The sequence below is a fragment of the Halichoerus grypus genome, chromosome 14, assembly GCF_964656455.1.
Source record: "Halichoerus grypus chromosome 14, mHalGry1.hap1.1, whole genome shotgun sequence".
Taxonomy (NCBI): domain Eukaryota; kingdom Metazoa; phylum Chordata; class Mammalia; order Carnivora; family Phocidae; genus Halichoerus; species Halichoerus grypus.
The window spans coordinates 87,507,706-87,578,027 of record NC_135725.1 but is presented as its reverse complement, the minus strand read 5'-3'; the positions used below and the strand labels follow the sequence as shown (position 1 = coordinate 87,578,027).

The 70,322-nt window shown below is 54.8% G+C and overlaps 2 long non-coding RNA genes and 1 other non-coding gene across 3 annotated transcripts; all 3 read right to left on the bottom strand.

Annotated features, from left to right (window-relative positions):
• Nucleotides 1–18,094: 18,094 nt before the first annotated feature.
• TRNAE-CUC (transfer RNA glutamic acid (anticodon CUC)) lies at nucleotides 18,095–18,167 on the bottom strand. Its single transcript has one exon. It is a non-coding gene; the product is annotated as a tRNA-Glu (tRNA).
• A 4,052-nt stretch (nucleotides 18,168–22,219) lies between these two features.
• LOC144380001 (uncharacterized) lies at nucleotides 22,220–23,460 on the bottom strand. Its single transcript, XR_013443646.1, has 2 exons — nucleotides 23,271–23,460; nucleotides 22,220–22,973 (listed from the first exon to the last, which is right to left on the bottom strand). It is a non-coding gene; the product is annotated as an uncharacterized LOC144380001 (long non-coding RNA).
• Nucleotides 23,461–32,093: 8,633 nt separating this feature from the next.
• Nucleotides 32,094–34,569, bottom strand: LOC118547066 (uncharacterized). Its single transcript, XR_004922921.2, has 3 exons — nucleotides 33,969–34,569; nucleotides 32,712–33,082; nucleotides 32,094–32,463 (listed from the first exon to the last, which is right to left on the bottom strand). It is a non-coding gene; the product is annotated as an uncharacterized LOC118547066 (long non-coding RNA).
• Between the last annotated feature and the right edge of the window lie 35,753 nt (nucleotides 34,570–70,322).

Sequence of the window (70,322 nt, the reverse complement as noted above, 5' to 3'; positions counted from 1 at the left end):
GGACACCCCGGCTGGCCAGGAACTGCCAGGGCCTGGCAGGGGGTAGTAGGAGCCAGCCCAGAGTCCAACCTTCGGCTCCAGGCTTCAGCTGGAGTACTCGGGGCAGATGGGGAGCAAAGCTTGGGAGCGGCCTGTGTTTTTATCCTAGCTCAGCACCAAAGTGGATTCCAGAACCTCTTTGGACCTCAGCATTTGCATCTCCAGCAGTGAAGGGTGCCCGCCCCACCCACCTGGCTGGAAGGCAAACCACCCGTGATGGGGAGGCAATGGTGAGGGGACACCCCTCTTTTACAGGTGAGGAAAGCAAGACTCCTGGCTGCTGACCGGAAGCCCTGTGCCCTGGGGTGTCTGGGATGAGGTGCATGTGAAGCAGAGTTGGGTCACAGCTGGCTGCCGTGGCTGTGAGCTTGCCTGTTCCCTGGGGTTCTTGGTCCCCTGGAACATCCCCATTCCAGAAACCTGCATGCACCAGACTTTTGTGGAGTAAGGGACACTCATCCCACACCAAGCCCCGTGGGACCTCAGAGATGGCTTCTTAACTCCAGCCCATATCAGTCGGGCTTGACCAGACTCAGGGGACCATGTTTCCGGTGTGGGACTTTGCTGTGAACAGAATTCCCCGAGCCCCATCAGAAGATGTTGACGGGAGCTGCACCGAAGGTCCCTGTGGGTGTGGGAAAGGGAGGCGCATCACAAGAGATCGGTCAGTAGGGTTGGAGAGGCCATGGTGCCAGGAGTACTCACAGCCCAGGAATCTTTTCTGATCTTTGGGTATTAGGGGGCAGGGACCATTTCCCTTTTAGACAGATAAGGAAGGTGAAGTCCAAGAAGGCTGGATGACTTACGAGACATCCCATCTGGCATTAGGGGCAGGATCAGGGCAAAAGCAAGATTCTCTGAACCCCAACTGGTGTGCTTTTTGTTGTGTGTCAGTGCTACCCACCTACTCCCCCATCCATCTATCCTCCCATCCATACATCTACCTATCCACCTACTCACCCACTGATCCATCTACCCAGCCTCCATCCGCCCAACCATCCACTCACCCGCCTATCCACTCATGCATCCATCCTCTCATCCACCTACCCCAACACTCATCTGTCCATCCACCCACTTATCCACTTACCCACCCACCCGTTCATGAACCTGTTCACTTATCCATCTTCCCATCTTACATCCATCTACCCACCCACCCACCCATCCATCCACATATTCATCCATCCATCCATCCATCCATCCATCCATCCATCCATCCACTTATCCATCTACTCATTCAGATCTAGCCATCACGCATCCAACCACCACTCACCCACCCATGTATCCATCCACCCAACCCACCATCCGTCCACCATCCATTTATCTATTCATTTTATTTTTATTCAATAACCATTCTGAGTCTTGTTTTAAAACACTCTTTAGTTAGGAAACATATATTCATGTGAGCTGGGTGCTGATCCTTCCTCTCTGTGGAGGTGAACCAACTCCCTATCCCCACTCCCATTCAGCACATCAATTCCAGAGGTTGTCATAAAATGGGCCAAGACCCACCAGTCCAGGGGCCGAAGACCAAAAGGATTGTCTGGACCAGGGACGGAGCAACTTCTGCTCCCACCTCCAAAATGCTGTGTGACAACTGAGCAATTGAGAACTGAGAATAATTGTCCCTGTCCTCTGAGAACTGGAAGAAACACGTGGAAGCTTTAGAAAGGCAAGAGCCCTTCACCAACACGATGGACAGTTTTTCTGAAGCAGAGCTCAGCCTTTGAGGCATACACTCTCTTATTACTAAAACCTGCCAGAAGGGCGCCTTGATTCTGCTCAGACCAGCTAGCTAGTCATTCATCCATCCATCCATCCATCCATCCATCTATTCATTCATTCTGCACCAACTGTGTCCTAGGGCCCGTATAAGACTCCAGGGATCTAGAAATCAATACAAATAGTTTCTGCCCTCAAGAAATTGGCTGACATTTGGCTTTGAACAGAAATCAGTCACTTCACATGGGTTCTGGTTGAGGCTTGAACTTAGTCCTGGGGGATTCGAGGAGTATCAGCTCTGCCGGGGCTGGGCAGGTGAGAAGGGGGTCCCAGAGGGGGAACTATTCATGATATCGAAGGACAAGGTGGAGGGTGTAGAGAAGGACATGGAGGCAGAAAGGAGAGTACAGGGGGGCCTGGGTGGCTCAGTCGGTTAAGTGTCTGCCTTTGGCTACAGTCATCATCCCAGGGTCCTGGGATCGAGCCCTGAGCTCCGCATCAGTCTCCCTGCCCAGCAGGGAGTCTGCTTATCCCTCTCCCTCTGCCCCTCCACCCAGCTCATGCTCTCTCTCTCACTCACTCTCTCTGTCTCAAATAAATAAATAAAATCTTGAAAGAAAGAAAGAAAGAAAGAAAGAAGAAAGAAAGAAAGGAGGAAGGGAGAGTACACTCAAAGCTGTGGGGGCCGGGAGGGACATCCTTGAGTACCTAATAAGTGTAGGCACTGTACGCAGTGTTCCCACTTCATTATCTCAGCGGATCCTCCTGACGACTCTACAAGGCTGGCACTCTATCCTTTTGCACACTTCATTAATGAGAAAGCTAAGGCTCAGAGAAGACCAGCAACTTTCCCAAGGACACACAGCATCCACACACTAGATCTGATACACCAGCCTAGGCCTGTTGGTCTGACTCCAAAGTCTGGGGCCTTTGCCCATCCTCCCTCACCCTGAGCATCTCCTCCTCAAGGTGAGGGTACAGGAGAAATACCCCATCACCATTCACATCTTTCAGGCAGTTTAGGAGTCTCATGCATTCATTCCATGAACAGATACCTATCCACACCTCCTCTGGGTCAGGCAACACGGTGCTTGGGGGTTGAGCAGTGACAGGACAGGCCCCTCCCTGCCCTCAGGGGGCTCCCTGCTCAGGGGATGCTCAGGGGGCTGACCTCAACCCCTGGCAAATCTCTGATTCACCCAGGCTTAAAAATAAACCCAGGTGCTGTCCAGGCCCAAAGAGTGGGGGACCACAGGCTCCCAGAGCAGAGCTGTCAGCTCAGAGCAGGCTCCTCTCATCAGCATGGGGCCCCAGCCTCCCCGCTTAAAGATCGCCTCGGGCACTCTCTTAAAGATGCTAACGCTGCAGCTGACATTTGGGAAATCCTGGCAAGCGATCAAACCCAAGCTGAAAATCGGAGCTGCTGGGCGGGGGGTGGTCACCAGGCAGCAGGGACTCGGGCTGGCAGGGGCTGAGGGCGACAGGCGCTGGCTAAGTCTGTGCTTCGAGTCTGGCCCCGAGCAGCCAGGCTGGGGATCCTGCTCTCTGCTGGAAGGACTCCGGGACACAGAAAGCAAGGACAAGGAGGACAATGGATAAGGAGAGACCCAAATTTCTTAGCTCAGCCTCAAACTCCAGGTCGTTGTCAATAATCCGACCAAGTGACTAAAAACGTCCACAGGATGATGAGTTATGGAAAAGAGGTAAGATGGGAGGAGGTTGCTGGTGCCAGTTACGTCTCTGGCTGCAGTGGCCAGTGCTGGGTCCCTCCCAGCCTCCCAGTGCAGGGAGGAGAGAGCTCTGAGGAAGCTGAGGGGTCGGAGGGAGGAGTTAGGAGAGAACATCCCCACGCCCCCTCCGCCTTGGACACCATTGCTCTTCCACAAACTTGGACAAGCCTGAGCCAACCTTGTCTTCTTTCGCTTCTTTTACATCCAGTCTCCTTCTGCCCACCCATCTACAACCATCCACCCACCTCCACCCACTCATCTAGCCAATCTCCCTACCTTCCACCTAACCGATTCACCCACCGCTCTTCTGCCCATCCAACCGTTCATCCATCCATCCAACTAACCAATCGTCCTCTTCATCCATCCATCCACTGACTCTTCCACTCAGCCAGCCATCCCCCTCCATTCAACCATTTCCCCACCTGGCGCCTACCATCCATGCATCCACCCCTCCAAATGTCCATCCATTCCCCAGGCGTCTGGGCCAGGCCATGCTGTGCACAGGAGGGGCACTGTACCCAGTGCTCCCAGGGTGAGGGGTTCAGGAAGGGCTTCCTGGAGGGAGACTGTCTAAGCTGAGACATGAAAAATGAGCAGGAGGAAGCCAGGTAGAACGTGGAAGGGAGAGTCTTCTCCAAAGAGATGGGAAGCGCGAGATGGTGGCCTCTTACGGGAATATGGTTCACACTCTTGTTGTGGCTTAAGAGGGAGTAGCTACCAGAGAGCCAGGAGAGGCTAACTCTGAGCCTGAGTAGGCAGCCAGGGCTTGAAGCTGGGACAACGTGCCTGGCACAGAGCCAGGCACACAGGATTGTGGGAAGGGAAGTGAAAGATACAGAAGACCAAGTCTTGGTCCTAGAGCTGTTTACCACTGGCCCCTCTGAATAGGCCCCCTCCAGGTCCTGCAGCGCTCCCACCCACCTGTCCCTCCTCCGAATCCCCAGTGTGTGCTCACAGCGAGATCCCTACGGGCCCACCCTCACAGGCTTTTTCTTGGTAGGTGGGAATTCTGGTTTCTCCCGGTCAGGGTTATGCCTTATCCTTCTCGATGTTCAGTTCCACAGCACTGAGCCAAAGCTCAAAAAAAAAAAAAAAAAATCAAGAGATAAAAAATATGTATACTCCCTCCAAATTCTCCCCTTCTTCTTGGAGACCCCTTCCACACAACCCGTCATCCGATCCTGAAGCCTCCGTGTCCTACTCATCTCTTTCCTCTTCCCCAGGTGCCCCCACCCCGCCCAGTCAGTCACCCAGATCTGTCAATTCCATCTGACAACCTTGAATCTGTCACTCCTCTCTACCTGCAAGGCCACCAACCGGGGTCAGAGGAGCAGCCTCCTTGCTGTCTTCCCAGTGTTCTCCATCCAGGACACGTACACGGGGCACTCAGAGAGATCCTCTAAAATTTGAACTTGACCACTCTAGCCTCCTACTTAAACCTTTCATGGCTTCCCATTGCCTTCTGGATAAAGTCCTAGATCCCTGTCCTTGCCTATATGACCCTTCCCAAGGGGGCCGATGCTGCCCTCTCTGGGCTCCAGGTTCATCCCTCTAAAGATATGAAAGCCATCAAGTTCATTGCTGTCCACACTGGGTCTTCAAAGCCATCCTGGCCCCCAGCCGCTGGACTGCCTCGGCCAAAAGCCTAGAAACATCCTGAGTCTTCCCCTGACCACCCCTGCACTTGACTTGGTCTTAGTCTGCACATTCTGTCCCAGGGAGCCTGGGAGCAGTTCCATAGTCTCAACACCACGTCCAACACCTACCTGGCTGGCCCGCAGGTAAAAGAAAATATTGCTGAATCTACAATAATATTAGAGTTTACCTCCAGATTCTTTCTCCCCCAGATCTGACCATTTCCATTTGCAATTCGTGCCTGAAACCAAAGCCAACTGCTTGGCCTCTTCTCTGCCTACAGAACATTTTTACTGATTTTATGGCTACAAAAAAAAAAAAAAAAAAAAATTTCCTTCCTGTCTTCACATTTGCAGGAAAGAGAGAGCCCTGGCCCTGACTCAGAATTGGATTCTAGCTGGAGGCGTCCTCTCTGTGGCTGACTCTAGGGAAAGGGTGGATTTGTTTGTTCCCTGACCTTGAGCGGGAGCTAAGGCAGCCGGAAAGAGGACACAGGAGCTGGGAGGGAAATGAGGAGACAAGCTGGAGCTGTGGTCCTGGGACCCCCGTACTCGGCCCCAGGGACCAGCTAGGTGCCGGGAGGAGACGGGCCCCACTGCAGGCAGCTCCTCTGCTCTTGGTTCCCCCAGGGTTCCCCGGGCTGCACTGCCTGCCTGTCCCCATCCCCGGCCCCCCTGGAAACTGAACAGACCAGGTATTCAGATCACTCTAGGGAGACCAAAAGCACTCAGGTAGAAACCGACTTTGCCATCCACACGAGGACCAACTGTGGCTTGATCACAGACCCAGCGCTCCGTGGAGGGCATCGGTCCAGGCAGCCCGGTCCTGGCATGGCACGCCTACAGACTAAGGACGGCGGCACCCGGGGAGGTGAGAGACGAAGAAATAGGGAAAGAAAAGAGCCCTTCCTATAAAGGGTCTTCTTCCTGCTAGTACCTGACTGAGATTGAACTCAAACACGTATCGAGCACCTTCTGTTTGCCAGGATCCTTCCTCTCCCTGAGCCCACCATCTTTTCTCCAACGGAACTGGAAGCAGACTTCCTCCCCGAGAACCTCACTCTTGCTACAAAAGTGTAGCATGCTTATTGTAGATATTGCAGAAAATGCAGATGAGCTCAATGAAGAAGATAAAACCACTTTTAATCCCATCAACTGAAGATGACCAGGCTTTTGACATGTAGAGGAGCTGGATCCCCTCCAGGGTCTCCATATCCAGTGTCTTTGTTTAGAGTCTCGCACGCAATTGACATGTAAGAATGATTTTGTGTCTGATCGTTTACCTTTTTTTCATCATTTATTAATTCCAAAAGTACCCATTGAACCTGCTGTAGTTATCAATTTAGTGGTGTTTTAAATTCTTAGAGGATAGAAGGAGATGTATAGAACCTAAGATACTTGGATACTCTTCGGGAATTATACTCAGTGGCCAAACCCTTTTCAGCCCCTCCTCCAGGTAAGTGGTCGAGGGCCCAGACTCGAGTCCAAATCCTGGCCCCGCCCTCACCAGCTGTGGGGCTTTGGCAAGTCACTTACCCCATGCTACCCGAAGTGTGGTCCACAGACCGCTGCTGGCCCGTGCGCTTGTGATGACATGTTAAGGGAAGCATCAGACCTGGGAACAATTTAGAAACATTCATTTCAATTGGGCACTGTCCACGTCTGGTTGTGATTGTGTACGTTACAATAATATCCTCTGGGCAGATTGGAAAATTTTCTCTAAAAGTTCCTCCACCACAGATAGTTTGAGGAGCACAGAGTTAACCTACTCAGTGACTCAGTTTCCTCAGTAGTAAAATGGGAATAATAATGGCTCTTAACCTGATCAGGCCCCAGGGAAGGATAAGTGAGCTAATTGATGGAAGTCTCTCAGGACGGTGGCTAGGCATTGCAAACTCTCAATGTCAACGTCTTTGGTGTTTGTGCATATTTTCTGTATCTGCAATTAAAGACCCCCAGTTCTCTGAGAGCAGGGGAAGGAGGATTGGAAAGGGGAGTGGACCCCGATGAATGCATCCTATCCTACCTCCCTACCCTATTCTTTTAGTCAGTCCTTGAGATTGAGACACCCCTGTGACTGCATCCAGAACCTTTCAGGTTTCCAAAGGAACCACTGGGCCCTGTGTTCATCCATTTTCCAGATATCTATAGACTACTTACTGGGTGAGGCAGGAGAGCCCAGTGGCCAAGAACTCAGAACACTGGCAAGACGCCCTGGGGTCACATCCCAGCTCTGCTCCTTGTAAGCTGAGTGACCTTGGGCAAGTCACTTAACCACTCTGAGCCCCAGTGTTCCCGTGTGAGGGCCCGGAGGGGTCCTGAGGTCAGGACTCAGCCCAGGCTGGGCCCTGGCAGATGATGATTCCCACACGCCTGTAGAAAGCATGATGACTCAGGGTGCTCCCTGCCTCCATGCTCAAATGTGACCATTGTGGGGACCTCCCGGGTGCCAGCCCCCAGTGACTTTTTATGGACTAAGGAAGAATAAGTGGTGGCTTGAGATGCCAAACTTGCCGGGTATAACTTCTAGAAAAAAAAAAACGAATGCATTTAAGGACTTTGAATATTAGAAAATGGAGAGAGGTAAAAATACAAAGGTCTCAAGATGAGTGGAAGGCTTGCCAATTAGACTCGTATTGTATGCAACAGGGGAGCTCCCCTAACGTCCTCTTCCAGCGTGCACTGTTCTCTGCAGAGGGGGGCCTGAGCAGCCTGGCTAAGCCACGTGATGCCTCTGAAAGCTTCTCTCAACAGCCCGGTGTCACTTCTCCTGATTCACTAGCTAAAGCAAGTCATGCGGCTGAGCCTGACATGGGGGGTGAGGTGATGGGGCAGGCGTGGATAATCCTCTCATTGGGAAGACAGCAAATAACTGGGAACCATGACCCATCTACCATCTTGGCCACAAAGACTCCTCTCTCCTGCACCCATGTGGGGGATTACAGATGGCTGCCAACTGTCTCATTTCTCCCACGAAGACAAAGGGGTTTTCTCTTCTCCTCTTCTTGAATCTGGGCTGGCCCCATGACTGGCTTCGGACAACAGAACAGAGCCAACACGATGCTGTGTAACTTCCAAGATTTGAGGCACCCTTTCTGACGTGCTGCCTCTTGGAAGCCAGCCACCATGTGAAAACCCACCACGTGAGAGCAAGCCTGAGTGCCACGTGGAAGAGGGAGGCCAGTGGGCAGCCCTGGGTGCCAGAGGTATAAAGTGAGCCTTCCTGGACCTTCCAGCCCAGCCACCAGCTAAATGCAACCCTAGTGGATGGCCCCAGCCCATGCCTCTCTCCATAAAGAGATCTATAAATAGGGGGAAAGCTTGCGGGTCTCCACAAAGAGTTATCAACTGAATTGTGTCTCCCCAGAATTTGTATGTTGAAGTCCGAACCCCCAGTACCTCAGAATGTAACCCCATTTGAAGCTAAGGTCTTAGGAGAGGTAATTAAGTTAAAATGAGGCCTTTAAGGTGGGCCCTGATCCAGGAGGATGGGTGTCCTTGTAAGAAGACAAATGCACGGAAGGACACTAGACCCACATGTGTGCGCACAGAGAAGAGACCATGTGAAGGCACAGGGAGAAGGTGGCTGTCTACAAGCCAAGGAGAGAGAGACATCTCAGAAGAAACCAAACCTGCTGACACCTTGAACTTGGACTTCCAGCCTCCAAAACTGTGAGAAAATAAAGTTCTGAGGAGCCGCTCAGTCTGGTATTTTGTTATGGCGGCCCGGGCACACGTATCCACACACCCACTACTCAGGGATGGAACAAGAACAGCATGCCCACAAACACTCTTTTCTAGAAGGGGTAGGAAGGGGAGGCAAGTCCCCAGCACCATGCGCAACAATCCTGAGTCACGCTGGGTGGAGGCTGCGAGGGCCACCTCCCCCGGAGGGAAGGAACACTCTTCAATGGGCCCCATAGTGCTCCCTTGGAACTCCTTCCATCCCCTGTTCTCAGTGGCCCTTGGGTAGCCCTCTGGGTGGACTTCCTTTTCCATCACGTCCTTGGCCACATTGAATGAGGACCCAAGGGCTGGGTCATTAGCAAACAGGCTAATTCCCACATGGAGGGCTGAGCAGATTTCTCCATCTGCTTTCTTCCCTCTGGGGCCCAGATGTGGTTTTAAGTCGTGAACAGTCACGGCCTCTCTTAGTTCAGGCTGACAGCTCTTCTGGCAGTGCGACCCTCTTCAAAACTCAGCTAAATTTTTACCTATTTGTCCCCACCCAGCTCCTACTTTTCTGGGCATGCCTCTCTAGACTTTGTTGTCCGAGGTTTTAGCAAAGGGTGTGATGGCCACACCCCGATGTCCTCTGGACCCTGAGACTGAATCTCAGCTGGACTCCAACACGCCAAGCGCTTCTGAGTCTCATTATTCTGTCCTAGGTCTAGAAGATTCTTTATTGACAAGGTGTGGATTACCCATTTTGAAGAGTCTCTGCAGAAAGTTCAAAATTCACAGTGAGACTCCTCAAACAATACTTTTCTGGGGATGCAGATAGTTAAATTTAAAACTCGTATCTGCTCCAAGATCGTACTATGCATTCCACATACCAATATGTCAGAAGGTTTACTCAAATGTCATCTGTAACTCGAATTTGAAGAATCAACCACCAGAGGGGCGGGGACTGGGTCTGTTTTGCCCACTCGTCTTGCAAAGAGCAGGCATTTCCAAAAATGGCCCTGGGTTCTCTAGGTTTCTGGAGGACGAACTGCTGGAGGGTGTGTGTGTGTGCGGGGGAGGGTATCACCTTTTTCCACTCGGGGATGGGATGCTCGTGCCCAAGCTCGCTTCACATAAGACGGGTGGCCTTCTTCATGCAATGACATGGCTCATTCTCCGACGGGCACCAAGCCACTGGGCCCTGGGGTCCCGGAGCTCTGGCTTCCTTTCTCTTTCAGTGGATAGAGATGAGAAATAGTTGTATTTTTCAACGCTGCAAATCCAGAATTTCTGGGCTCTCTCTTTCCCTTTCATCCCTGCTTGCAAACAGGCTAATTCCCTCTGGAGTGCATCTCTCTTCTGTGGTGTCTTGGGAGATGGCAGTGCATGAGTTTGCTAGAGCTGCTGTAGCTAAGTACAACAGAAATGTATTGTTCACAGTTCTGGAGGCTGGGAGTCTCCACGGAAGGTGTCGGCAGGTTGCTTCCCTCTGACGGCCATGAAGGAAGGCTCTGTTCCAGGCCCCTCTCTGGCTGGTAGATGGCCACACTCTTCCCGAGCCTTCGCATCAGCTCTCCCTGTACATGTTGTGTGCAAACTTCCCCTTCTTCTAAGGACACCAGTCGTGTTGGATAAGGACTCGCCCTGATGACTTCATTTTAGCTTAATTACCTCCTTAAAGACCTTCTCTCCAAATATAGTCACATTCTGACAGTCACACTGTGGGTAGGGCTTCAACATATGAACCAGAGGGGACATGATGCAGTCTGTAACATGCAGCAAATAGCAACTGAGACATGCCAAACCTTTCTGTTTCCCCAGCTCTTCAGCTAAAGCCGTCAAGTGCAGGATAGTATCAGCTTTGTGAGTCATCTGTAGGCAGGAATTTCCAAATGTTCCCTGCTGTATGACATGGTCACCATCAATACCTTCAGTAACTGTTTTCTTGTCACCTGGCACCTGCTCCTAGAGCCAGAGCTACATATTTGTTGGGGCCGTTATTTCTAGGTGTCAGTTTCTGTATGGGTCAGATTTTGCCAGGTCATGCTGCGTAACAAGCATCCCTGAAATGTGGGCAGAGCACCTTAGCCGCGGTTTATTTTCCTTCAGGTTTAATGTTGTCTATTGTGTGCTTGCCCCACCACCCCGCCCCACCCTGCGGCTCCACGTGCCGTCCTCATGCTGGGATCCAGGCTAAGGGTGCGGCCCCTCTGTAGAAAGGAAGCCGCCAGAACGAAAAGAGCTAGGGAGCGGGCACATCCCCAGGAGAGCTGGTCAAGCTTCTGTGGGGTGCCGGCATGTGGGCACCTCTGCTCACATTTTATTGGTCAGAGGGAGTCACGTGGCCAAGCCCGATGTCCATGGGCATGGAAATATATGCTCTGCCCAGAGGGAGGCGCTGTGAGTCACTGACCATGGGGCGGGGCGAGATGTGACCTTCTTAGGGCTAGGAATTACTGGAAACAGTGGCACCATCTACCACGATAGTTAACACTGGTTAAGACTGACTATGTGTGGGGCTTTGGGCCAGCAGCTTCACATCCTGAGCTCATGGATTGCTCATCATAGCCCCATTTTATAGATAAGAAGACTGAGGCCTCCAGAGGGGAGGACACTGGTTCGTTTCCTAGCATTGTAAACAAGACTGTGAATGGACTTTGAAAAACTCTAAGGGTCCACACACATAGGTCTTATGCCTTCTTCTTCTCTTCAGCAGTGGGTGGGACGGACACAGATGCTAGCCGGGCAAGTTCTCAGTTGGGGTGGGGAGTCCTGAGTCGGCTGCACCGCTGCCGGGGTGTTGGGAGAGCCTGTTCCTTGGGGAACCCACACCCTACCTTCCTGCTCAGCTCTGCCCCGCCCACCCTGCCCTGCAAATCTAGGAATCTTGCCAGAGCCATGCAGGGCTGAGGGGGGCGGGGCGGTGAGGGTCTGCATGAATAAATACAGTTCCTCTTGGAGAGAAGGGAGAGATGGAGAAGCTCCAGCCTGGAAGCCCAAATGCTGGCTACCCTGCTGATCACCCTCTAGCAGAAGTTCCTTCGTGCTCCAAGTGCCTGGAGGATTGAGCATTTTCTGGTCTGCTTGTTTGTTTGTCTGCTTGTTTGGGGGAGGGAAGGAGGGGCTTAAACAATCTTATGACCTTATTATTATTATCCTTGTTTTACAGATGGGGAAACAGGGGCCCAGGGAGGTTAAAGCAACTTCCCACAGCCAGTGGTGAGGGACCCAGGACCCAAACCCAGCCGGGGGAGGGGGATGAGGCCTGAACCCCGAGGGGGCTGTGGGGTAGGGCCACCTGGGGAACTGGTTAGAGAACAGGGTCTCTTCTGCTCCCTGGGGCCATCCTGGGGCATTTCCAGGTCACCCTGATCAACAGGCCTGTCCTTCAGGTGTGACAGTGATTCTCGGGGAGAAAGAGACAGGCCAGGAGCCCTAGGTAGTGGGAGAGAGCCTCTGGCGGGGGCAGGGGGCCCAAAAGACACCCCAACATACATAGAACACACACACACCACACATATAAATACAACACACACCACACACACACACACACACACACACACACACACACACACAACTCTAGGCTTTTTCCTGGTCTTGACATCCAATTTGGAGAAGGTCTTCTCTGCCTTCAGATTGCTGAAAATGTCATTATTAGGAATAATAATTAAAAAATAATAAAATGAGAGTAAAACATCATGAGACCTTGTGTGCCGGGGAACTGGCTGAAGGCTTTGGTGGACCCCTCCCTGTGTCCTCACGACCATCCTGGGAAGCAGGTGCCCCCGTTATCCTCATTTGCATGGTTAGGAACCTGAGGGCCCAAGGATTCTGAGCTGTCACTGAACACGGGTCAGCCTGTCTCCAAAAACCATGTGTGAATGTTCCCTTTGATGCACAAACAGCAAAACTGAGAACAAAAGCCCTGCCTTGCTGCAAACAGAGCTCTGGGCTTCCTACCCACCACCTCCCTGCTGACTTAGGCTCCATGTGTGGACGTGAGGTTTGGGGGACCCCTCTGGTATGGGGAGGCAGTTTGGAGGGGAAAGAGAACCAGAGCCCGGGGGCCACGGAAGGTGTAGAAGGGCAAGAGGAAGGGGCTTGCTACTGATATCCGTCCCCTTACAGAACACAGATATTCCCACTTCCTCACGGAAGGACCAGGACAGCCCAGGCTGGGTCCTATCTCCAGGCCTTGACGTCCCCAGGCCTGGGGTAGCCAGGTGAGGGCTTCCTTCCCCTGGAGGGATGATGGCTGGGTCCCTGCTTTCCCTGAGGCCACCTCTCCCCCCAGACCTGATCCTGGCAGAGCCCTAACCAGCTGCTCCCTATGGAAGGGGTTGGAGTCCCCATGACCACCAGCTGCTCCCTGTGTGTTCATCCAGTTCAGTGGTCCTTCTGAAGCCAGTAACAGCCCCTGCTATAGAAGGCCTGCTCTCCTTGGTGGCCCCGAGAGGACAAGCCTGGACACAACCTCGATGCCCAGCCCCTGGGGAATCGGATGACTGTGGGCAGGTACACGTGCACAGGGAAATACCATGAGAAAGAACTTGGAAAGGAGACCACAGTGCGTAAAAGAAAACAAATCGCCAAACAGGATGTGCAGCATTGCCCGACTTTCACACAAGATTTCTATGCGCTTGTATTGACAGAAAAATCTGGAAGACTTTGTCCTGAACTCTTGGCGCTGATTATCTGGGGAGTGGAATGGCGAGGTGTTGGGAGGGAGGTAATTTTACTCTTTTCTTGATACCTTCTGTATTGTACCAATGAAGACCTTTCATTTTTGTAATTTAAAAAAATAAGCACATGTTGGTGGGGGTGGGTAGGGAGTGGGGTACCCTGAGTCTCTGCACCCTGGCTTTGGGCAAGAGTGGGCAGCTTCGTCTACAGGGCTGGGCTGTTTCCTCCTTCCCTGAGGCCCCAGCTGGGGCCCCACCTACTGCTTTTAACATCGCTCCCCTAGGTTGGGACCAAGGGACCTTCTGACATGAACCACAGAGCCTTGGCCTTGAGAAGCCTAGAATCTGGGACAGGTGGGCCCGTAATCATCATGATGGGGTGGGGCACCTGCAAGTGCTCCAAATGCATGAACTCATTGCACCCCAACAGTAGCTGGGTGACTTGTTTCATTTTACCAATGAGGAATCAGTCTCAGAGAGGGGCCCTGGGGAACAGACCTGGCCCGGGGCCCTGAGGGTTCATGCCCCAGCCTGCCTCTTCAGGGACAGAATGGTCTGGCCACTGAACCTCATGTCATCCCCAAGGAGCAAGAGAGACACCGGGCAAGGAGAGACACCCGGCAAGCAGAGTGGGTGTGGTGCTGGAAGGCAATCCAGTGATGGGGCTGCCCCCACATGCCCAGTGCAGTGCAGTGCACGTGCTGATTTGGTCCTGGAAGGAGGCACCATGGGCTCCATCTGAAGGTCGGACAGGGGATGGGGGCCAAGGTCACCATGCCGGCCAGTGTCATGACCTGCGTTCCAGTCCATCTCCCTCAAAGCCCTGGTCGCCAGCACCGCCCCCGTCCAGTGCTGTCTCTGGTGCCCGCACGGTGCTTGGCACGGAGCACATGCTTGACACACAGTTAGCTTCCCTCCTTGTCCTGGTTTTGCCAGCGTGACCTTGGCCATGCCAGCCTCGGTTTCCGTTATCTGTGCAGGGAGGGGGTTGCCCTGGGGGGGGGGGATCCTAGCTCCCCTCACAGCCCCAACATCCTAGACTTCCACCTCAGAGGCCAAGAGGGGCTGGTGGTGGGGTCTCCCGGGGCTGGGGCAAATTCCGGGGGCCACGGCTCTTTTCTGGGGTGACTGAGGAGAGCCCTGCAGACGGCCCCCAGCACCCCCAGTGCAGCAGCCCTGGCCAAGCCCGGCTCTCCACCTCCCCCCTCCACCACGCAGAGCCCCCCCAGAATCAGGCCCCACCCCACGGGTGCCCAGAGCGCCCTGAAAAATCTCTCCCTGGCACTCCTTCCCCGACACACAGCCCAAGCTCTGCTGCGGGCGCCGAGCGAGGGGGAGAGAAGGAGAGCGCCCAGCGAGCCGGCAGGCAGGATAGAGAGAGAGAGAGAAATGCAAATGTTTTTTATCCTCCTTTCTTTTAAATGCTGAAACCAGCCTTGACAGCCTCTGAAAATAAATGGCACCGACTCGCTGGGATTTCAAATTCCGTGATTAAGGGCTGAAGCAAATACTTTTCCCCTCCCTCCCGCCCGCCCGCCCTCCCCCGCCCTCCCTCCGTGGGCCGGGGACAGCTTTTTGCGAGCCTGCCAGGAGCTCTGATACGCAGCCTCCCGCCGCCGCCAGCGCCTCTGCTCCGGGCTCTCGGGCTGTTTGTCAGGAACGCTCACGCCGGCAGCGCGAAAGCAGCTTTAAATCCCCTCCCGAGCCCCGGCCGCCCCCTCCCCGCGCCTGCACGCCGCGCACGGGCACGCACACGTGCACACACACACGCACAGAACACACACATGCACATGTGCGCAAGGGCACAGACGCGCGCGCAAGCTCACGCGCAAGACACGCAAACACATGCGCGCGCGCGCACACATGCACACAACACACACGCACGTGTGCACACCGCACAATGCACCCGCACACACCTAGCCCGGAGGTCTCCGCCTGTTCTCCAAGGGAAGCCGCAAAGCTGCGGGGATGAGGGAGAAGGGGAGGCAGGAGGGAATGCGTAGGGGAGGGGCAGGGGGCCAGGAGGAGAGAGGCGTCGTCCTGGGGTTCTCAGTTGGCGGGGGCTGCCTTCCTCTGGGTGGCCTAGAGTGGGGCAGCTTCCACGCAGCAGGAGCTGAGGCTCCCCCCACTTAACTGCTCTCCTTCCACCCCCCCAGCCCCACAGCCCCTGTGGCTCCAGGTGCCTCCTCTTCTTCCTTCCTGCCCAGATTCGGCGGGCACCGCTGTCAGGTCCCCAGAGGTCCTGCCGCCTGGAGTCCTGGCTGCTGAGGGGCCAGACCAGCTCTGGAGGGGCTGCCTTCTCCGGGGTCTGGATTCCTCATCTGGTAAATGAGGGGCTTGCACAGGACAGGCCTCCGGGGCACCCAGCCAGTGCCAGGCGGAGCGAGGGTCCATCAACTCCTGGGGCCTCACCTGTGAGGAGGCTGCTGATAACCCCCCTCTTTCCCAGGGCTGAAAGCTGGGGCCCATCGGGGGGGGGGGGCGGCAGGCAGCTGGAAAGAGGGGACAGTCAGGGTACACCATCTGGCAGGTCTGAGGGGGTGTGGGGGTGGGACAGAGAGCCCTCCCCGCTCCTGTGAGGGCCACCTCTGCTCACAGACAACCCCAAGTGACTCCCTGGCTTTCTGGCCGCTGGCCTGCGCTGCCGTCTGGCTAGTGCTGGTGGCTGGACAAAGCAGGTGCGCCCAGATGCCTGCTAGAGGGGCCCCACTCCCTGGGTGGTCATTCGTGGGGAGCTGGCAACTGACGTGACATCTGGAAGCAAGGTCCCCTTGGGGTGTCCACTGGCTGGGTTACACCAGCTCCCAGCAAAGCGGGGGGCACCGATGGGGACCTCTGGCCCACGGGACTCGTGGCAATGCTGGGGCAGCAGGGGAAGAGGATCCTTGGAGCGTGAGGCTGGTCTCCAGACCCGCTCTGCCAACACAAGGCTCCCTGCCCACACTCCCCTGCACACAAGCCCTGAAGCTGGTGCCTCCCCGGGGATGCTGCCACCAGGGGACGGGCAGGGTGGACAGTTTACAGAGAGTAGCAGGGTTGATGGAGACGCTGCTCCGGCTTGCCGGGCTCAGCTCTGTACTCGGTACACATGCCTAGTGGAACCTCACCGTCAGCGTACCCATTTTACAGATGAAGACAAGCTGAGGCTCAGCTAGGGAAGGGACTTGCCCAAGGTCTGCTAGCTGGGAAGACACAGAGTGGGGATTCAAACCCATTTTACCCCATTCTGCCCCTGAAGGCAGAGATGTCCCAGGATCCCCATCTCCCGGCTCTGTGTAAAACTATTAGGCTGAACAGTATGAAGGTGCCAATGTTCACCCGTTTTGACCTATAAAAGCCTCAATTTTGTGCCATTCAATTCAAGAGCAGCCCTCACGGTACCTCATTTCAGTTTCTGGTCAATACGCCCCCAACACAAAGGAACACCAAGGACAAATTGGGCCATGCTGTCCCTCCTTCATCAGTGGAACCTGCCTGGGTTCCCTTGGGTGCCTCACAGTGATCTGGCCCTGCTGCGGTGGGAACTTCAAGGGACCCCCATCCGGAGATGGGGCCTGGGAAACCCAGAGAGGGGAGGCGACGTTCCCAAAGCCACACAGCACGGTAGTTTGCGACCTGCCCTAGAGTCTCTCCCTCATACTTCCTAGCTATAGACACTGAGACTCTAGGAGTTAGGATGCCAGATTTAACAAATAAAAATACAGGACACTCAGTTAAATTTGTGCTTTGAATAAATAATGAACATTTTAGTTTAAGTATATCCCATGCAGATACAGTAAAATAATACGTCGTTACTGTGAAATTCACATTTAGCTAGATGGCCTAAATTTTATGTGGCTGCTCTATCTGGGGGACTTGCTCTGAAAAGAGGCTTTATTTTGGGGTGCTCTTCAAACCAGAAACCCCAAAACAGGCAGGGACAACACTAGTACCCCTGAATTGGGGACCAAAGTGGATCTACGAAGGAGCCTGGGATTGCAGGCTGAACTGGGCTCTGCCGGCAGCTGCTTAAGGAACTGGGGGCTGGAGGCCACCGTCAGCCATGAGAGCCCAGGGTTCCACACACAGACTTGAGGGAGGGATAAAATGAAACGAAAGCTGAGACTTTCCAGAAAACCAGATGTGCAAATGCTCATTCCAACCCCTTCCTTCTGGCCTTTCCTACCGCAGAGTCCAGAAAGTGAAAATACTCAATTTCTCGACCTCCCTTTCGAGCTCTGGGGTGCACACGTGACCCAGTTCTGGCCAATGAGCTGAAGGCAAAAGATCCGAGGGAAGGTTTTCCTTCCTGAGTTAAAAGGCAAAGGTTTCAAGGAGAATATACTTCACCCGGCTGCCTTCCTCCTGCCTGGAATGTGGGCGTGATGGCCAGAGGTGGAGCAGCCATCTTATGACCATGAGATGTTCCCAAGTACTACGTTAGGGACCAGTGCTGGGTGCCTGTCTGTGGCAAACCTGTCCCAGGTCTTAAAGCGTAAGAAACATTTGTGAAGTCTCCCGATGCCCCTTAGAAGGAGGACGTTCCTTCATTCTAAGATTATGTCCTTCATACTTCTGGGGTTTTAAAATATAATTTATTTCATTTCATGGGATTTCTTAAAAGTTTATCTATTTATAATCTCTACACCCAACGTGGGGCTTGCACCCACGACCCCAAGATCGAGAGTCATGTGCTCTACCGACTGAGCCAGCCGGGCACTCCGATGATGGGATTTTCAATGCATGTGTTTCTTTGTTTTGTCTGTTCTCATTAACACCCTTCCTTAGCAAAATTTAAAACTGGCATCACCCCATCAATCCTCCAAGTTTGCTTTGGAAATTGTGTTGGTCCCTGAGACCCAAAAGCTTTGGGGATGTGCCCAAGAATCCCTCAACTCACTCGTGCACCCAGGCTCAGCTGGGAGAAGAAAAGCAGAGAGGAGAGGCCGCCCCTGCTAGGAGCCAGTAGCAACAGTAGGGACGGATGGGCCAGGGGCCACCCTTCCGGGTGCCTGCACTTCGGGCCCCAAGGGCCTGGCACTGGAGAACATTCCCAGCCCCGCGCTGTGCTTCCAGCTGCCCGCTCTCCGCCCTGTGGAGGTGTCTCCAAAGGAGTGGGAACAGCTTGTTACAGCTCCCCAGGAAAGTGCAGCCCTGAGCACACCGTGTTCCCAGCTGAGGTCAGTGGACCATGTGTGCGCGCCTGCTCCAAGGCCCAGTGGCCTGGCAGGTCCCTGCCAGGGACAGCCACACTCAGCCCAGCAAACCCCGAGATGGCCAGAGAGAGCAGGCCCTCCTAGCGTCCAGGCCCCCACTCCCAGGGGCCCTGCCAAAGGCTCGGGAGACCCTGCCGACCCAGCCAGCAGGAGAGAGAGGACCCCCGGGGGAGAGTGATGGTGGAGGCAGTGGGTTGAGAAACTGCTCAACCAAGGAGATAAAAGGAGCAGAGGGTGCTACACTCACAGCATTTTAAACCTTGCAGCTCCTGCCACTCAGCACCAGCGAGGAGGGAGAACTGCAGGAGAGGGAGAGGCTCGGCGGCCAAGGGCAGGGCAGGGCAGAAAGTAGCCAGGTCTCCGTGCCCTGCCACCCCAGGGACCATCCTGCCCGCACTCACCCCGGGAGAGCGTTCCAGGCCACAGAGAGCGAGTGGAATCCCGGGGCTGTGTTCTGGGCTCACACACGTGGTGCGGACCAGAATGCCCGCGAGGATTCGCCCGGGGAACAGGAAAGGTGTGGGGACCACTGTGCCCACGGGGTCCTGCATCATGCCGGGAAGGTCCCACGACTGTTGCAGCAAGACCCGGCACCCCCGCCCCCCCGATATGAAAACGTAACAAGGGGGGTACAGCAAGGGGGTATTTGGTTCTCTTCTCGGGGCGAGGCCTGGCTTCATCAGGACCGAGCGTTACAGCCACCTCACTAAATGTGTCTGCTTCTTCCAGCCCCAGCCCCTGGCCCGGCCAGCTTCTAACAAGGCAGTGAAGAGTGTCAACTTAGGTCTGGCTGGCGCCAGACAGTGTTGAGTTCAAATCCCTCCCTGGCTGGGGGACCGTGAGCAAGTAGCTTGCCCTTCCTGAGCTTCCACTCCTTTCTGTAACGGGGCAGGTGACGTCCACTCCCAACATCTGCCGTGAGAGCTCACGTCAGTGCCGAGAAAAGGCTTTGGCCTGCCGGGGTAGAGAAATGGCCTGATTCCTTCCAGAATGTTCCAACGTGTCCGTGTCCACGGGGCTTCTGAGAGACGCCTCCAGATCTCTTACTGTTCGGGGAAGCATGGGCTCCCCTTGCATTAGGGAGGATTAGTCTTATTTTTAAAGGAGTTGAGGCCACTTTGCAATCAGAGCCCTCGTGGTTGGAGCAGAGAAGATCCTAGGAAGGGCTATTAATCAAGGCGCCTTAAGGACATGCAAATCAGGAGACAGCTCAAGTGATTAGGGTTTGTGGGGGCCTGGGGTCCAGCCTTTATCCTCGTCTGAGAAGAGAGAACCAGAGGGCCTGCTGAGGGTGGCAGCCAGTGGGCCTCCATGGGGGCTGGGGATGGTGAGTGGAGGCAGGGAGGAGGCCCCAGGAGAGGGGCCATGTAAAGGTGGCCAAAGGACCCTGATGGCAGTGCTGATGAGGTACCCCTCCTGGCTTCCTGCCTTCCCTGCAGGGCTTGGGGGCTCTGCTCTAACAGGACCCTCTACCTGGCCTGGATGGGCCCCTCTTCCTGATAAGCAGAGAATGGTTCTTTGGAAGAGATGAGTGGGGGCTGGGACTATGGTGTTGGCAATCACAGCGTCTACAACGTGAGGGATGTCCCCACCCTGCGTGGACCCAAGGGTTCCCCATCTATGGATCTGACCTAAGGAGACAGGCCAGTGTGTGCACAAGGATGCCATTGTGGGAAGATACCCATTAATGAAAACACTGGAATCAAGCAGTGTGCAACAAGGGGGTTGTTTGAACTGGTTACCATTACCGGGTTATGTTTACCGTTTCCCTGTCTCCCTGAAAAGCCATGACTCAGACGTGGGAAGACGGCCACTGCATACTGTTCAGTGATGGGGAAAAATGCAGGTTGCAAAATACTGGGTGGTGAAACCCATCTTTCTTGGGGGGGAAAGGATATCTCTAGAAAAATCTGGAAGGCAGGGTAGCCACAGAAATGCCAATAGTAGTTACTGTGGAGGGGGTAGATTTCAGGTTGTTGCTACTTTCTTCTTTTGTATTAATTTTCTGGTGATGATGAGTATACATTACATGTATAATCAATAAAGCTCTTTTCTCTTCTCTTTTTAAGAAAACTGCTCTGTGGGGGCGCCTGGCTGGCTCAGTTGGTAGAGAGTGCGACTCTTGATCTTGGGGTTGTAAGTTTGAGCCCCACGTTGGGTGTAGAGATTGCTTAAAAATAAAATCTTTTAAAAATAAAAGGAAAGAAAAGAAAAACAGAAAACTGCTCTGTTGCTTGACCTCACATCTCCCTGGGTCTCATCAGTGAGCACCCTTTCTAGCACAAAGCTGCTGTCCACCACCCAAGGAACAGGCAAGGCAGGGACTGGGGTCATTGCCAGATCCTCATCTTTCGATGATGCAGAAAAACATGGAATATATACAAATAGCAGATCATTATGTTGTATACCTAAACTAACATGATGTTGTATGTCAATTATACCTCAAAAACATTGGCGTGCATGGCGATCATCCTGCACGGGGTGTCCATACAGGTCTTGTGTGAATCCAAATCTCTTTTCCTAAACCCTGGGGCCAGAGGTGTCAGGAAACTCCCAGTGGTTCCCTTTAGTGGAGCAATATGGTGCATACAGTAAACATTAGGTACAACCCTGGCAGAGCCTGGGCAGCCTCCACAATCATATCCATTGATAACTCTGCAATGAAATGTACAAATGTGGGGCACCTGGGTGGCTCAGATGGTTAAACCTCTGCCTTCGGCTCAGGTCATGATCCCAGGGTCCTGGGATCGAGCCCCGCATCGGGCTCCCTCCTCCGTGGGGTGTCTGCTTCTCCCCCTCCTTCCTGCTCGAGCTCTCTCTCACTATCTCTGTCTCTCTCAAATAAATAAATAAAATATTAAAAAAAAAATGTACAAATGTTAACATCAAGGGGAATAAATAAAACGATACATACCTTCCTGTCAGGTGAGGTCAGGTTTTGCCTCCAAATGAATTTACCATCATCTTACAAAAGAACTTTAGGTGTTCAGACCCTTTATTAATTTCAGGATCCCAGCTAAGGGATGGGGGGCCAGGTCAAGATCAGGGCTCAGGCTCGTTGGTTTGGCTGTCCCTGCCCCATCCCCCAGCACCAGGGCTGGTTTCACGGGAGAGCAACCTGCCAGTGACTCAGGGCCCCAGCTTGGTTTCATGGTCTGTGGTCACCGTCTTCAAATTCTTAACACATTTTGAACAAGGGAGCCCTAATTTTTCTTTTGCATAGGGCCCTGCAAAGCATGTGGCCAGTCCTGCCAGCATCCAGAACAAGGCATGGCACCAGGCAATTGCTCAGTAAGTGCTGGTTGAATGAGTGAGGGGAACGTCACCTCTGTCCCACAGGCTTCCTCCTTCCTGATTTTCTATCAGCATGGGAAACGGAAAACCAATCTTCGTCCAGGTCCCGAGTGGCCTACTCACTGGAGGGCTTCGTGTCCATGCAGATTCTCAGGGCACCAGATCCCCATCCAGAATCTCAGGGGGAGGCGTTTGAGTTTCTAACTCGAACCCCCAGTGATTCAGACTCACACGACATTGAGAATCAGCCATGTGATTGCTTTGTTTTTTAAAGATTTTATTTATTTATTTGAGAGACAGAGGGAGCAAGAAAGAGAGAGAGAGAGAGTGAGAGTACGCACAAGCAGGGGGAGCAGCAGAGGGAGAAGCAGGCTCCCTGCTGAGCAGGGAGCTCCATGTGGGGCCCCATCCCAGGACCCCGAGATCATGACCTAGTCATGTGATTGTTTTGAAGGCAATCTGGCTCTCTCTGCCTCCTTTTCTAGCTGTGTGATCTTGGGCAGGTTGCCGAACCTCTCTGAACGTCCTAAAATGGGCAAGCCCTACCAGGCCAGTTGTCCGGGAATAAGCCCCTTCCTCACTGGGGGCAGGCGTCCTTGTCTATCTCACCTGTTGTGGGTCCCCAACACCCAGCCTCGGGGCGGGGGGTGGGCAGGCACGCAGAGGGCTCGGGAAACAGGTCCTGCGGGTGCAGACAGGAAGGAGAGTGAGCCCCAGCTCACAGGGCTGCATGAGGGCGGCCAGAGGGTTTGTCAGCATAGGCTGGGCACACAGTAGGTGCCACATAAATGCTGTTACTGGCCTCACACCCTCCTCCTGGGGCTGTGGCAGCAGGCGAGCCCTGCTGGGGGTGGAGGCCTGCGGGCTGGAGGCTGCATCAGGAGGGGAGGAAGGCAGCGGCCGGGAGGATGGAGTCCAGACACGTCCTGATACCAATTAAGGCAGCTCTGGTGCAGGGGGGCTCGGTCGGCATTTATCAGCCTGCCTGGGAGGGGCTGACAAGCTGTCCTCGGGCTGACGGATTAGACAGCGGACAATTAGGTTTCAGGCGGGCGCTCTGTCTCTCTCTCTCTCTCTGTCTCTCTCTCTCTCTCTCTCTCTCTCTCACACACACACACACACACACACATCCCTCTCTCCATCACGCGACAGAGCCCAGCTGGGTCCCTGCCCAGCCCCAGTGATAGGGCCAAACAGACCCAGAGCTCCCACCCCAAGGAGGCAAGGAATGCCCCTCAAAGAGAATAACCAGAGACCCCCCTGCAGCCCTCCACCCATGAGGACCATGACTCAAGACCCCACATTCTCTACCCCAAGCATCGCTTCCAACTGGATCAGGAGAAACAGCCTCTCTCCTTCCTGAATCGGAGCCTTTGACCCACGCGTCCCAATGGAAGGAATGTGTGAGCAAGGAAGGGCACTTTGAAGGACTCGGAAAACCCGGAGGAAAAGTCTTCAAGATTCTAGAATGTTTTATGTTGCAGACGCTCTGGGATGAGTCAGAAACACTAGAAGGGACGAATGACATAAATTTTCCTTTGAGAAAGGCAGAATCTGGCAGGACCCTCCGGCTGCTCCCCCAACCACCCCCACGCTGCAGGCTCCGCCTCCGTCCTGGTCTTGGATGCTTCCCACGAAGATTGTCTCCTGCACCTGACCCTGGACAAGCTCAAGCTGAGCTCATCAATGTCCCTAGGCTCTCCATGCCAGCAAATGGCATCGTTGTCACCCCAAGGCCTGGTCTAGAAATCCGGGGTCAGCCTCATCCCCAACCCTCCCAGCTATAATCCTCACACCTGTCCCTTCACCTCCTAGAGCATTCTCAGATCCACCCTCTTCTCTTCTCTCAGTCCCATGGCCGCCAGCCTGACCCAAGCCACCATCCCTTGCCTGGATACTCCATCAGCCCTGCCTTGGGTCTTTCCTCTTACTGCATCTGGCGCTAGGAGTCGTGGAAAAGGCTCTCCACTCATGCAGCTCTCTGCTCCAGCCTCCGCGGCTCCCACCAACCCTGGGAGAAAGTCCCAGCTCCGGGCTGCCGCTGTATCTTCCTCTCCCCACCTCCCCAGTTCAGTGGCTTCACTCACTCTTCCTCTCTGTGATGATCTCGTTTATTTATTTGATTACTTGGTTGATGTTTGCTCTTCTCCATCCAGCACTGGGATGTAATGGGGTGGGGGAGTGTCAAGGACCAGCTTTTTTTGTTCACCTTTGTCAGCACCAGCACCCAGAGGGACTCATGACCATGACCATGACCCACATCGCCTCCTGAGGGCCACCCTTGCCTCACACCCCCTCTGCCTGGAATGCACCCCACTCACATGCCTCCCTCCAGCCACCAGCCTCAGTTTGGATGTCACTTCTTCCCGAAGCCTCCTGACTCTCCAGCTGGGGCAGCCCCCCACCTCCGCTGATCCCAGCCCCGATGACCCCCGAGTCAAGGTGGCCAGTTCATTTGTCTGCCTCTCCCCCACCCCCATGGGGGGCGTTCCTGGAGGCTGTCTCATTCTCAGTGTCCGGCACACAGTAGGTGCTCAGTTAGTGTGCTCAATCCTCACCAGTGAATGAGCGCAGAATGCCGGCTCTACTCCCAGCAGAGTCCCTGCCTTCCTCTGGCCTGGGCTCCCCTCTGCCCGGGGCGCTGAGGGTCCAGGGGCCAGAGTGCACATGACCAGGCACCAGGCTGAGTGACACAGACAGAAATTGCTCTGGGGACACCTGTCACTGGGGACTCTGCCCTGGAAAGGGGGCAAAGGCTTCTGGGAAAACTGGGCTTCGAAGGACAAGTTGGGAAGGAAAAGGAGAGAATATGAACTTTATTCATCCCAAATTGCTCCTGGCCACCATGCTGGGCCCTTGACACAGGTCTGCTTGTTTATTTCTTGTTACAACCTTTGGAACAATAGCTTAGCTCCCCATTCTCAGGAGGCTGGTGAAGAGATGTGAAGTCACGTGCCCAGGACCACGCAGCTGCACGTGGCCGATCCAAATCAAGGCCAGGTGTGGCGGGTGCCAGGGGCCCCGTGCTTGCTGCCTCCAGCGTGCCAGGGACCGCTGTGCCACCGTCTGCCCCCGCCATCCCTCCTCCAGCATCAGGCGGGGTGGGGGAGGGAACCTGTGCGCACAAAGGCGCGCGGGCTGGATGCAGCCTGGTGAGTGGGACACAGAAAACACCCAAGAAGCCTGCAGAAGCTAACTTCGTCACCCCAGAAGGTGACACTGAGAGCCTGAGGGGAAGTGGGTCGGTCACGTGTCCTCTGTGCCTCAGTTTCCCTGTCTGTAAAATGGGGACACGATGGCACCTACTTCATACTGAGGATAAATATCTCTAACGTGCTTAGAACAATTCCTGGTTCAGAGAAGGCACCGTGTAAATGGGTTTAAAGACAACAGTGGGGAACCTCGTGGGTCTGAGTCCAGGCAGAGGGGCTGAGGAGCCCAGGGATGTCTCTGGACTGAGCAGCTCAGTGGGGCCTGGGCCAGTGGGAGGCATGGGGATGGATTTCCTGGGAGGGGACAGGGAGGTCATGGCTTCATTCTCCCCAGCTAGTGGCTGGAGCAGATCCCTAGAGAGCCCTTCAGCGAGGCCACCAGATCTGACAGCAGTGGGCAGCTCGGCCCCCCTGGTGCTCGGAGGCTGAGCCGCTGGGAGACCACCCAGCCCAGCCCCTTCTGGATCCAGGCTGGTGAGGGAATAAGCCTCCTCCTCCCCTTTACCCAAACGGGCCGGGTGTGCACGCGTGCTCCTGGGTCAGACCCCTAGGAAATGAGAAGCGGGGGAGGTCATTCCCTGAGGGTGAGTTAGGCAGTCAGGGTGAGGGGGCGAGTCCCCCCCATCAGGACTTTGAGGTATAAAGTCATGAGGACACTGCAACGCAGAGGGGCGGCCACAGTTCTTGACTAGGTGGCATGGCTGGTTGTTTTCGGTTCTGACTCCATCATTCCCCTTAACACACAATGGGCACCTACCCCGTGCCTGGTTTGGGGTATGAAGCTGAGCACACAGACTCAGTACCTGCCCTCAGGGGACTGATAATCCAGGTAGCACACTGGACACGGTCATTGTCACTGCCAATAGGCCCCGAAGGAAAGGTGCAGGGTGCTTCAGAGCTGGATGGGGCCCCCGAGCTCCAGGGAGATCAGGGCAGCCTCCCGTGGGGCCATCACGGGGTAGCGGTGGGGGTGAGTGGGGACTGTCTGGGAGGCCGAGGCAAAACACAGCGCCTCTCTCAGTCTCCGCTCCCACATTTGTCAAGTGGGGTATCATGGCCAGGGTGCCACACAGGCTAGGGGGACCTCAGTGATGCCATCAGACCAAAGAAAAGGTCCTTTAAGAAATCCCTGCTGATTTACTCTGTCAGTTCCTCAAATGGGGAGCAGGTGTTGTGAAAGCCAAGAGGCACAGTCACACCTGGGGATCAGTGATCTATTCCCAGGACCCCAATAAACCAAGGTCAAAGGCAGAATTCAAGGCTGTCAGACCCCTGACAGGCCTGTAGCCAAGTCACCTGGCCTTCTGTGGGTCCCCTGGACCAGAGTCCTCTCCTCTCACCACCTCCTGACTGAACCCACAGGCAGGGGGCTCCTCACCAGCAGGCTCTCACTAGTCCCGCTCAAACAAATCCCCCCAACTCCTACGGACCACCCAGCCCAAATGCGGAGCTTCCATAAAGCCCCTTATTAAGAAATTAGTCAATTTCCTGCTAATTAAAATAAATACTATTCCACATTAAAGGCCAATTAATTTTCGGAGCTGCCAGGGAACTAGAGCCTGGAAAATGTGCACCCCCAGCCCCCCTCCAGCCCCTCAGAAAAGGGCAGCCAGGCAGCGCCCGCAGGGAAGGGGTGGGAGGAGCCACAGATCACGCACTTCCAGGGGGTGGGGAGGAAGCCAGGACCAGTGGTGACTGGTGACCAGGCTGCGGCAGGAGGGGCTGCTGGGCGGGGCTTCCCGGTCCAAGGAACCGGGCTCGCTCAACCCCGGAGCTCTAGACTCTATTTCTCCCAGGAAGCCTAGGACAGAAACCAAGTCTCCTGGGCCAACCCTACAATCAAAAAGCGAGCACTTTCTCCATAACAGGCATCCTTAGTTTGTGAAAAAGATGGGGTTCCAGGCTTGTGGTCACCAGGTCCTGTGCCCTTAAGTTCTTTCACTGAGCCCCACAGCGGCCCTGGGAGGGAAGGGCCAGTGTCCCCACTTTGCAGATGAGCAAGCTGAGGCCCAGAGCCCCAAGTCCCTCTCCTGTGGTCACAGCTTCTAGGAGCAGAGCAGGATGTTCCCCTGGTCCCCTCGCCTGTACCCAGATAAGCCTGCAAGGGTTCCTTTTACAACATGGAGGATTTCACCACAGCTTAAAAAAGGGAAGGGCCATTGCCATGTCCACATGAGAACACAGTTCGTCGGTTGTGTTTGTTCAAGGGGAGGCTCACCTGCTCCCTCTTCATAAGAAAGCTCCTTGAGAGTTTGGTGCAGGCCAGGAGGTCTACTCGGCACGGTACAATTGTGATCTCACGGAATCCTCAGCAGGGCATGAGGCTCAGAGAGGTTAGAGAACATGCCCGAGGTCACACAGCCTGCCCACAGTTTAGCCACGGTAATCTGCTGTCTTTAAGGTCCAAGTTTTTCCATTTCCTCAAGGTCAAAACCAAGGTCTATGGGTCTTCTCCTCTCCTGGGGGGCAGCCAGCTACAGAAAAGAACACTGGGTTTACCACGTGACCTTGAACACGCCCCTTTCCCTGGGGCGGGGGGCAGGGGGCTTCAGCTTGCTCAACTGCCAAATGAAAGGGCTGAACTCAATACTCCCTGGGACTCTATTCAACTGGAGCATCCTGCAGGGACCTTCAGTCTGGGGCAGATGGCTGGGAGCAGAGCATCCAGCCTGATGGTAGCAATAGCCGTCCCTCTGCTGGGACAGGGGCACCTGGCTGCCTCACAGCGAGCCCAACAGGGACACAGTGAGAGCAGTGGGGACAAGGCCCAGCCACCAACTCTGGCTGTCCCCACACTGCAGACTGCTCACAAGGCAGTGCCAGGGACATCCTCTCTGACCCCAGCAGCTCCTATAGGATCTGGGAATCTGCGGCCCACCTACCCCCTGCTCTCTGTTCCTCCCCCGATCCCCAAGATCAACACTCTGCCCAGGCCAGGAGGAGAAGGCAGGGGAGGTATGCAGGGGAGGGGCTAGAAGTGTGGGGGCTGGGGGGGAGCAGATGGTGGGGGGCCCTTCTGACCCTCCATGGAGCCCCCATGCCTCCCCCTCCCGCTGAGCTCTAACTTAGAAACCCCAGCATTTCACAGAAGCTTCTCCCCTGGGAATCATCAGAGAAGCACTGAGGCATCCTGTTTCTCCTTGATAAGGAAGGCGAGCAGGAGTGGGAGCCGTCGTCTGTCTGCCGTGCTCGCTCCCTGCTTGGGGAAGGAGGGCTCCGAACATCCAGCCCACTCTAAGGAGCACCCGTGTGACAGGCACAGTGCTGGGCACCGAGGACAGGAAAACGGACCAGCCATGGCTCTTGTGCCTGAGAAGTCACCCTGAAGTAGGAGAATCAGACAGAAGGTAAACACGGATGCCACACCAGGACAACTGCCACTTGGCTCTGTGAGCACAGAACTCTGGAAGCGGCTTGTCAGGAGGGTGGTTCCCAGACCACGATTGACCAGGGTCTGAAGGCAGTGTGGAGAGCAGAGGGCATTCCTGGCAGAGGGCGCAGCACGAGCAAAGGCCCTGTGGCACGAGTGAACAAGGTTTTCCGCAGGGGAGGGGGAGAAAGCAGCCTGGTATAGTCCAAGTGCAGTCATATGGGTGGAGCTGACGAGATAGGAGCGGCCAACTGGGGTTCAAGTGCTCAAGGCCTTCCGCCGCGTGCTCTGCCAAGTTTAGACGCAATAAAAGTAACCATAAGAGTAGCCACCCCACTACTGAAAGTTTACGGTGTGTCCAGCGCCGTGCTAAGCCTGCCTCAGGCACTAGGGCTCACTGAACCCGCCAACGAGCGCATCAGATGGCTACCGTTATCATCTCCGTTGACGGATGAGGAACTGAGGCCCAGAGAGGTCAGGTAAGCTGCTGGCAGTCACACAGCTGACAGTGGCCAGGCTGGTACTCGGACTCAGGTTCCTAACTCTGACCCAGCAGCATGTGCTGCCTCTAAGGGCTTTGGGTTTCCTCTTAAGGGCACCGAGAGCCACGAAGAATTTTTTAAGGGAGGTGGGTAGCACAGTCTCAGTGCCCTGAACCCCTAAGTCAGGCTCGTGGAGACTTGGCACGTCCGTTTTCCGGGTCCACTGGCCATTCCAGGTTCCCCAGCCTGGATCTGTTCTTGTTTTCCTTCTGCTCTTTGCTGAACACCAAGGTTTGGCCTGAGTCTTCTGCCCCAGCCCACTGTCCCTAGGTTCCAGCCCTTGGGCTGTGGGGGCCCTCCCTTCCAGGGCCTCCGCAGAACCCAGACTCCCCCTGCCCCCGGTCAGGGGGCTCAGCCCCTCTGGCCCTTCCTGGGGCCCCCACGTTGCCCACTCTTTTCCCTCTTGCCTGCCTTGCTCTGGGATAGCATCCAGGGGGTGTGCCTGGGATGTGACCTCCCAGTGAAGCTGAACGACCCTCCGAAGCCAGCAGAGGTGGCCTCCCCGTGGGGTGCTGTGGCAGCCCTGTGCCCCTTTCTCAGCCTCCAGCTTCCTCAGCATTGTAGGCAGCACAAGACAGCAGGTGTGGGAGACCCCCCAGCATGTCCATTCTCTAACTACCCCATTGTACAGATGGAGAAGCTGAGGCCCTGACATGGAAGGTCTGCAGAGCAGCTGGGGACCCGGAATTCCTGTGTTCTTGCCACAGCTCCAAGATCCTGGTCTTTCATCGTCCCCGCCCCATGTGTTTACTGAGCGCTGTGTGTTTTCACACAGGGCACATCCCATTTGGTCCTCACGTAAGGCTGGAGCAGGCTGGGTTAAAACAGGAAGTCTGGGCTCTCCTGCTATAGCTCCTTCTGCCTCTAAATATGCAGAGTCCCACGTCAGCCTCTGCGCCTCACAGAGTGGTGGAGGCGGGCAGTAGGTCAATGACTAGCCCAAGTTCATGTAGCAGGCCAGCCACGGTCACGAGGGTCTCCTGTCTGAGGTCCTTCCTGTTCTTCCGTGTTAAGACTGGCAAAAGCATTGGCTGGTGCTCCCCTTCCTGTGTTCGTGGCAGACATTACTAATGGATCACAGCACTCTCTCAGCCCAGATGCAGCCTCGGAATCCTTCTCAACACACGCTTCTCAATACAGCTTTCACCCACTCAGAGCTGGTGATCGAGGTGACACCTGTTCACCACTCTCCCCGGACTTCAGATCTAGTCTGATCTCATCCCTGGCCAGGGGCCCAGCACACGGTGCAGGTCACAGGAATAAACATTTGCTGAGTGAGGGAAGGAGCAAATGGTAACCACTGAATGAACAGCACCGGCCAAAGCCAGTCACTCTAAGCTTGCTTCCTCTGTACTAACAACGCGACAATAACAATAAGAGTAACGTCCCAGGGGCTGAGGTTTCCCGCGGCCTCCAAGGCATTTCAGCCGAGCTGAAGGACCACTCTGGGAGGTCATGTCCCCGGGGCCACACACCGCGTGACACAGTCAGGACCTGACCCTGCCTCCTGGCCCAGCACTCTGCCCCTGACCCCATCTCAGCTTGTTGTTTACCATCTGGGCCAGCTGGACTGGACCTGGGTCTCAACTGGGGACATCACGGGTGTCGAGGGCAGATCCCAGGGACTAGGGTGGCAGTGGGTGGATTAGGAGCTTCCTCACCCTACTTGAAATTTTAGAATTGCAGGGGAGAACACAGTGCACCCCCTTCTTTGTACATGTCGGCCGGGAGGGGAGGTCGTCTAGAGAGCTTGGCCGAGGTGGGTCTGCACAGTCCAGTCTCAGAGCCCCCAAGATGCCCTCTCTCCCGGCATCCTGTGAATGCATAGTTAGTTGTTTATTTAGTGCCTTTTTTAGAATGCGAAGCCCTTGGAGGGAGGGACCCCAGGCACCTAAGGTAAGATCTGGCTCAAGAGGGGTGCTCAATAAACACTGGATGGATGGATGTAAGGGAAGGAGGACATGAGTGAGTAAATGAGTGGATGGATGGATGGATGGATGGATGGATGGATGGGTGACTGTCCCCTGCACTGGGAGGCATCCAGTGACACAGGCAGGGAGGAATAGAGGATGAACTCTGAGATGTGAGCAGGCAGATCACCCCAAGGATCTCCCCCTCCCCAGCATATTCATTAGGACACATCTGCTGCACCTGGCCCCTTGGCCCCTGCCCCGGAAAGCTATAGACGCCTCTGCCAGCTTTATTAAGGACCTATTAACCCAGTGTCTTTCAGACCTGGGTTATAGAAGCCAGCCCTGGGCAGGGCTGATGATGCTATCACCGCAGACCTTGGTTTAGAGCCCCAGAGGGGGCTCCAGTGGGGGCAGGGGGCTAGGAACCTAGGTCACAGCGAGGGCTTCAGGGCCACACAGGTCTGCCTGCTTTAATCCTAGTTCCTCTGCTAATTGGCTGTGTGGCCTTTGGCCGCTCACTTGCCTTCTCTGAGTTGCCGCTCTCTCACGTGTAAAATGGGCTAATAATGTGCTTGTTTGAGAATTCACTGAGCGAACACATTATATCACTCAGCACAGAGGAGGCGCTTGCTATAACCAGTAACATCCTGAGGACCCTCTGGAGCCAGGCAGGGCGGAACACGCACCCACATCAGCCACCTGACCCTCTTGGGATAGGCAGGTGCAGTAACCCTCCCTAATTTATGAATGAGCAAACTGAGAATAACAGGGAGATTAAGTCACACAGCCATACAGCCGGGAGGGGCCAGGGCCAGGATTCAGACGTAGGCACTGGACGTCACAACTGGGTAATTTCCTCCCTGGCTGCTGAGCAGGAACAAAGCCTGGGCCGGGTGGGTGGGGCTGGAGGGGGGCCTCTTCCATCTCCAGTCGCCCACCCCCCTCAGCGCCTTGAGGTGACAGCACAGCAGAGCAGAGGGGGAGCTGGGATAATAACAGAGATTTACAGTTTCCAGCGCAATTAACTGCACCATCTGGATGCCACACGTCCACCTGGGTGTGTTAGGGACCCCAACCCTTCGGCATAAGTGGCAGGAAGGGACAAGGGGGATGGGAGAGCTGTCGGGGGGCTGCCAGGTTGGTGGCGGAGACTGCGTGGGGCCCACCTGGCTCTCCTCGAGCCCCCCCATGTGCCCCTGAGATCTTTCACTAAGGGAGCTGGGTCCCTGCCAGTTTCCGAAGAGTCCAGAATGGTTGAACCCAAGGATGCAAATGCAGAGGGGGTCGTGGCCTGAGCCAGGAAAAGGTCAGAGGACACATAGTAAGAGCAATAGTGACACAAACACAATGCCTGTTTTCAGGGGTGCACGACGGTCCAGGACTCGACCACCTTGTGTTCTGTGCCACCTTCCAGCCTTGTGATCCCCCAGCAAGTGGCTTCACCCGTCTGAGGCCCTGTCTTCTCACCTGTGAAATCAGGATCATGATGGTACATATCATGGTCGTCCTCAGGAGGGCTGTTGTGAAGGCTAAATTGGGTAAGGAAATGTACAGACCCCGGGGTAATGCCTGGCACAGAGTAATTCACAACCAGTGGTTGTTGAGATTAGTGTCCCATTTACCAGAGGGGAAAACCGAGGCCCAAAGAAGGTAAGTGACCTGCCTCGGGCTGTACTGTGGGTTGGTGGCGGAGCCTGTGACAAAGATGGACCTACCCTGAGATAGAGCCAAGCCCAGAGTCTTGGGCCTCCAAGGTGGCAACCCTGGGTCACGCCAGGGAGAGTGGTAAACCCCTTCCAGCTCCAGTAACAGCTGCCCTGTTCTGAGTACCTACTCCACGCCAGTTGCTGCTAAGAGCTTTGATACATCACTTCGAGGAATGATCACAACGTGGGAGGTGGGCATTGCACCGTCCCTATCATCCAGGTGCTCAAGCTTCAGGGGGGCCCCAGCTGGGATTCATCACCGGGACACTCTGGTTCTGAAGCCCTGGTTCTCGGCACCAGCTACTGTCCTTGGGCAGAGGTAGGGTCTTCTCTTCACTGTAGCAACTGCTCTCAGCTTCTAACTGTGTCTTCATTTCCTTCTAAAAGAAGGAGAGGGCTAATTATGATGCCAAATCAGCCATGGTGGACCTGAAGTCTTCTGGACATCAGATAGAAGCTTCCCCTTCAGGGCTGAGGACCCTCTCCCACATGTGGAAAGGGGGCGGGAGGAGGGAGGAAGGAACATCACCCCATGCCCCCAATCTCTCCTTAGCTCTGTGGAGTCCGAGTGGCCAGATCCCCTCAGCCAGCAGGAGGCGGGGAGCGTTGGTGGGGGGGGACCAGGCTGGCTGGGGGCAGGGGGAGAGGAGAGCAGTAGCAGGTTTGAAGCAGCTTCCTCACACACTGTCCCCCTTCCTCACACACTGGCTCCCTACATTCCCATCTGGCCAGCCTGGATGCTGCAAGTCTGAGTCCACCCCATACAAAAACAAAAGCGCGCCGTTTCCATTAGAGAAAACCCCAGAGACATGGGCTGCGCTGCTTGCCTTCCCTCTTGGCCAGTGTGACCACGGCAGGGGCCAGGAAAATGACAGCTGTCCTGCCCAGGGGAGAGAGGTCCCAAAGTCCTTGGCCCCAGGCCCGCTCCGGGCCATACCCTGGGGACCAGCCCCGAGCGCCAGGGCCCCACTTACACCCCCCTGCCTTCGAAGAGCGGTGCCAGATGGGGAGGCTCTGGCTCATGGCCTCTGCCCCAGCTCCGCAGGCCCCGTGACCTGTCCTCCTGGGATCCCCTGGCCTGTCCATCTGAGATGACCCTTCCCCCTTCCCCGCAGAAACCCAGACCTCTGACCCTTATTAAAAACAAACCAAACAAAATCTGGAAAGAAAAAAATCCTCCACAAACAGCCTCAGAGATGATCGTGTGTCTGCCCCAACACACACACACACACACACACGCATGCACACACACACGCATGTACACACCAGCCTCAGACGTGCACGGCTGCAGCCAGCTTTCGCGTAAACAAGTTGTTGGAGAGTGCTTTTGTTTATGAAACATTTAGGTTTCCCTCAACTTCCTTGGGGGGGAGGGGGTGGACTGTTCCATAGTTTTCTGGCGACCAGGAAACGGAGAGGAAGCCTGGGGTTTGGCGGGATTTCATTTCTCCCTCTGTGCTCTCTGCCGGGTACAATCTGGGGAAGGGCACGCGAAGAGAAAAGGAGGGGGGTCCCTGGGCATCACCTGGGAGCAGTCCCCCACCCCCACGGGGAGGTCAGGCTCAGAGAGGGCGGCAGGCAGGCCCGGGCTCCCCTCGGCGACCCGGAGGACGCGGCCCAGCGCTCAGAAAACGTCGGGGACGCTGAGTGATGCGTCCCTGCCCCCTCGGCTCCCGCTTCCAGCGCCGGGAAACCGCCGAATCGGCCAGGAACAAAGGCGGGGCTGCCTCCCGAAGGCGTACAACAAACAGTTTTGCTTTTTTTTTTTTTTTCTTTTCGCACCCTAGCGTGCGGCCGCGCAGCTTCGGGGTCCGGGCGGCGCCGGGGCTGCGGCTGGTGCCGCCGCGACGCCGCCCGCGCGGGGCAGGCCCCGGGGCGCATGCGCGGGCCGGGGCGCAGGAGGCCGCGGCCGCCCGCGCAGCCTCGCTCGAGCCGGTCTCCGTGGCAACGGGCTCGCGGGGCGGGGGGAGGGGCCGGGCGGCGTGGGCTGCGGCGGCTGCTATTTCTGCCGCTTCCTGTTCCTCGCGGCCACGTCGCCATGGCAACGGTGTTACTCACCGCGGCCGCTTCCCGGCTCGGCTGGCGCGCGTGACCCCGGCCGCCCGCGCCCCCTCGTCTCTCACTTGCTGCGCTGCCGCTCTCCCCCCCGCCCCCCGGCGGCGTCCTCCTCCGGCACCCCGGTCCATCCCGCGCGCCCCGGCGCCCCATCCTTCCCCCTGCTCCCCGCCCCTCTCCGCCGGTGCCCGCGGCCCGGGAGGGAGGGCGGAGGGAGAGGCAGATTGATGGGGGACGCTTATTAAAAAACATTGTAACCGTTTCCGTTTTTATTACGTTGACAAGGGAGCGTTATTTACTGTTATTGTTTGCCGAGCGGGCCGCGCCGGAGCGCGGGCGGCCTCCCGGGAGCTCACCTTTCGGGCGGGCCCGGGGAAGTCGCGGGTGGGAGCGGGAGGCGGGGACGGCGAGGGGGCGCCCCGGGCAGACGCGGCCCCCCGGGGGTCCTGCCCCTCGCCCCTTCCCCCGCCAGCCCGGCCGACCCCCGCCGCGGGGCGTGTGTGCGCGCGGGGAGAGACTGCAGAGGCCGGGTGACTCGTGCTGAAGGAGAAAGGCAACAAAAAATAAAAAAGGAACAGATGACTTCATTCTCGGGAAGGCTCCGTCCTACGTGGACCAATTTCCTGGGGACACAGCTCGGCTGCCGTTGGAAGCACTTAAAACTAAACCAGATAAAGACCAGAAAATTCTCAGCATTGCCTGAGCCGATCAAGGGCAGGTTGGTGGTGCGTGAGCCCTGGGTGTGCAGGGAGGAGGGTCGCATTCCTCCACCGCCCCTGGGGCTTCGCTTCCAACACACACCTCCCCGCCTCCCCACTCATACTCCCTCCGGTACCCCGAGAGGGTGAGCAACTGCCCCAAGGTCACACAGCCAGTTTTTTATTCTGCTTGGACACCCGCAGGGACAAAACCCGGCGGAGGCTGGGGAACGAAAGCCAGTGGCTGGCCTGGGAGCCTTGGAAGAGGGTGAGGCTCAGCTGGAGGCCCAGCAAGGGAAGATTAACTCGGCAGGTCTAAGCTCTGGCAGGCCTGGCTCCTGCTAACCACACTGGAGCCTTCAGCTGGGGGGTTTGTGGGAGGTGTGTCCCCAGGGATCTGAGGGGCCTGAAGGATGCCCCCACCCCCCAAGCCCCTGCTGGGATGCTAATCTCATCCTGCTAATTAAAGTTTGCAATTCTGTCCCTAACTCAACTCCCCACTCTTGAACGTTATTAGCTGAAAGGCAAACAATTGGTGCTCCAGACAGAAGCCAGAGGAAAAAGGCCTCTGCAGTTCACATTATAAAAAGGATTTTAAAAAAGATGTTTATACTTATAAACAAATGACTCCTGATGAATAGACCAGGTTTTGGAAACTTAATTTTCAGAGCACACCCCACCCCCAACCTATTTTGTGTTTTTATGCCCCTTCCAAGGACACTAGGCTTGGGATTTGGTCGCCGCAGCCTCTCCTGGTCTCTTGGCCTTAGATGATCGACCAGGGCTTTTCCAGGCCCAGGATCGCCTCTCCAGACTCCCTGGAGTCTAAAGCGACAAGCCGGTTCCCGATTAAGGCCTCTGGGTCTGGGGCAGCGCAGCAAGATAAAGTTATCTTCAGCTCTGTTCCCAGCAACCACCAGTTCTCAGCTTTGGAGCCCTTCCTGAACGCATGAATCAAAAGTCTTGGGCTCCAAGAAGAGAGAATTAGCCCCCAACCCCCAGTCCTTCCCCAGTCCTTTGCTGCCAGCTCCATGATATGGGAAAGCAGCACCGCCCTCCACTCCTCCCCCTGCGCTGGCCTTCCAAGCAAAACTCATCTCTGGCCACAGGTTTAGAGTTTAGCTGATGTGAGAGTCCTGCCCCTGGGCAGTGTGTGAATAGGACTGAGATGACAGATGACACCCAGCATCATCCAGAGGTAGGAGGACCTTGGAGATTATGCAGAGCAACCACTCCTGCTTCCCGATTTTACAGGTGGGCAAACTGAGGCCCAGAGAGGAGAAGAGACCTGACCGAGATCTGCCACTGGTTAGAGGTGTTCTTGCCTTCCATTAGGGTGCTTCACTACCCCACTCTGATCCTTCTGTGGAATTATCTGTACGGATCATAAGTTCAGGAGCTGGGGGGCAGGAGGCTCTGAAGTCAGACTGCCTAAGTTCAAGTACTTACTTCTAAGTGAGACCTGGGACAAATGAATTCTTCTCTCTGAGCCCCCACGGTCTTGTGTGTTAAGTGGGGTTGACAGCACCAGCCCTGGGTTGTCTTAAGGAATAAAGGTGGTCCAGGAAAAGTCCTGGGACTAACACCAGTACATACTAGTACTTAACTAATGTTGGCAATGATGCTGATGGTGGGGGGAGGGGGGGATGCTGGTACTTGTAGTGGGTTGAATGGTGGCCCCCTCTCCAAAAGATATGTCCACATCCTCATCCCTGGAACCTGTGAATGTGACCTGATTTGGAAAAAGGGTCTGTGTAGATGTCATGAGGTTAAGGATATTGGCATGAGATCATCCTAGATTACCCAAGTGGGGCCTCAGCGACATCACGAGTGTCCTTATATGAGACAGAAGAGAAGAGCGGGACACCCAAGGGGAGAAGGTCAAGTGCAGACTGAGGCAGAGAGGAGAGGAATGCAGCCACAAGCCAAGGAGCACCTGGAGCCACCCGAAACAGGAAGAAACAAGGAAGGATTCTTCCCGGGGTCTTGGGAAGGGACACAGCCCCGATGACCCCTTGATTTTGGCCTTCTGGCCTCCAGAAGTCTGAGAATAATCTTGGTTTCAGCTACCAAGGTTGTGGTTATTTGTTATGCAGCCCCAGGAAGCCAATACAGTGGGGATGCTGGCCGGGAGGCTGGAGTGGTGGCCGCAGGGGCCACGGTGACAGTGGCCGTGATGACAGCGGTCCTGGTGACACAGAAGGTGGCTGCATTCATTTCCTGGGGCTGCCTAACAACGTACAAACCGTGCGGCTTAAAACAACTGGAATGTATTGTCTGAGAGCTCTGGAGACCAGAAATCCAAAATACGATGTCAGCAGGGCTGTGTTCCCTCAAACGTGCTGGGGAAGGAACTGCTCCGGGCCTCTCTCGGGGCTTCTTCAAAGGTGTCCACACTGCCCCTTTCTAGAAGGACATATTGGATGAGGGCCCACCCTGATGACCTCATCTTAATTTGATCACCTCTGTAGAGACCCTGTCTCCAAATAAGGTCACATTCTCAGGTGGGGTGGGGGGGTAGGACTTCGACATATCTTTTTAAGGAGACACAATTTACCCCCGAACAGTGGTGCTGGTAGAGGGATGTTGGGGTGGGGGTGGTGGTGACAGATGGGAGAGATAGAAATGGTGATGGTGATGGGATGAGGCCTTGGCCCTGGACCCCCAAACTCTGCAGGAGCTTCCTGGGATAGACCTGGTTGCTGAGAGTTGTATTCCGGGGCACTTCAGGCCTGGGGGAGGTCAGGGGGAGCAGGGGGCGAGGAAGGGGGGCTCCCTCTGCTTCTGCCTCCTCCCTCTCACAGAAGAGCAAGAGCTGAGTCAGGCCGGCCTGGCCTTTCTGCGGGAGCCCCTAGCAGAGGCAGACCCAGCCCCGAGCCCAGAAAGCCAACTGGTCTCCGGCAGAAGACAGGCAGGGTTAGGCCACTGGTGTTTTCCTTACCAGACACAGTTACATTACCTCCCTTCTCAGCCTGGCTCTCTCTGGCTTTCGAAGAGGAAGACTGATAATGGCCATAGCCCTCACTCATACTTCCGTGTGTCCGCTTATGAGCGTCAGGGAACACAAGCTCTCGCCACCGTCCCGTGCGCCGGGAGGCGGTGGGCCGCAGGACCGGCTTCCCACGTTTGTGCTGCTCACATTCTAGGGAAGAGAACGACAAAGAGCAAAGAGACAGGCCCATCCCAGGATCCAGAGAGGAAAGGAAAGCAGGGTGAGGGGCTGGTCTGGAGTTCCAAAACAGGGCTCACTGAGGTGAGGAGGTGACCATGGACCCGGTGCAGTGAGGGAGTGAGCCCCGGGAGAGGTCGGCACCAGGGGGGCAGCAAGTGCAAAGGCCCTGAGGTGGCGCATCCTGAGCCTAAGACGGGGAGCAGAGTGCGCAGGTCACCTTGAAATCTCAGATTTTTTTCTAGGTAGGCCTAGAAGCCAATGCAGGGTAGAAGGCAAGAGCGAGCCCAGGGCTAATTTGTGTGGGTTTTTTTTTTTTTTTTTAAGATTTTATTTATTTATTTGACAGAGAGAGAGCACAAACAGGGGGGAGAGGCAGGCAGAGGGAGAGAGAGAAGCAGGGTCCCCGCCAAGCAGGGAGCCCAACATGGGGCTTGATCCCAGGGCCCTGGGATCATGACCTGAGCCAAAGGCAGACGCCCAACCTACTGAGCCACCCAGGCACCCCTGATTTGTGTTTTTAAAGAATTTCTGGTTTCCACGAGCAGAACACAGACTTCAGGGGCTGGAGAGAAGGTGATGGAGTCCACGCAAGAGATGGTGGTGGCCGGGGACAGCAGCGGTGGGGAGATAAAAATGGCTGGATGTGGGGTGTATTTTAAGAAAAGCCATCAGGATTTGCCAAAGGATGGGCCGTGGGTGTGGAAGGAAGAAGAGTCGAGGATGACTGCGTCATCGTGAACAGTGGGAGGTACCATTTCCGGAGATGAAGAGCAGTGGGGGTGTGGTGGGGAATTGAGAGTTGGCATTTCTGAAAAGCTTGTCTGATACTCCTAGAGCGCACACTTAGGGCTCTCACACACTGCTGCTTGATCCACATAACCCCCGAGAGGCAGACTCTACTAGTAGCCCCCTTTCTCAGATGAAGAAACTGAGGCCCAGAGAGGCTAAGTAATTGGCCCAAGCATGGGAGCTGGTAAGGATACCATCCAGGTAGTCCAATTCCAAAGCTCATTTTCTCATTTGTTCAAGTGTTCCTTCATCTGCTCATTCATTCATTCATTCATTCACTATTGTGGGTACTATATGCTAAGTCTTGTTCTAGGCTCTGATAACGCAGCGATTCTTTCAAGCTATGCACTGGGGAAGCACTGGGGAGGCACTGGGGAGGTGATGGTAAGCAAGCCAGATGCAGGCCCGACCTGCGTGAAGCTGACTTTCTATGGAAGAGATAGGCGGGTGAGGAGCAGAGAGAAGCGCGGTGACAAGACGCTCACAGATGGTGCTAAGCGCCGTTGCGGAGAGTGACCGTGTGCCGATTCAAGGCCAGGAGAGGGGCACACACTGCAGAGAGCTTGGGGCTGCCTGGGAGGAAGGGAGACAGGTCAGGAGGAACGGTGTTCCCAGCAGAGGGAAAGGCAAATGCGAAGGATCTCTTGGTGGGAGAGTCAGGAGGGGAGAGGGCCAGGGAGTAGCCAGGGGGCTGAGAGACCAGCCACCAGGAGGAGGCCACCTGGTCCAGAGGCAAGTGAATGGGGAAGAAAACCAAAGCAGAGGGGTGAGCGGGGCTGGCCCCACAAAGCAAGCAGCCCTGGGACTCTAGGAAGGACATGGAGGGAGCATTGACTGCCAAACCGGAAACGTGTGTGTGCAGGCCATGACCCCAGGGGAGACCAGGAGAGGGATGGCCCAGACCCCAAAAGGGTGAGGCACACCCCCGAAGACTGAGCCCGGGTCAAGTCATTCACTTGCTCGCTCACTCATCGGACAACTAGTAACACCTCAGTGCATCCTACCCATCCTGGGATGCAGCAGGGAAAAAGCCCAGGTCCCTTCCATGAGGAGGGTGAAGATTTGTAAATACATGTGAAGTCAGAGAGAGGTACGGGTGCCATGGGGAGCGAGGAGGCACCACCAGCCCGAGGAAGAACGGGTTTCCCTGTCGGAGCTGGAACAGTAACTCCAGCTTTGGGGACCGAGCCCTTAAGTCTTGGGGTCCTCCTAGCTCCTGCAGTCATGCACAGGCCCCTAGTGAGGAGGGTTCGCAGAGCCTTTGTCCCCCTACCCGCTCGTTCCCACACTCAGCCCTTCCTCCTAGCCCTTGGCCCTCCTTTCCTTGGTCAGCTGCCCATCTGGGGGCAAAGCCAGATCCGCAAGCAGAGCAACCTCCCAGTGCCCAGGGGCTGTGTCAGAGCCAGGGAGAGGTTTAAGGCACCTGCCCCCAGCCATAGTGGGGGGAAGGCTTAGCTCCTGCAGGCCCTATCCCTCTCTCCTCCCCACTACCCCATCTTCTGTCCAGGCACACAAAGGGTTGGGGGGACAGGGCCCAGGAGCTCCAGGCCCCGGAGGCTGAACACTTCTTGTGGGGCAGAGGGCAGGGCTGCATATTTAAAAACACACTCCCGGCAGATAAAACAAAACAGCTAAGAACAACCACTCCCGTTGACCCCCTCAGCTGAGCTAGTATTCCCAGGTGATCTCAGCACTGCTGCACCCCCATTGGGGTTACTCTCATTAGCCCCCTTTTATGGGGGAGGAAACAGAGGCTCTGTGGGTCCAGTGACTTGCTGGGGGGCCAGAGCAGGACTCCGGGCCGATGACACGCAGCTGGGGTTGGTGGAATAATGGGGAAACGGGGGCCTCAGGTGGATGGGCCCAGCAGCTCCCACAGATGCCCTCACAGCGGCCCTCGGGGCAGGCAAGTGCGTTAGCCCCACGCTAAAGCAGAGCCCTGGGCAGGGGGCGGCGGGGGGGTCAGTTACCCCCGGTGTTGCACAACTAGTGAGAGGGGGTGAGATTCGAACCCAGAGCTGTCGGACTCCAGGGCCCCATGAACCTAGAACAGAAGGGACGAGTGAGGTGATCGGCAGGCCTCACCATGTCCCCATGGTGCCTAGGTGCCCACAGGGCGTGGAGGACCAGGCACCTCCCTGGCCGCCCCGGTGGCCAGCACGGCGCCTCTCTCCTCACACCTTTTCACTGTGACAATCTATGCTACCCCAGCCTGGACCCAACTGCCCTGCCCTCAGGGCTGCCCTCGATGGCCCTCGAGGGCCGGTCCCTGCACTATGATGACCACCAGGAGGGCACTCTGCGGATACCAGCCTTCCAGAAGCATTGGCCTGTGCAGGGGTGCCCCTTGCCCCAAGGCCTCAGAAAAAGCAGCTGCCAAACCCTGGAGCCTACCAGGCCTAGGATCCCGCGCTACCCTGGCCTTAGCTTAGGCTGAGCCAGGAGGTGCCTCCACGGGTGGGGACCCAGGGAAGGGGTATAGGGTCCCCTCCCACCACCTGCTCCTAGGGCCAGTCCTCACCTGCATCACTGCTGCAGTGAGGATGGGCTGCAGCCTTTGTGCACGTTAGGGTGGGCAGGGTGGGCAGAAACAGCAGGATGGGAAAGGGAGGACGGGAAGGAGAGGCAGGAGAGAGAGATGGAAGAATGAGAAAGCTGGAAATCGGGAAATGCCGCTGGGCAGAGGGCCTCAGAGGGAGGGGAGACAACAGGGAAGAGGGGCACCAGGGAGGGGCCGGCTGGGGAAGGAGGCTCCTGAAGGCAGAGCCCCAGGAGCAGAATGGGGAGAGAAAAGGCCAAGGAGAAGGGAGAGAAGAGGAGGGGAGGGGAGGAGAATCATGTGCCCAGAGTAGAGCTGGGGGCACTGAGAGGGGGCTGGGGGGTTTTAGGGGGCCCAGATGGACAAGGCCAGCACATTCACCACATAACATCCCTGGGGCAGCCCCCTGGGGCTGGGGGGAGGCAGGTGGCCAAAGGTGGCTGCGTCAGCACCACCCCGTCCTCCCCAACTGAGCTGGGGAGAGGACTGGCTCTAGAAGGGGGATAGCCAAGAAGGACATAGTGGGGTCCCTCGGGGCCTCAAGCTCCCCGCCCTTGAGCCCCTAAAGCCCCAAACCACTCTTCCCCTGCACCAGCCTGGGCTGTGTGACCTTGGGCAGGGAATTTGCCTCTCTGGGCCTGCAAGGCCCTGCAAAGGTGCGGAGCTCAGTGTGGAGTCAAGTGCTCAGGGGTTGCAGGGGTGAGACCCAGATAGGCCTGGGAGCCGCTTAGAGCCGGTGGGCTGTCCGTGCCCGAGGCGCCTGGCCTCTCCGGGCCCCACAGTGTGGGGTGATAGAATAGGGTCTGCAGTGCTCAGCTGTGGGGACGACGAACAGAGAGATGTGTAAACTGTAAAGTGCGGAGGACAATGGTTTGCTTATCTTAAATGGTCATCCACAAAGGTAAGTTTAGGTTTGTGCCAAATTGAAGGGGAAGGGAGGTGTGTTGAGAAGAAGCCCCTGAGGGACCCAGACCACCTGGGTCAGGAGGCCTCTGCAGCCTGGACCCATGAAGGGCAGGCTGTCCTGGGGGCTCCCGCTGGGCACAGGGGGTCCCACTGGGGCCAGGTTGGCCGCTAGTGAGTCGTGGAAAGGCATGAGCATGCAGGTGGGCCCTGGTGCAGGTTAACCTTGGAGACAGGGGCTCCAGGAACCCCCTAAACCCCAGGATCCCCTCACAACCCCCCACTCCTGTTGTCCAAGGACAGAAGGACATAGGGACGGGGAGGAAGCTGGGGTCCCTGGTCCACCGGGGATTTTTCCCTTTTGCTCAAGGCAAGGAGGGGTGAGGGGAGAGGAGAGAAAGCCGTGGCAGGGAAGAGATGGAGCAGGGAGGCAGGGAAGGAGAGAACAAGGAGAGAGTGGTTGGAACCTTGAGAGAAGCAGCCCAAGGAAAGGAGTAATGAGAAGAGAAGGAGGAAGCAGAAGCAAGAGGTGGCTCAGGCTCCCGCAGCCCATCTTCCAGAGACAAAGGCCCCCGGGGGCCGAGGAGGGGAGGGGGGGTGCAGGGAGAGGGAGGGAGGGCACGCTGCGCCTGGGCTCCAAACCACCGAGACCCTGCCCCTCATCCAGCTGAGGCTCTGACCCCGGGGAGAGGGAGAGCGCTCCAAACTTAAGAGGGAAAAAGTCTACCAGCTGCCCCTGGGGCTGTCACAACAGATAAAACCTCACCCAGGCTCCAGCAGGAGCGCCCCTGCACACTAATGCACAGCAGCGAGCTAAAAATACTGGCTTGAGTGGGGAGGAGGGTGAACAGGGAGGAGGGGGCGGGAGGATGGAGGAAGGAGGGAGGAAGATGGAGAGAAGGGAGGAAGGTGGGGAGGAGGGAGGAGGATGGGGAGGAGGGTGAGAAGGAGGGAGGAAGACGGTGGGGAGGAGGGAGGAAGATGGGGAGGAGGGAGGAGAATGGGAAGGAGGGAAGAGGGAGAAGGATGGGGGTGAAGGAGGAGGATGGGAAAGAGAATAGGGAGGAAGGAGAGAGGAGGAGGAGAGAGAAGGATGGGGGTGAGGGAGGAAGAGGGGGATGAAGGAGGAGGAGGAAGGAGGATAGGGAAAAGGAAGGATGGAGAAGAGAGAGGTGGGGGGAGGAGGGAGAGGATGGGGAGGAAGGAGGAAGAGGGGGATGAAGGAGGAGGAGGAAGGAGGATAGGGAAAAAAGGAAGGATGGAGAAGAGAGAGGTGGGGGGTGGAGGGAGAGGATGGGGAGGAAGGAGGAGAGCAGGGCTGCAGGTCTGGGCTCAGGCAGCCCCGGTTTTCCGGAGTGTCCTAATGACCCAGATGTGCAGCTTCAGGGAGATGCCTGCTTTGGGAGCTGCAAATCGCCGCCCCCAGCTGCTCCTCCCTGGGACAGAGTGAGGTGGGGAGGAGAAAACAGGGGAGAGGCAGGGAGCAGAGAAAAATAGGAGAGCTGAACTCTGAAGGGCTGGGGTAGGGGTGGACTGGGAGGTTGTGGGAGGGAAGGAGGGAGGAAGGGAGGGAAAGAGGAAGGAAGGAAGACAAGGAAGTGGAGTGTCCCTGGGGCTCTGGGGCACAGACCTCCAAGGGACCACACGCACCAAATCTCCGCCCTGTTCTTTGCTCCAGACACTGGGGAGCTTGGCTCCGGGTATCTGGGTTGATCAGGTGGGCCTGCCCCCAGCTCTGCTTCTGGTAGACCCCTCCCCTTTGGTTGCCTGAAGAACGTCCCTGGTCTGGCTCCTTGAAGAAGACCTGCTAATGATGTAACCGGAGCCCAGAGCCCAGCCCCAACTAAGCCTTGACATCTGGTACCCAGAACATTCTAGAGAGGGAGGGACCCGTGTTGTCCCCATTGGACAGACTCGCTCATTCATTCAACAACATCTAACGAGCACCTTCTCTGGGCTGCCATGTGCTGGATGCCGGGGGTACGGGGGAAAACAAGACAGAAAAGTGCCTGTCCCACATGGACAAAGAAATCCTTAGACCCAGAAACATGCAAGGAAGGGAGAGAGAGAACATCAGCAGGGCAATGACGGGGGAGGGTGGTCACGGAGCCCCTCCCAGGAGGTAACCCAGACCCACAACCTGAGTGGTAAGGGGGATACAGCCTAGCAAAAATCCAGAAAGAGGGGGGCTGGGTGGCTCAGTCGGTTGAGTGTCTGACTCTTGGTTTCTGCTCACGTCATGATCTCAGGGTGGTGGTCTCGGGGTCGTGGGATCGAGCCCTGCATCAGGCTTTGCATTGGGCATAGAGTCTGCTTGAGATTCTCTCTCTCCCTTTCCCTCTGCCTCTCCCCCAGCTTGTGAGCTCCCTCTCTCGTGCTCTCTCTCTCAAATAAATAAATAATTAAAATCTTAAAAAAAAAAAAAAATCCAGGAGGAAACTGAGGCTGAGAGACACAGTGAGGTCACTAGTCCAAGACGGGTTAACAACAAAGCAGGATTCAAACTCAGGCCCAGCTGACCCCAACCCACACTGGTAACCCCGGGCTCTCCTGCATCTCCTGAGCCAGTGTCACTAAGGGCTGGTGGATGGGGAGGCAGGGAGGCCAAGGGACCCAGGGCCCAGGAGTCGTGGGAAGCAAGACCTCCCTCTCCTTGGTTCCTGAGCAACCTGGAGGTCTCATCCCCGTGCATGAAGCACAATCCCAGCACGCCACCATCTTCAGAGCTGTCCCTGTGGCAGTGGGCAGATGTCCCCGCACTGGGACAGACAGACACCACCAGGCCTTGAAGGGTCGGGTGACATTGGGAAAACCACCTCAACTCTCTGCAAAGCAAAGCGTCTTTGCTTGAATTCGCTCATCTTTTTTTTTCATTCTGAGCTGCGCCCCCAGTGCTAGGAACTGTCCTGTGCCTTGTGTGGGCAGGGTGACACGGTGGTGGCCACAGGAACTCAGGCCTGTCCCCTAACTTCTATGTGCCTCAGTCTCTTGTTCTCAAAAATGGGCTCCTGTGAGGCGTGGATGAGATGCGTGTATGTAAAGCCAGGCATCAGCCCAGAGAACACACACAGTCGGGGTTTGGCGGCGGGGGTGTGTGTGTGTGTGTGTGTGGGCAGCTCAGCTCAGACACCCCCTCCCCAGAAATGCCTGTCCTGACCACCCTTACTCTGCCTCCTTGCTCAGTTCCTCAACAAAGCCTCCAGCTGCGAGGTTTACATGCAGGGAGCCTTGGGCAAGGACCTAACGGTCTAGGCCTCAGTTTCCCCATATGCAAAAGGAGAGGGCAGTGACTGCCTCGTGGGACCATGGTGAGGGGAGCTGCCTGGCACGAGGGGCATGCCCTTAGCCCCGGGGCATCCTCACTCTCCACAGCCTCTCGCCTCCCCCGGGGGTGCCCGTCTCCTGAGCACCGGGCCTCCGGCGCCCTGGCCGGTGCTCAACTGCTAAGTGTCCGGGTGGTGCTCACTGAGCAAACGGCGGCTGGAGCTTCTCCCCCTTGCCTCGCGCGCCTCTTCTGGTTCTCTGAATTCACTTCGCTGACAGAGCGCACGGCCCGAGACCCTGCCCTGGGACAACACAGTAGGATGCCAGCCTTCTTGCCCTCTCCTGCTTGCCCAGCAGCAATGGCCCAAGCCTCTCCTGTGCCCTCATCCTTCTCCGAACCTTCCAGGTCCCCTCTTCTGCCGCTGCCTGGGGCTCTGCCTCCCTCCCCCCTTGGACCCCTCTGGGTCCCCAGCAGGATGGCGACCCCCTGCAGTTGGGGTCCCCTCGCACACACAAAACGCAGAGCAAGGGTGTGACCTGAAGAGGAACAGAAGGAAGGAGGAGGAGACAGAGGGTCAGAGAGAGACCCGAACATGATTTCCAGCAGACTCGACAGCTGGACTTCAGTTATATTTAAGTTCTACGTAACTGGCCTTTCCTTGGATTTGTATCCTACTGTCTTGCTAACCTTTTAATGCAGCCCCTGATTCTAAGAGTTTTCCCACCTTCCCTGTCCCCCTGGGCGGCCGCGCTCCTCCTGCAGCTGCAGCTGGGTGCGTGCATGTGTGCATGCGTGTGTGTGTGTGTGTGTGTGTGTGCGCGCATGCATGTGTCTGTGTGCGCGCCTGGGGCCGGGGAGTCGAGGACAGCCCGAGCTTCTTCTGGGGGCCGGAGGGAAGGAGGCGTTGGCCCCGCAGCTGAGCAGAGCCAGACGAGCGCCCCCTGTCCCCAGCACCCAGGGCCCAGCGGGGTTTTGCCAAGGTGACGGGCGACTGGCAGGCTGTGGCGGCTGTTTGTTTGATTTCCCCCTATTTCCAAACTAGTTGAAATTACACACCAAGCATCCATTTAATTAAGTTTTCCGGTGTGTGGCATAATTAGTCAGACACATGACTGGTACAGGGTGGGCGGTCCCAACCCGGCTCTTTGCCTGTTAGAATTCGCAGCCCTCGGGCCACAAAATATGGCAAGTTGTAATCTGGGGGCTGGAGGCGGCAGGCGAGCCAGCCAGAGCTGCCACCTTCCTCCCTCAGCAGGCTCCTGCCTCCGTGGGAGGGGAGCTGGGCAGGTGGCGTTGGCAGAGACCGAGCTCCGATGGAAGTCTGGGAGACCTTCACCTTCACGGGGGCCCCAGAGTCGGGCAGAGTCCGGCAGGACGGAGCCAGGAGACGGACTTTGCCCCTGCTATAGAAGCAGTGATTTATCCATAACGGCCCATTTCCAGGACCTAGTCACCCAGGGCTTAATTGCCACCAGGGCTGCCCAGCCTCTTGGCCACAGCTGAATCCCAGATGGACAGGGACATAGGCACCAAGTCCTGTCGAGGGCGGTAGGGTGCTTCCCTCCTGTAGACCCCAGTTCCTCCATCTCTCCCGCACATGCTGGCTGCACCTCGGGAGGACAGGCCTGTGGCCTGGCTGGCACTTCTCCATCCCTGACAGCAGAGTCAGGCCACGATGGCAGGCTCCCTCCCCATGGAGGAGAAAGTTCTCCCGCCTACTTGGATGAGGTTCGGCCACGGCCTGGTTACCGACTGAGCAAGCGAGAGACTGTCAGAGAATCTGCCCTATTTAAAAGTGCCTTCTATGGCCGCCTGGTCCAGCCCCTCACTCCCAGGCATGGACCACAGCTGTCCCCCTCACCCCGGCTCCTGACTTCACCCCTCCTTCCAGCACTGGCACCCCTCGGAGTTGAGTGAGCTTCCGTGGCTGCCAAGGCGCTAGCCCTGTCCCGAGTGCCCTATGACACAGGCCCCGAGCCCCACCCCTAACTCACCACCCTCCCCGTTTTCCCCCTTCTCCCTCCCAACTCAGGCCACCCACCGACCCTGCTCTGTCCCTCCTGAGGGGCAGGATTGATCACCTTGCTCAGGGCACTCTGAGCCCCTGAGGGTAGCCCCAGCTTGTAACTTAACCACCATGGAAGGCTGAGTTCAGGACACGGGATGAAATAATAGAGTAAAACTTTATTAAGCTCTTACTGTGCGCCAGGCTCTGTCCTGCCCAACGTGCTTTGCTTAATGTGCGAGTCTCCAGTTTATGGCTCCTTCCACTGCCCCCCACCCCCCGCCAGCCTCCTATCCAGGGAAATAGCTGGGATTGGAATCCCTGGGTCCATCATCAGAGCACACGGGCTTGACCACCACGTAAACAGCCTGCCCGCCATCCTGCCAGCCAGCCTCCTGTCCCGTCTTTATCCAGTCTGTTGGTCTTTCCAACCATCTCCCGTCCAGCTTCCTCTAACCTCCCATCACCCTCACGTCCATCCTCCCTGCTATTCCCCTGGCCAACCACCCAACTGTATCCCACCCGTCCTCCCAGCCTCTCGAGCCCCGAGCCTTCACTCAGGCTTTGTCACGTCCCCAAGCCTGCACTGGGGCTGTCCCCTCAGCCAGGCACACCCCTCCTGCCCTCGATGGCCTGGCCACTCACTCCCGCAAGGAGCTTTCCCTGATCTGCCCGGCACCTCCGACCCCTGCGCCTGGCCCCGCCCTGCAGTGCTGGCCCTTCTGCAGCCCCCGGGGAGGGCACCTCAGTGCCACCACCGAGCCGGGCCCCCAATTAGGAGCCCGAGGGCGTTGCTGGCCTGCCATCTTGCTGGGTCCTGCTCTCCGCAGTGGAAGGAGCAATGCCACCTCAGGGCGCACACAGTGGGATGCGCCTTGGGGGACACAACTAATTTTAACAACAGCCTTAGGAAAAGACAAATCTGTCCCTTCTTTCCTCCTTGGGGAAAAGAAATGTATGTGTGCACACACATGTGTTTATGCACACGTGATCCAGAGCATCACACACCAGAAGGCCGAGGCTTGGGCACCACCCAGCCAACATTGGCTGTAGCCCACGTGCGGACTCTTGGCACCCAGGGCTCCCCCCGCATGTGCTCGGACACCCCAACTCCTGGCAGCGCTCGGGCGGGCCTGCCCTGGTGCCCAGCAGTGTCTCAGTGGTTCCTGACCCGCCGGGGGAGGCAGCCGAGCAGAGAGGAGCGCAGGAGAGCCTGGCCACTGGCAAACCAGGCGCCCTCGAGCCAGCTGGCGACCCCCAGGGACCTCAGCCATCGCCCCCGTCAACCGAGGAGGAGGCCAGACAAGGCAGGGAGCCCCCTGGGTACCCCGCTGGTGCCCCCCCCCAGCCTGTGTTCCTTCTCTCCACACACAGCTGGCTCCCCAGCCCAGGCCAGCTGATGGACACACAAAGGAGGGCACGCGGCCCAGTCTGCTCTGCCTGGACCCACCTTGGAGCTTGGGGTCCTCGCGGGGCTATGAGGCATTTGGAAACTCTCCCCCGCCCCATCCTTCTCCCTTCCAAAGCAGGATCCGGCCTCTTGAAATTCTGCACACTAATAAAATTGTAACTAATTTACATCCGAGATGGGGAGTGAGTGGCAGCCGTTGTCATGGAGACCATCTCCAGGGCCCTGGCCGCCTCCGCCTCTTGGTGCAGCCGAGAGATCAAGAGATCCTCACTCCGGCTCTGCAGCTGGGGCCAGTCCTCTAGCCTCCCGGGCACCCTGGCCTCCTTCCCCCACACTGGGCAGGCCCCGAGGGAACGGGATGGGGGCCGGCACCCTCAAACACACGCCAGAGTTGCAGACAGTTCTAAGCCAGGGCTGAGCATCCGGCCTGCCCCGGCTTCTCTCACCCTGTGGGGCCCGCCGGCTTCTCGCACTTCAGCTGGAGGCCCCCAGAGGGACAGGAGGCCCTTTCCCTGAGCACAGTAAACAATGGCATTCAGAGTGGGGACAGTTTCCGGGGACTGAGGGCAGAGCAGCAGAGCCCTGAGCTAACCACAGACCCGTCCTCCACTTTGGGAGAGGTCCCATCCCGGACCCCGAGGGTCCAAAGATGAGGAGATGCACTCCCTGGTCTCACAGAGCCTGCCTGCCAGAAGGAAAGATGTCAAAATAATGAAGTGTGAACTCATTTAAACTTCAAGGCAACCCAACGCAGAGGAAAATATGTTAACCCTCAGCTTACCAATAATGAAAAGTTCTCAGAGAAGGGGGTGGACAACACCCAAGTCCAGGCCCCGGGGAAGCATGGGAATCAGAGGCAAAGCCACACTTTCTGATTCTAAAACCATGATAGTAAAGATTATAAACTGCCTCCAAGGAAGCAACTGAAACAAAATAATTATGACCAAGCAGGGTACGTGCAACCAGAGAAGCGGTGACGGCACAGAGGGGCCCTGAGGAATCATGGAATCTAAACCAGGTTTTGAGGGATGAATAGGAGTTCTCCAAGGAGATATGTGGGAGAAGAACATTCAGGCGGAGGGAACGTGTACAGAAGGTACAGAAGCGAGGACTTGCCTGGGACATTCAGAGACCAGAGGCTGGATTCGGGAGGGTCATGTGGAGAAGGGAGGGGGTCCTCAGTGCTCACCAAGCTAGGTCTACCCTGGCAGGTGTGGGACCCTGGGCAAGAGTACAAATGGAGGGGTGCCTGGGTGGCTCAGTCAGTTAAGCATCAGACTCTTGGTTTCAGCTCAGGGTATGATCCCAGGGTCATGAGATCGAGCCCCATGTTGGGCTCCATGCTGGGCATGGAGTCTGCTTAAGATTCTCTCTCTCTAGGGACGCCTGGCTGGCTCAGTCAGTTAAGTGTCTGCCTTTGGCTCAGGTCATGATCTTGAGGTCCTGGGATCGAGCCCCGCATCCGGCTCTGTGCTCAGCAGGAGCCTGCTTCTCCCTCTCCCTCTGCCCCTCCCCTTGCCTGTGCTCTCTCTGTCTCTCTCTCAGATAAATAAATAAGATCTTTAAAAAAAAGAGAACAAATAGAGGTACACATACCAAATGTCTAGAACTTGACAAGGTTAGTGATCTGGCGAGAAAAGCGCGAACTGGAAACCTGGGTTCTGGCCACCCTCCTTGATCACCCACCTTTGCACTGTTCTGGAAGGCCAGGTTCACATTCATATCCTTGTGTCTCGGGAGTTTTGAGCCAGAACATGAGAATGCAAATAGAGAGCCAGGTTCTGGGTCCCTGGCCCCAGCCCCAAAGGGGGACATGGGAAATGTAGGTTCCTAGGCGCCCCCTCCAGACCCAGGAAACCATACTCTCGAGGCATGGGTCCCCATATGGTGACATTTGAACAGGTTCCCCAGGTGATAATTATATAGAAAACGCTGGAGAAGCCCCTGTTGAAGGTAGTAGGAGTCTCTAGGAGGGGGCGGGTAGCACGATCAGATGAATGTTCTAGAAAGAGAGCCCCAGCTGCCAGGCAAGAGAGGAGAGGCGGGAGGAGCAGGAAGGGGTGGTGGGAGCAGCATCCAGGGGAGAGAGGTCAGAGGCTGGGGCCAGGGCAGGCACAGCGGCAGGTTGGAGCCGCAGAGCGGGTTGGAAATTCAGGGCCTGGTGCTCATGAGGTTTAGGGGTGAGCAAAGATCCAAGGTGGCTCCTTTGGGAGCAGAAAATCTAATCAGGCTGCAGAAGGTCTGGACAGACTTCATTAGGCAGGAGGCTGCTCCCCTCTGCCTGACCCCAGCCTCTCTGGGGCCCTTCGGTGTTGCACTGAGGGTCAACTCAAGGCTATGAGGGGGGATAAGAATTCCAAGCTGTCCCCCCAAGCCTGTGGCCCTGGAGGGGAGGCTGGAGTGAGCCACACAGAGCCTCAGGCCACCAGCAGGGCACAGGGCCGGTGTTCCAGGTGGGGGTTCCAGGGTCAGGGTAGAAAGGAGGGGAGCCTTCCTGCCGAGGGAGGACTGGCTTCTCTGTGGAGAATAGCGGACCCTCTCACCTTCCATAGCCAGTGACACTGCCCCAGAGAGCGTCTTGGGAATGAGAATAATAGCCATGAAAACAATGCAGCAATTCTTGCCCCTGATTGAGCATTTACAGCATGTGCCAGACACTGAGTCACACAGCAAGAAAGTGGCAGAAGTGGGTCTGTTGGCCCCTGAGCCATGGGCTGCGAGCCAGACAGAGAGGGAATTTAAATTTAGCCCCTGCCCTCAGAGTGCTCCCAACCCATTTGGGGCTGAGACTGCTCTAGAGGCATCCCTGGGTGCATCTAGAAGGCTCTAGAAAGGCCATGCATCTCTAGGAGGCTCTGTTGCCGAATGCCAGCTTCTCAGACCATATGGGCCTAGACTGCATTTATCAGCAGCAGGAAGAGGAAGAGCTCATAGGAGCTGCTGGGGAGGCATGACTTGAGCTGGATCCTGACACACTCATCACATCTGAGCAAGTGAGAAGTGGAGAGGGTCTCCTGGGCAAAGGTGTGGGGGTGGGAATGCACTAGGAACATGGAGAAGGTCAACGGGCTGGAATGACCAGTTATGGGAGGTGGGGACCCCAAGTGCAGGGCCAAAGACAGACACGTATCAGCCCAGGCTGGACACATACCCTCATGCGTGTGCACTGTCAGGAGGATATAATAATGGGACACAGAGGCATTCATCATCATCAGGCCCAGATGGCTCCCCACTGTTGGGGATAGGTTCAATGAGTTCCCAAGAACAAGAACGATCCAGGAGGAGGCATCATCATAAGAGGGACTGAGCTGAGGCTCTCGGGAGAACGGAGGCCTCTGATCCTTCCAGAATCCTAGGAGAAAAGCTCACATGCCCCACACCCACCCCAACCAAGATCAACAATGTAGAGCCGGCCATTAGTTTGGGCCGACTGTCCCCCGCCTGTCTCTAGCAGAGGTGGGTAACCTGGGTTCAAATCTTCTTCTCTCCTTCACTGTGTGACCTTTGGCAAGTTTCTCAACCTCTCTGAGCTCAATTTCCTTACCCATAGGGTGGGCATCAAAACACCAACTTCTAAAAGTTTGATTGGTTTTAGGAATAAATGAGACAATGCAAAGAAAGCACTTAGTGGAATGCTCAGTGCAGAGTTGACATGTGATGAGTGCTGGTTCCCTTACTCCCATCCTCAAACCCCAGACAGGTCAGGTATGACCACACAAGGCTCCGACTTGACTTACCGTTCACGCTTGCATATCTCACCACTTCTGTGTCATCCAACAGTGGGGCCAGATCATATGACATAGATGTGTTCACTGGTGGCCTTTCCATTTCAATTTCAATTTATGATCCATTGTGAGTTAATTTTTGTATAAGATAGGAGGTTGAGGTTCATTTTTTATCAAACAAATGTCCAACTGTTCTAACATCATTTGTTGAAAAGAGTATCCTTTTTCCATTGAATTGTATACAATCTTGGCCTCCCCCACTTTGCTAGCCTTCCAACCTGCTCCTTTGTGCCTTTCATTCATTCATTTAATAAATACTGAGGGACAACTGGACATCCATATATAAGAAGAAGAAAGAGGAGGAGGAGGAGGGGAAGAGGATGGAGAAGGACAAAAAGGAAAAGGAGAAGAAGGTTGACTCTTACCTCATACCACATACAAAAAATCAACTCACAGTGGATCACAGCTCTAAATGTAAGATCTATAACTCCACAACTTTTAAAAAACAGAGGGGAAAATCTCTGGAACTCAGAATTAGTCAAGGAGTTCTTAGACATAATAATAAAGCACAATCCATAAAAGAAAAAACTGATAAATTTAACTTCACCAAAATTTTAAAAACTTCTGCTCTGCAAAGGACACTCTTAAAAGAATGGAAAGACCAGGGGTGCCTGGGTGGCTCTGTCAGTTAAGCATCTGCCTTTGGCTCAGGTCATGATCCCAGGGTCCTGGGATCAAACCCCACATCAGGCTCCTTGCTCAGAGGTGAGTGTGCTTCTCCTTCTCCCTCTGTCTGCCACTCCCCCAGCTTGTGCTCTCACTGTCTCTCTCTCTGTGTCCAGTAAATACATAAAATCTTAAAAAAAAAAAAAAAGGAATGGAAAGACCAACTGCAGGTTGCGAGGAAACATTTGCAAATCACACATCTGAAAAAGGACTTGTATCCAGAATATATAAAGAACTATGGAAATTTGACCATTAAAAAGCAATCCAACTTAAAAATGGGCAAAAAACTTGAACAGACAGTTGGTCAGAGAGGATACACAGATGGCAACATATGAAAACACACTCAACATCATTAGCCATCCGGGACATGAAAGTCAAAACTGCAATGAGATCCCACTCCACACTCACTAGGATGGCTAAATAAAAAATCCTGACAGTACCAAGTGCTGAGAAGCACGCAGAGCAACTGAAACCCTGTGGATGAGAACGCAGAATGGTAACGGTCCAGCCATTCTGGAAAACAGTTGGGCAGGTTCTTAAAAAGTTAATCCGATCTTTGCCATATGATGCAGCTGTTCTACTCCTGGACGCGTATCCCAGAGAAATGAACACTTAGGTCCATGCAAAGACATGTGTGTTCAAAGACACAGAGACATGAATGTTCACAGCCGCTTTATTTGTAGCAACCCCAATCTAGAAACTACCAAATGTCCTTGGATGGGTGAATGGATAAACAAACTTAGTGTATCCATGCCGTGGACCATTACTCAGCAATACAAAGGAACAGACAATTGATACACACAACAGCTTGGATGGATCTCAAGGCCACTATGGAGAGTGGAAAAGGCCAATCTTCAAAGAGAGTCTACTGCATGATTCTGTTTTCTAAAAGACGAGATTAGAATGATGGAGAACAGATCAGTGGTTGTCAGGGCTTGGAGCAAGAGGACGTGACTACAAAAGCGTAGCATGAAGGAGTTTTTTTGGGTGACAGAACTGTTTTGTATCCTGCTTGGGGTAGGACTTACCCAAATTAATGCATATGATAGAATCCCTAGAACTGGACCCCAAAAGGAAGCCAATAAAAATGCAATTAAAAAAAAGACTATGGGGGCACCTGGGTGGCTCAGTTGGTTCATCGTCGACTCTTGATCTCAACTCAGGGCTGGATCTCAAGGTCATGAATTCAAGCCCCATGTTGGGCTCCACACTGGGCGTGGAGCCTACTTAAAAGAAAAAGACCATGGATGTCCTCAGGTTCTCAGATAGCTTCTTTCTGCAACCCACACAGGCCACAGCCCTCCTTTATAGCTCCTTTGAATGGGTTATAAGAGGCTGTATGGAATGCAGCCTGAGCCGAGCCCTCAGTTTTGCAAGTGGGGTGCTGGCTGAATTGCAGCCCCACTGGCCCCCGGAGCAGCAGCATTGTACAGTGAACAACCTATACAAATGTTCATGTGGGCCCAGAACCTTCTCGGCTGTTTCCTTCTTGGCTTCTGTTCTCTCCCCTACCCAAGGGCAGAGCTTTGACAGGCAGCCCCCAGGGAGTAGGGGCGAGGGGCGGGCTGTGCATTAGCCCTGACTAGCCAGGCTGGGGCCTCTTGCTAATGGTTGCGAATGCACTTAGTGCTGAGGCTGCAGGCCGCTGCTTTCGGGCCTGGCACTTAATGGCTCGCCTGCCAGGGGGAAAGAAGGATGGCCAGTTAGCCAGACACAGAGCAAGGCTCAGATGGACGGAGGGGGTGGGGGGACTTGCCCCAGCCTGGGAACTCCCTCAGACATGCTGGGTGGGTTGTGAGCAGGTGCAGGAAGAAGGACCTTGCTGGAGAGGCCAGGTTTGCCTGAGCTCGGGTCCCGGCAGAGCCTATCCCACAACATGCTTTCCTTGCTCATTGATGGTGGACGTATCACCCCTTTGGGCAGGTGGACTTCAGGTGGACCCAGCCATGCCTGCTTTGCCCCAGGGAGCTGGGGATGATTGGTCGGGGTCCTGACCATTCTTTCTGAGCACCTGCTGGGTTCCTGGCACAGTGCTAAGGGGTCTACCAAAGTGGCCACAATAACAAAGTCATCAATAGCAAGAACATGAATAACAAGTCATGTTCACTAAATGCAAAGGAGGGTGGGGCCTTGACCCTCCTAATCACCCCACAGGTTGGATACTGTCTTTATCTTACAGTGAGTAAGCTGAGGCTCGGGGAGACAGAGCCAGGGGCTCTGACCAGATGTCTGCCAAGTGGGACTGGACCCCTTGACCCATTGTTCACCTTGTGGGCTGTTTCATCCTCTTCAATCCCATGACTGAACTGTTCTGAGCCTCGAGATTCAGTAGAGGTAAGAGGGCACTTTGCTTTCTCAGTTCTTTAAGTTCAGTTCAGGCCCCATCTCCTCCAGGAAATCTTCCTTGGTCCCCTCCAGGCTGGGTCAGAACAAGTCTGAGAAATAAGATTCCTCATTCTTCCTCGGGAACCAAGAACAAGCTGGTCTCACCTCTGCTAGTGCAGGATGAGGATAGAGTCTGGGACCCCACCAGCCATTGCTGCTACCCTCACTCGACCAGCTGACACCACGAGAAGGGCCGAGGGAAAAGAACTGCAGAGAAGCCAACGCAGAGCCTCCACATCATGAACCTCTGGATCAAACCATGCCTGAAACCCACAAGCACTGCTGCATTGTTCTATCCCATGAGCGCATAATTCCTATTTCGATTGGATTTTCTATCTGTTGTCACTGAGAGAGTTCAAACCGATACAGAAGCTCACCAAACGTGGACGCTATTTCTGGGAGGCAAGTAGCAAGGGGATTTTTAGTCTCTACTGTACATGTTTTCTATTGTCTGCAGCTTTACAATAAGCACGTGGCAAAATCAACGCTAGTTTCCAGCTTGAGCAAACAAGTTGGCTCTGAGCTCGTGGCTTGAAGAACCAGGTGGGGGACAGCGTCAGGGACAAAGGAGTGAACTGGGGGGAGAGATAGGAGGTTTGGACATGGGGCGTGGGAGGCCTCTGTGGAGCCCCCCGCATTAGGATTTCCAGGGGCTGGGGCTCAGGAGGGAGAAACCAGGGTGAAGGAAAGTCAAGGTGGGGGCCAGGTGGCAGGGCTGAGGAAGGTCACACGCCACAGCCCATGGCCAAGGCCTCACTCATCAGCGGAGGTGATGATGCTTCTTCCCCCCCAAAATACTCCCTTTGGGGGCTGTCACGGTGCTTCAAGTACCCCCATTGTTAGAAGTGATGAGTCAGGCCAGCTCTGAGTGGCAGAAGCCATCAAGCTGTACATTTGTTGCAAGTGGCCTTCCAGCCACCTCCTATTAGCGCAGGTGGCAGGGACCGCTCGGATCCAGTTGACAAGTTGATTCCTCAAGCCTGAGTCGAGGCTCTGAGGATGGGGATAAATCACAGCAGCAACACGCTTTCGTATGTGGCTTTTGCTGCTCAGAACGACGCCTCTCCCGCAATCGGTGCCATCCTCCAAGGGCCCTGAGATGTAGGCCAGGCAGCCTTCTGCGTCCGTTTCACAGAGAAAGAAGCTTAAGCTTCTGCCCAGTCCTCACATCAGCCCTGAGCCCACCACATGTATCCTCAGTGCCCAGTTTCATGCACTACATTGATCATCATCTTGAACCCTCAAATATCCTATTATGAGCCCATATTCCAGGCAAGGAAATGGAGGTTCAGAAAAGTTAAATAATTTGCCCAAGGTCACTAACTTATTGAGGAGCCCAGAGCCTGTGCAAAGGCCCTGAGGTGGGACCCAGGAACAGGGTGCACTTTAAGGAGGCCAGCTGGCTGTGGCCAGGGGGAAAGGGGAGGAGGCCCCAGCCAAATCTTACTTTCTCAAGCAAAAGGCTGGGGCCTCTACAGGATGTGGCCTCCCGCTCAGTGGGGCGCGGCTTTCCCACTCGGGCTGCAAAAGAGAGGCCTCTGGAGTCAGGAGAAGTAGCAGCGGCTTCAGGGGCGAATTGTTGTCTTTTTAATGACCCAAAATGCAAAGAAGTAGGCGGGGGCTGAAGGGGAATGCCTGCTCCCCGGGGCCTTTTCTCCTCGCAGATCCACCCAGGACCCGCATCTCCGGGAGCCACGCGGCCTGGGGTGCAAGCCAGGGTGTCATCCTGGGGTGCAAGGGGCAGGCAGCGCAGGGCGGGGCAGGCCGGAGCGCCCCCACCTCACGCTGCTCCAGGGCGCGGGGTGGCTGGGCAGTGTCGCGCCTGACGCCAGGGTTCGGGGACCCGAGAGCCCTTCCCGCGGGCTGGGAGCGGGCGGACACACGCGCGCGGACGCACACGCACACACGCGCGCACGCGCGCTCCCCGGGCCGGCGGAGGAGCCGAAAGGAACCAAGAAGTGAAAGTGAGCAACCTCTAGTGAAAGAAACAGACATGCACAGACAGCCCGGGAACTGCTGCGCGTGCGGCGAGCTGGGCACGCCCGGGCGGCACACGCGGCGCGCTCCCGGCGGCCGGGCGCGTGCTCGGCGGCCCCCCGCGGGCTGTCACTAGGCTCGCGGGCGTCCCCGAGGCCCTGCGGCGACAAGGCTCCCGCCGCCCCTGGTTCCTGCCCGCCACCTCCCCGCCCCCCGCCTTTTCACGCCCCCCGCCCCAGGCGCCTGGCCAAGTTGTGCTGCCAGGTCTGGGCGTTAAACTTGCCCCCCAAGGGTCCTTTGGCGTTTGGGTCCCTCGGCCTCTCCTCTCCCCACCCGTCAGCACGAACTGTTCCTTCCCAGGGGCTCTCAGGAGCGCCAAGACCCTGCGGTGGTCGTTGCTCACGTGGCCTTGGCAAGAGGCGGTCTCCCAGAGAAGGAACTTCCAAGCGACAGCCCTGGGAGGCCAAGGGCCAGCGGCTGATGGGAAGAGCTCCCTGGCAGCGGCCCTGGGGCCTCGGAAGCCCCCACCACCCACCCCATCCCTTCCTGCCCAGAACCAGCTTTTCCAGCTCGGCAGCATGGTCTGGGTTCTGGCGGATGTGGATTGTTTTCTACCCCTGGGGCCTGGTTGGGAAGAGTGAAGACAGGCTGGTGCCCACAGAGTGTTCCGGCATTCCCTCACCCCCTCCAACAGAGGCACCCCAGGGCCCCTCCCTGCTGAAATACAGAAACCAGACCCTTCATCACAAAAAAGGCACCGATGCCAGGGTTCATTCAAATAGGGCCTTTTGGACAAAGCTCACGTGGAAGCCGGGAAGAGCTTTGCGAGGGTTGCTGAAGCTGGCGGCCCTTGGCAGAGAACAGCACCAGGGGCTCTCAAGACACAGGAAAGGCTGGGCCTCTTCCCGGTGGTGAGCAGATTGGTGGGAGAGTTGGAAGACCCATCCCAGACCCAGACTCGGGCCTGCAGGGTGTCCCCCACTAAGCTAGGATGCTGGGAGGAAATATCCCGTCCCAGCCTAATGGGAGACAGAGAAGTAAACATTCATGGGGTGGTGAGAGCTCTCCAGCTCCAGAAGAGGCCCGAGCCAGGGAGGCATCTCAGAGGAGGTGACATCGCTGCGGGGCCAGGGATGTGGGGGGCAGGGCAGGCTCAGGAGGCTGCAGAGCCAGAGACTGCCAAGTTGCAGAAAGCCCGGGATACCATCCCATCAAAATGAAGGTGAGAATCCCTCAGAGACTTGAGCTGCCTTTCACTCTAAAGAGGGAGAAACTGGGGGTCAGGGAGACGGAGCAAGCTGCCCAAGGTCACCCAGCTAGCTGGAATTGGGGCTGGGCCCTTGCACACAGTAAGTGCTAAATAAATGGGACTGTGAGGCTTGAAATCCAGGCAGCCAGATCCATGCCCACCGCCCTTCCCTCGCTTTCCTACAGATCTGTATTGAGTACTTTCCACCTGGTGATTAAGACACAGACAGCCCCATAAACAAAAGTGGTAAGATCATTGGAGCTATTGCTAAGTGGTGTGACAGTGAGTGACGGGGAATTCTTGAGAGAGCGTAGTTAGCAAGGGCCTCTCTGATGAGGGTGCCTCTGAGCTGAAGGAGGAGCCGGAGCCAGCCATGAGATGATGTGGGGAGGGGCAGGCAGGCAGAGGGAATGGCAAACGCAAAGGTCCGGGGGCAGGAATAGGCCTGGTGTGTGAGAACAGAAAGAGAGCGGGTGTGGCAGGAGCAGAGGGAGGGAGGGGCGCGCAGGCCACGGAGAGGAGTTTGGGTTTGATTTCGAATGCATACCTCACACTCAACCAGCGTGGAGGCCAGAGGCAGCTCCGGGATAAGCACTTGGACTGAACATCTGCTCTTCACGCCCCTGACTCCTTCAGCCGCAGCATTTTCTGGAAGCCCCGTGACCAGGATGGGGGGGTTATAGTCATCCACCCAGGGCAGAGTGCTGCTTTGGTTTGCCTCCCCAGTAACTCTGAACCCTGTGTCCTCTGGGTCACCCTGCTTTGCTGCCCCCAGAGGACAATCGCCACCGTATTGCGGTGGACAGCACCGTGGTGGCACCCTCACCATGGACCATGGACCAAGCCCTTTCTGTGTGTCTGTGAGCTCGGGGCCCACTTTACAGATGAGAAGACCGAGAGAGGCAAAGGCATCCGGCCAAGACTGCACGCTTGATGTGCTCTTGAGTCAGATTCAAGCTCCAGGAGGCGTCTGGGCCCTGAGTGCGGCTGGCTGGAACGGCATGACGGAAGCCTCGCTGGACTTAGAGTCTTTTGTGGGGGGCCCTGTAGGGGCTGGAGGGCTGGGGACGGGGGTTGGAGGACGCAGCAAGCCAAAAGCTGAGAGGCAGGCTGCAGGTCCAGGAGAGGGTAGACATGAGAGAAAGCTAGGTGGGCTCTTCCAACCCTGAGCGAGAAGCGGCGTGTGCAGTGGGCACGGATGAGCGCACACGGGCGTAGACCGGCGTCTGGGAAAGCCTGCGCACACGCAGCACCCGGAACCCGCACTGTGCCCACGACCGGGCACACAGGCCCGCGCGCACACCCCCCACGTGTGTGCACATGTAAGCGCACCTCAGCGCACATGCACGCGGGCACAGCACAGCACACGCTCACAGAACCTCCTAGCAGACCATCTGCACAGTTCTCTCCTTAGCAATTAGCATGGTTCAGTCACTCACGCAACAAACATATGTTGAGCCATTTTCGGGGCCTAGCCAGGGGGGTGGGCACTGCAGACCCAGCCAAAAGGACCCACTGTCCCACCCCGACTGTCCCGGAGCTCCCAGTCTAGGCGGGGAGAAGATAGTCAGTAAACAGTGGACTCAAATCTTGCAGGATGTTTGTCCCTGGTGCAGGACAGGGGGCTGGGGTCCGGGTGGGTCTGGAGAGCCGGTTTGGGGGGACTGCCCAGAGGAGGCATGTTTCCATGTGTGAGGGGACCAGGGTTTGGTGAAATGACACGTCAGAAAGGAGATTGGCTGGGAAGGAAGAGGCTAGTGTGCTGGGGGGGGGGGGGGTGGAGAGGCCCAGGCAGGCCTGAAGGCATGGGGTGGGGGTCTGCGGAACCAGGGAGGCCAGCCTCAGGCCCAGGAGGGCCCCCACACTGACTCCCTTTCCATGGGAGCTCCCAAGGGTGGTCTCCAGTCTGTGCCCCTCAGCACCCAGCACAGGGGCGTGCCCAGTCCCTTCATACAGGGTCCTGGCTTGCCTGCAGTCCGCAGCGAGGGGAAGGAGGGGAGATCAGGGGAGTGACCACAAGCAACACCCTATCTCTCCCTCCCCTTCCCTTCTCTCCTCCCCCTCATCCTCTCCCCCTCTTCCCCCATCCTCTCCCTTCCTCCCTCCCTCCCTCTTTCTCACACACACAGCCCTCAGTTTCTCTATGTGGGCAACGGGTGGGTCCAGCACCTTCCTCACAGAGCTGGGGGGAATTGGCGGGAGACTGCTTCACAGAGGGGGCTTGGGCCGCTGCCCTTCATCTAGGCAAGGATCAGCTTGTACCTCACAACACCCGCACACCCTTACCCTGCACCCTATCGTGCCCCATCGCATACCACACACACACACACACACACACACACAGCCCCGCACACCCCCTACAGCACTCCCCACGCCATGGACCACACGCCACCCCCCCACACACACACACACTTGGCCACCTTGGGCAGCCGGGCCAGTCACACCCTCTCCACCAGCCGACCTCCCCGTCAAGTCCTGGGCCCGTGACAAGTGCATGGCCTGCGGACCCCCCTGACCCCGGCTGCAGGGCTCTGCTCATTGATCCAAAGATGCTCTTTCCTTTCCCTCAGGCGCTTCTCTGAAGGATGGAAAAATCGATGCCCACAGAAGAGCGGGTGCAGGGAAGTTACAGCAGCGCTGGAGAGAAGACCAAGGGCAGGGGGTACGTGGGGCGCCTGGGGGTCCCCGCGGCTGGGGTACTGCTCCCCATCTCCCGGAACAGACTCGGAGGCGGGCGTGGTCAGCACAGGCCTGAGTGGTGTGGTTTGGTTTTGTAATATTTTGTTCTGATGACAAAAGCTACATATATTCATTGTAAGAAATAAAAATCAGCCAATCCCTCCCCAGAGGTAACCTCCCTGTTAACGCACACAGTAAATCCTTCCAGCCTTTTTTCTCTGCACATCGAATGCACTTTTTATTTTTGCAAAACTAGGCTGTGCTCAACTGCTCTTTTTCACCAGCACGCTCCTGTGCCATTCTGGGTCGTGGCATCGTTGTGTCTGATGGCTGTGCCCGGACCCGTCTCGTCTGATGGTAGAGGCACTGCTCAGGGCCTGGGGTCAGAATCTTGGCCCGTTGGCTATGTGACCTCAGGTAGGTGGTCTACCTGACCTTGGTCCTCTGACCTGACCTTGGTCCTCTCTGTGTGGCTGCTGATGCCTGCCAAGAATCACATGAGAGAAGAGGCAGAACACACTCGTTCCACGCAAGCACATCGAAACGTTCCATCAGCTGGGGGTGGTGCTATTTTTTATCTTATTACACAGCCAACCCCTCATTATTTAGCCAATCCTCTGTTACTGACGATTGTGGTTGTTGATTCAATGTCCCTTAAAGAAGAGGCTTCAATGAATATCCTTGCTAAGGAATCTTTGACAAATCCACAAGTATTAATTCTGAGTAACTTCTAGGAGGAAAGTTATATACGTTTTAGGACCTGTGTTCCATATTTGCCCCACTGCCCTCCAGGAACCTTCTGGTGACACTCTTGTATGAGTTTCGTAGGGTGACAAATGACCACAACCTTGGTAGCTTAAAATCGCAGAAGTGTATTCTGTCACAGTTCTAGGGGCTCGAAGTTCAAAATCAGGTGTTGAGGGCAGGGCTACGCTCCCGCTGAGGACTCCAGGGGAGGGTCCAGGGGAGGGAGGGTCCCCTTCCAGCTTGTGTCAGCTGCTTGCGCCCCTTGACGTGGGGCCTCTTCACTCCAACTTCTACCCCTGGTCTCCTCCTCTGTCTGTCTTCTCCCCTGTGTGTCTCTTACAAGGACACCATCCCGTAATCCAGTATGATCTCCTCATCGCAAGATCCTTAATTTAGGGATGGCTGGGTGGCTCAGTCATTAAGCATCTGCCTTTGGCTCAGGTCATGATCCCAGGGTCTTGGGATCGAGCCCCCCCATCGGGCTCCCTGCTCCATGGGGGGCCTGCTTCTCCCTCTCCCACTCCCCCTGCTTGTGTTCTCTCTCTCGCTGTGTCTCTCTCTGTCAAATAAATAAATAAAATCTTAAAAAAAAAAAAGATCCTTAATTTAATGACATTGGCAATTTTTCCAAATAAGATAACATTCCCAGGTTCTGGGGATTGGGACACGGTCATATCTTTTGGGGGGCTACCACTTAACCAACTACACACTCCTACTGAGGAATGAAGGTTGTGTAGAATTCTCTTTCCCCTCACCATACAGGACATTCCCATCTTTTTGAAATGCTTGGCCAATTTAGTAGGATAAACAAACAAACAAACAAACAAACAATAGCACCTTCATTTAAAGTGTCTTCCTTTGCTATTAATGAAGGGGAACCTGTTTTCAGAGGCCTTTGTTGGTCATTTGCATTTCTTATTTTCTTACTGATTCAGGTCCTTTGCCCAATTCCCTATTGGGTATTAGTGATGAAAGAAAATATTTGCCAACTTAAGCTGTCTTCCAGCTAAACTATCTTTCAAGACTAAGAGCAAAATAAAGACAGTTCAAAGACTAAGAAACTACCACTCACAGAGCTTTGCTGAAAGAACAAATGAAAGATCGCCTAAGGAAGACGGAAACCAGGCCCTGTATCAAGTACGTAATGAGCCATGAGCAAAGATGTTAAAACGTGGGTAAAACCTAAATAAGAATTTACCATTAAAATCAATAATATTAATGACAAATGTAGGCTCAAAACAAGTTCAAACCGAAATATGGGCAATCGTACATGGTGATCGGAAGGTATGGCTGGAGTTAAATCACTCTGAGACCTTTACTGTCTAGGACGAGGGTGGGGAGTATTGATTTAGATCATGTTGAGTCAATTATACATGCTAGAAATTTAAAGATAACCTCTAACAGGCAGAAATGGAATGTATAACTTTCAAACCAATACAGGGAAAAAGGAAATAAAGAAAACACGACCGGTCTAATAGAAGGCAAAAAAGAGGGGGGAAGAACACTATTGATTTTTTGCATTTTTGTAGGATTATATGTTATTATTTAATAGTTTTTATCTGCTCCCCTTGGGTTTTCAAGTAGACAATTACATGCTCCAAAAATAAGGATAATTTTGTCTCCTTTTTAGTTGTTGTTCTTTACGTTTCTTGTCTTATTGCATTGTCTAAAAGTTTCAGAGCTATGTAAAATTATAGAGGCATCATTAAGCATCCTCACCTTATTCTGGACATTACTAAGAATGCTCCCGGTACATTACCATTAAATGTGATGTGGGCTCCTGGCTTGAGACAGATATTCTTTGTCATTGAATCAGTCAGGATAAGTTAGATTTGGCTGCAATAACAAATAATGTCACAACCCCATGGCTTGAAAGGGGTTTATTTCTTGTTCATATTAAGTCAGCTGCAGGTCCAGGCAACTCTCTCTCAGTTACAGCTGTGATTGGCTCAGCATCGTACCTCCACATCATCAAATGCTCACATCCTTGCTGCGGCAAGAGAAAGAGACTTCGAGAGTCTTTTTTTTTTTTTTTTTTAAAGATTTTATTTATTTGACAGAGAGAAAGACAGCCAGAGAGGGAACACAAGCAGGGGGAGTGGGAGAGGGAGAAGCAGGCTCCCCACTGAGCGGGGAGCCCGATGCGGGGCTCGATCCCAGGACCCTGGGACCATGACCTGAGCCAAAGGCAGACGCTTAAGGACTGAGCCACCCAGGCGCCCCTCGAGAGTCTTGTACCAGCAGTGAAGTGTTTCTACCTAGAAATGACACTGATTACCTCAGCACATGGCCCTGCCTAATAGTCCACTGGAAAGTGCAATCCCAGACAGGAAAGCATCGTAGATGTCACCATAAGCACGTTAAGGGAGCATCCTTTCATTGCTACTTTTATCCTTGGGACCCTGAAAGTCCACCTGAAAAGTCACCAGGTCTTGGCCGTGTCATGAGTAGCACTGGGGGCTGGTATAAAGAGGAAGTTGAAGTCATGCATTCACAGGCTCTGACAATCCATGTCTCTGTCCGAGCCTGGCTGCATGTGTGACCCTTCAGTTCTGTGAAGTCTCCGAATCCTCATACCCCATCTCCCCTTTTTCCTGAGCTCGTTTGAGTGGATTTCGGTTTCTTATGACCTGCACAATGTTACCGGGATTATTGGCTGATATTTTGTTTGGAATTTCTTTTTATTTTTTTTTAAAGATTTTATTTATTTGAGAGAGAGAGAATGGGAGACAGAGAGCATGAGAGGGAGGAGGGTCAGAGGGAGAAGCAGACTCCGAGCTGAGCAGGGAGCCCGATGCGGGACTCGATCCCAGGACTCCAGGATCATGACCCGAGCCCAAGGCAGTCGCTTAACCAACTGAGCCACCCAGGCGCCCTTGTTTGGCATTTCTATCATATTCCTAAGCAAGACTGGTCTGTAGTTTTCTGCCAACTCTTTGTGTTAGGGTTATCCCACATTCTTAAGATGGCTTAGGGAAGATTTCCATCTTTCCTGTGTCCCAAAACGGAATATTTGAAATATGTGAATAGTTGCTAGTGAAAGTATCGGGACCCCACACTTCTCTAGAAGTAGCTCTTTCCCTACCTTTTCAATTCACTCTGTAGTAATAGATTTTTTGGTTTTCTTCTACTTGTTGAATTGGTTTGGGTTATACATATTTTCCGATAAAACTATCTGCTTATTCATATTTTCAAATTTATTATCATAAGGCTTCACTTAATGTAATTTGATTTTTAAAATATTTTTGTTCCTATTGTGCATTCATTTCTCTCTGCTTATTATCTTTGGATCTGCCAGAAGTTTACCTAATTTATTAGACTTTCAAAAAGAACAAGCCATAGATTTATCTTTTATTTCCGGTGGGTTTTTTTTCTCTTCTCTAATTTATGAAACTCTGCTTTTTATTTTTATTGACTTCCACCCTTTCTTATTTAAGAAATTCACAACACTGAGCTATGAATTTTCCTCCTTATAACATTTTAACCACTTTCCCGTATGTTTAGATATGTGGTATTTGCAGTGCTATTTTTTTTAAATAGTTTATCATGTAGGTTCTATTTAGAGTTACCTACAAAAGTGGTGTTTAATTTTCAAATGGTTGGCTTTTTAATTTAAACTTTTGTTAATAATTTCTAGCTTAACTGCACAGCGGTCAAACAATGAGGCTTTTGCTATATCTGCTTTGGGGGTTATATTGAATTTTTCTTTATGGCCTAATATATGATCAATTTTCATAAATGTTTGATGGGCTCTCGCACACAAATGAGTATCTTTTATTTGTAAGGTACAAAGTTCAGTTATTAAATCAACCTTATTAATTCTATTCTTCCAATCCCACACAAATGTGTTGGGGGGATATGATTTAAAGATGTCAAAGACAGAAGTGTGTTAAGTCTCGTCTGGAGGGTTTTTTTGTTTTTCGTTCTATGTGTGTCTAAGTTATTTCTCCCCTGGTTGGGTCTAATGCTGTATGGGACGTAAAAGATCGTGACGACCAGATCTTTATTCTGACTTGTACTCTTTATCAATACAAATGACCTTCTGTCTCATGTCCGGATTTTTGCCTCTGATTCCTTCTCTGCTATAAATATTACCGTTTGTCTCATTTGACTTGAACTTGCCTCGGATAACTTTGCTCCAGTCTTTGATTTTTCACCTTTCCGTGTCCCTTGGTTTGAAGCTTATTTCTGGTAAGCACCGTAGAGTTGGCTTTCCATCTTAGTTTTTGTTTTATCCAATCTGAGAGTCTTTGGTATTTTACTAAGAAAACATCATGCATTTATATTTGTAATTAACATCGACCCGGTGGCTGTGGGGCTTGCTTTGGCGAGAAAGCTGGTCTCAGCCTGATTCCTTCATCCCAGTGGCTGCTTCCCTTTGATTCCTGCATTTTGTTTTACCATTCTGAATCTTCCCTTTAGTCTTCTCCAGACTTTGGTCAGTAGATATTTTGTTTCTCATTGTGCTAGAAAGTTACCTCTATCTTGAAAAAGCCTCATTTGTAGCTGCCAGCTCATCTGAACACAACTGGAAAGGGCGTCTGGTGAATTCCTCTTATTTAGGGTGTCTTGGAGGGTCCCCGCCTGCCTTGGGTCCATGTTGATGTGACTTAAAGCTTCAGATCCAGATGGTTCGATTATTATTTTTCCTTTCTATGATTTGTCATTTAACAATAACTTTTGACATTTGTATTTAGTCTGGAAATGATATTTACAATAATTCTTGCGACTCGCTGCTTTTTAACCAGTTTCAGTGCTAATGCCCAGACTTTTTAAGCCACGGGGTTATCATTCTTAGACTCCCAGCTGATGGGAGCGTATTTCTCCTTAATAAATGCTTCAGTATTTCCCCCAAACCTCATAAACAGGGCTCCCTTATCACTTAGCATCCAGTATAACACAATCTAAACCGGCTTGGGTTTATTCTTTCCTTCCTGGAGGCATGTACAAGTTGTTCTTATTTGCATAAGTCACACACTGAACATGCCTCGATAGAAGTCTCCATTTATTTTCCCCGGAATGCAGTGAACCTTTCCAGTCTGCACAGTCAGATCTTTTTCGTTTTAAAGCACAGGTGAGTTTCCATTCATTATATTTCTCAGTCATCTCCTACTCTGGTCTTTTCTTCAAGTACACCAGTTGTGTGTTCACTGCCTCTTCATCCCCGTGAACTTCTCATGCTTTGTTTTCGGCTCTCGTCTGCTGTCACACTTTTTAGAAGTGTCTCTAGGTTGGTCTCTCCATCCCTGATTGTGTTTTCTATTACAATTTCTGCTTTTTAATGCCTCCAGTGTGGATCTGAATTCTGCTTCTGTGCTTTTTCCCTTCCTTGAGTCCTTCCTCACCCCATCTGCACCCGATTCCTAGGGCTGCTGTACCAGTTACCACAACTGGGTGGCTTGCAACAACAGCAATTCATTCTCTTGCAGTTCTAGAGGCCGTAAGTCTGAAATCAAGGTGCTGGCAGGTTTGGTTCCTTTGGGAGGTTCTGAGGGTGAACCTGTTCCATGCCCCTCACCTAGTTTCCAGAGGCTGCCAGAATTGCTTGGTGTTCCTTGGCTCATAGCCACACCACTCTCGTCTCTGCCTCGAATCTCCATGTGGCCTCCTCCCTGCATTTCTCACTTTCTCTCTGTGTCTTCTCTTCTTAGATGGACACTTACCGTTGGATTTAGCGCCCACCCAGTTAATCTACGGTGATCTCATCTTGAGATTGCTAATTATATCTGCAAAGCCCCTTGCCCAGATAAGGTCACATTCATAGCCACCAAGGGTTAGGACTTGGACGTATCTTTCTGGGACCACGGTTCAACGCAGTACACCATCCGCGCCCCTTCTCATATCCTGCGCTGCCTTTCCCGATTTGTCCGGGCTGCCCTGTGGTTCCTGCTCCTGTCTGGCAAGGCATGTCTTTCCATTAAAGTTGCCACACTGTTTCCTGACGTTTCCTTCTGGTTCCTTCGGGAAGCCTCTGCCCGATCTTCCGTGTTTCAGAAGGCTGCTTCCTTCTCCATGTTCGGCACGTTTCGTCCACCATCTTTTATTGGTGGTGCCTTTTCTTCTGGATTGTCCCTCAAATACAGTTAACATAATCCTCACTCGGAGACTGTAAGTCGACGGGTGTGTGTACGTTGCCCATGTTCCTGTTCTCTTACCGCTTGGTGATGGCTAATTCCCATGCTCCTGTTCTCTTACTGCTCGGTGATGGCTAATTCCCATCCTCAGTGTTTGGTCTGGGCAACAGAATCAGGTGGGCTTTGCTCAGTCCATTTCCTCATTCCCTACAGGTTTCTGCTAACTGCAACTCTGCTGAGCAAAGGCGGTATCTGCTCCTGCCCGGCTGTCCGCTTCTAGGCTATTCTGGACGGATGAAACAAGCAGAAGTCCCAGCATGCACTGCTACTGGGGGGGGGAGAGGTTCCTGCTGCTCCCCCCGCCCCCCACATTCACGTTTGCTTCCCAGAATACCATGCACCATGACAGCCGCCTGCCCTGCCCACCTTCTCTGAAAGACCCGGGGACATTACTCCAATAGCATCTGTGGGAGAGGGACAACTGTCCAGTTGTGAGACTGGCCCAGATTCCAGGTCTCTGAGTGGGGGACAAATGATGGAGGAGGTCTGAGCAGCTTCACACATTTGTCCCTGGTCTCTGTGTCCCTTGGTTTCTCTCCAGTACGGCTCCTCCCAGATGCTCGCACGAAGTTGGCAGCTATTCCCCACACTGAGTGGGGTTCTGTCTTTCTCTCTGCCTTCATGAGAATTTAATGGAAGAATAAGAACAGCTGTATCAGGGGGTTTCTCGTTAGATGCCATTTTATATGGAAGGCCACAGATTTTGTGTGTGTGTGTGTTTTTTTTAACCCAGACTCACTCATTCATTTACATTTATTTATTCCCAAAAAAGTGCCTTCACTGCTTGGCTTCATAGTGGATGTCAGGATAAATCAGCCAATAACCCAGAAGAGTTTTTGCAAAGACGCAGGAATCAAGGAAAGGCCCGGGCCCTCACCCCTTCCTCCCTCTGCTCGGCAAAGCTGACCTCCCCAGCAGCCCTTCCAACTCGGAGGCCTCGTTCTTGTGCCCCCAGATCAGCAGTCTGTGAAATCAAACACATTTATTGAGCACCTAATTTGCTCCAGGCACCGAGTGGTTCTAGGGGAGAGGAAGAGAGAATCACCGGGTTCCTGCCCTGCGGTGCACGGATTCCTTCTTCCTGCTTTAGAGCATGGTATCCATTTGTTACGATGCTTTGTGATGGTTATTTGATTAAGGACTTCACTTGAGCCCTGCCAG